This window comes from Gossypium arboreum, chromosome 9 (genome assembly GCF_025698485.1).
Source record: "Gossypium arboreum isolate Shixiya-1 chromosome 9, ASM2569848v2, whole genome shotgun sequence".
In the NCBI taxonomy this organism is placed as follows: Eukaryota; Viridiplantae; Streptophyta; class Magnoliopsida; order Malvales; family Malvaceae; genus Gossypium; species Gossypium arboreum.
This window is the reverse complement of record NC_069078.1, coordinates 44,985,198-45,057,286: the sequence shown is the minus strand read 5'-3', so window position 1 is coordinate 45,057,286 and position 72,089 is coordinate 44,985,198. Positions and strand designations below refer to the sequence as shown.

At 33.3% G+C, this 72,089-nt stretch overlaps 1 protein-coding gene and 1 long non-coding RNA gene across 3 annotated transcripts; one reads left to right on the top strand and one right to left on the bottom strand.

Moving 5' to 3' along the window:
• Positions 1-13,945: 13,945 nt before the first annotated feature.
• LOC108457317 (uncharacterized) lies at positions 13,946-23,549 on the bottom strand. The gene is made up of 14 exons (XM_017756308.2): positions 23,104-23,549; positions 22,049-22,139; positions 21,815-21,899; positions 21,332-21,416; positions 19,791-19,860; positions 18,863-18,932; positions 17,422-17,467; positions 17,053-17,302; positions 16,772-16,977; positions 16,614-16,688; positions 15,677-15,746; positions 15,367-15,447; positions 15,153-15,232; positions 13,946-15,027 (listed from the first exon to the last, which is right to left on the bottom strand). Exons 1-14 carry the CDS (start codon positions 23,223-23,225, stop codon positions 14,949-14,951), a joined length of 1,410 nt encoding a protein of 469 aa, XP_017611797.1. The 5' UTR covers positions 23,226-23,549; the 3' UTR covers positions 13,946-14,948.
• Positions 23,550-42,758: 19,209 nt separating this feature from the next.
• LOC128280841 (uncharacterized) lies at positions 42,759-51,054 on the top strand. 2 transcript variants are annotated; one of them, XR_008271026.1, is made up of 3 exons: positions 42,759-43,002; positions 43,918-44,066; positions 50,862-51,054. It is a non-coding gene; the product is annotated as an uncharacterized LOC128280841 (long non-coding RNA). The 2 variants fall into 2 exon arrangements; XR_008271025.1 differs by having other exon boundaries at positions 42,802-43,002; positions 43,918-43,959.
• The last annotated feature ends 21,035 nt before the right edge of the window (positions 51,055-72,089 follow it).

Genomic DNA, 72,089 nt, shown 5'->3' with positions numbered 1-72,089 from the left:
GAAACAAAAACCTTAATCCTCAATAACTACTATGGCCGAAAGTTCTAGTCATCCCAAAATCAAAATTTCTAACATGGGTTACCTAAAGAACTTGGTAACTAGTTCAAATTTATCTAAAATTTCAAGAATTCACATGAATTTCTCACCTTATTTATGGCTTAGAATCACCAAATGGTTGCTCCCTTTTTCCCCCTTAGAATCGGCCAAGAAGAAACAAGAATAAAGACTTTGTTTGTTTCACCCATTTCCTTCCTTTAACTATTATTATTCTATATTTTAAAGCCATTTAATAATGGAAAATGCTAAAATAAAATTCATATATTTTATACTAACTTACAACATGGCCGGCCACTAATAACAAAATGGTTAATTTGACATGCAAAACCCTTCCTTTTAATACTTTCATTATATACCATCTTAAAATTTGCCTACCACTTTTCATTTTTCTCACACAAGTCCTATTTAATAATTTCATATATAATTGACAAAATTAAAGTATGAAATTTTCACATATGTATGTTCATGCACAATAAACATAGAAAATAACAGTTAATTATTTTTATGACTCAGTTTTGTGGTCCCGAAACCACTTTCCGACTAGGGTCACATTAGGGCTATCACAACTCTCCCCCACATAAGAAATTTTCGTCCCCGAAAATCTTACCAGTGAACAAGTTAGGATATCGTTCTTTCATAGAGTTCTCGGGTTCCCAAGTAGCTTCTTCCATCCCGTGCTTGTGCCATAACACTTTTACTAAAGGAACCTTTTTGTTTCGTAATTCTTTCACTTCACGAGCTAGGATACGAATCGGTTCTTCTTCATAACTCATATCGGATTGAATTTCAACCTCTGATAGATTAATTATGTGCGAAGGATCAGATCTATAACGTCGAAGCATCGAAACATGAAAAACATTGTGAATCTTTTCAAGTTCAAGGGGTAAAATCAATCTATATGCAACTGGACCAACTCGTTCGGATATTTCATACGGCCCAATGAACCTCGGACTCAATTTGCCCTTACGGCCAAACCTAAGTATCTTTTTCCAAGGTGAAACTTTAAGAAACACTTTATCTCCCACCTGATACTCAATGTCTTTTCGTTTCAAATCGTATGCGAATTCGACGATCCAAGTCGTCTTCGACTTTCACGAATTATTTTACTTTCGCTCAAAGATCTTTAATCAAATCAACTCTAAAAATTTTACTTTCACCGAGCTCGGTCCAAAACAACGGTGCACGGCATTTACGACCGTACAAAGCCTCGTAAGGTGCCATCTTAATGCTTGATTGAAAACTATTGTTGTAAGCGAATTCAATCAAAGGTAAATACCATTCCCACGAACCACTAAACTCAAGGATGCAACATCTCAACATATCCTCAAGTATCTGAATTATTCATTCGGATTGACCATCAGTCTGGGGATGAAAAACGGTGCTAAAATGCAACTTGGTACCCAAAGCTTCTTGCAATTTCTTCCAAAATCGCGAGGTGAATCTCGGATCTCTATCCGACACAATAGAAATAGGTACCCCGTATAATCTTACAATCTGAGAAACATACAATTCAGCTAGTTTATCCAGTGAATAATCCGTACGTACGGGAATAAAATGAGTCGACATAGTCAATCTATCAACAACAACCCAAATCGCATCTTTCTTACTTGCCGACAATGTCAACCTAGATACAAAATCCATCGTGGCTCGATCCCATTTCCATTCAGGTATCATGATTGGCTGAAGTAAACCTGTAGGCACTTGATGTACCGCTTTCACTTGTTGACATATTAAACACTTCGAAACAAAATCAGAAATGTCTCGTTTCATACTATGCCACCAAAACTGACGTCTCAGATCGTTGTACATTTTCGTACTCCCCGGGTGAATTGACATTCGGCTACAATGAGCTTCGTTCAGAATCATCGAAATAAGTTCTGAATTTCTTGGAACACACAAACGACTTCTGAACCTCAAACAATCGTCATCATCAATTTGAAACTCTGATTCCATATCCGAAACACATTCAGCTCGTTTTGCAACCAATTCATCATCGACTTTCTGAGCTTCACGAATTTGATGAATCAACAATGGTTTGGCCTTTAATTCTGCTACTAATACATTATCGGATAGAATAGACAAGTGTACATTCATCGCTCGTAAAGCAAACAGTGATTTACGACTTAAAGCATCCGCAACCACATTAGCCTTTCCCGGGTGATAGTCAATGACAAGCTCATAATCTTTTAATAACTCAAGCCAACGTCTTTGTCGCAGATTCAAATCTCTTTAAGTCATCAAATATTTGAGACTTTTGTGATCCGAAAATACATGGCACCTCTCACCAAATAAGTAATGTCGCCATATTTTCAAAGTGAATACGATGGTAGCTAATTCGAGATCATGGGTTGGATAATTTTTCTCATGAGGCTTCAATTGCCTCGACGCATAAGCTACAACTCGACCTTCTTGCATCAATACACAACCCAACCCAAGTAAGGATACGCCATCAGAAATGACAAACTCTTTGCTCGATTCAGTCAGCACTAGTCTTCGAGCTTCAGTCAAATAAGTTTTAGTTTATCGAAACTTTTCGACATTTTTCTGACCATTCAAACTTAACATCTTTACAAGTAGTTTCATCATTGGTGTGGCTATCATCGAGAAACCCTTTACAAACCATCTGTAGTAACCGCAAGTCCCAAAAAGCTCGAACCTCAAGATATTTCTGAGGCTTTCGCTTAAGTATGGCTGAAATTTTGCTCGGATCAACTCGAATACCCGATCGCGAGATACCACATGACCCAAAAAGCTAACTTCTCTCAACGAACTCACATTTACCGAACTTAGCATATAACCGCTTATCCCGTAAAATCGCAACACTAATCTCGTGTGCTCAAGATGTTCGGTTTCATCTCTCGAATAGACCAAAATGTCATCAATAAACACAACTACAAACCAATCCAAATCTTCGTCAAGGTCCGATTCATCAAATCCATAAATACCGCAGGGCATTAGTGAGTCCAAACGGCATCACTAAGAACTCGTAGTGACCGTATCTCGCTCTAAAAGCGCTTTGGGTATATCTGAATTTCGAACTCATGAATCGATAATAACCCGATCTCAAATCTATCTTTGAAAACACTGAGGCCCCCTTTAGTTGATCAAACAAATCATCAATACGTGGTAACGGATATTTATTCTTTATTGTCACTTTATTCAGCTAACGATAGTCGATGCACAACCTCATGGTTCCGTCCTTCTTTTTCACAAACAATACTGGTGCACCCCAAGGTGAAAAACTCGGTCGAGCAAAACCTCTATCCGTCAACTGTTGCAATTGAGTTTTCAATTCTTTCAATTCCTTTGGTGCCATACGATACGGAGCCATCGAAATCTGTGTAGTCTCAGGTACAAGTTCGATGCCAAACTCTACCTCCCGAACAGGTGGTAACCCCAGTAATTCTTCGGGAAAAACATTCGGATATTCACAAACCACTGGTACCGATTCAAGTTTCTTTTCTGATTCTTTATTATCAAGTACGTATGCAAGATACACTTCACACCCCTTTTTCACATATTTTTGAGCTAACATCGAGGATATTATTGTTGGCAATCCATTCAAAACAGTAGACTCAACTCGGATTATCTCATTATTTGCACACCTCAAATCAATAGTCTTACTTTTGCAATTCACAACTGCATCATGTACGGTCAACCAATCCAAACCGAGAATAACATCAAATTCATCAAACGGTAAAAGCATCAAGTCGGCCGAAAAACAGGAGCCTTGGATTATTAAGGGCATTTCTTACACACATTGTCGACAAGCACATAACGACCCAAGGGATTCGACACTCTAATAACGAACTCAGTAGACTCAACAGGTAAAGTCTTACTAGATGCTAAAGTCTCACATACATAAGAATGAGTAGATCCAGGGTCAATCAAAGCAATCACATCAGTATCAAAGAGAGTGAAAGTACCGATAATAACATCAGGCGAAGAAGCATCCTCGCGTGCATGTATAGCATAAGCTCTAGCAGGAGCACGAGCCTCAGATCTGGTGGTAACATCTTTAGACCCTCTCGACCACCGCTAGCGCTCCCGTATTCCTAGGTGGCCTACCTCGTCTTTGTAGTAGCACCCGCTTCCCACTCGATTTACATTCTGTTCAGACAGTCTCGGACAATCTTTGATAAAGTGGTCAGCTGATCCGCACTTATAACAGGAGCGGTCATGGAATCTACAACTCCCCGAATGCCATTTACCGCAATATCGCACTCATCTCCGTCCCCGACGATCATTTCCAACATTGGCAACCGAAGTGACTCGCGTACTCACAGGGGGTCGATCACGATCTCGTCTGGAAAAGCCCGAAGTGTCTTTAGATCGGCCTGGATCATTTCTAAATTTCTTCGATGATTGTTGAAAGGGCTTTCCCGAAGATCTCTTACGAAACTCTCTTGCTTCCACTTCAGCTTTTCTTTTCTCCTTACTGAGCTCTTCGGCTTTGCAAGCTTGCTCGACAAGTACTACAAATTCTCTAATTTCAAGAATGCCAACATACAGTTTTATATCTTCGTTCAACCCGTCCTAGAAGCGTTTACACATGATAGCCTCGGACGAAACACATTCCCGAGCGTATCTACTAAGTCTGACAAACTTTCGCTCATAATCAGTAACTGACATAGAACCCTGCTTAAGCTCAAGAAATTCTTTCCGTTTCTGATCGATGAATCTTTGACTGATATATTTCTTGCGGAACTCGGTTTGAAAGAATTCCCAAGTAACCCGTTCTCTCGGCACGACAGAAACCAAAGTATTCCACCAATAATAGGCAGAATCACGTAGCAAAGATATAGCACACTTCAGGCATTCATCGGGTGTGCAAGATAGTTCATCAAAAACCCGAATAGTGTTGTCCAACCAAAATTCAGCTTGCTCCGCATCATCGTTGTCTGTAGCTTTAAATTCAGTAGCCCTGTGTTTTCGAATTCTATCTACCGGGGGCTTATTTAACCTCATCTGATCAATCATCGGAGGTATCGCGGGTGCAGGGGGTGTATTAATCAGGGGTGGGGGTTGTGGAACAGCCGTATTAGTTCGAATATACTGATTGAACCAATCATTCATCACGCTATAAGAAGCCTGCCTAGCTTCATCATTCTGATTACTAGCAATAGGTTGAGAGTCCACCGGCGCCGTCCCATGTGCGAGAGCAGGCGCTACACTCTCAACATCATCAACTACCGCTCGATTGGGATCGAGATCCATTAATATAAATAAACACATTTTTAACTGTCAGAAATCACCACACTATCAAATAAACGCATAATGGCATGTATAGCTAGATCCAAACGTATTACGGTAGTCCTAGAATTGACTAAACCGTGGCTCTGATACCAATAAAATGTAATGCTCCGTACCCGAGATCGTTTTCGGCGTCGAACACAAGGTGTTAACGGACTTAATTCATTTCTTAAACAGCTCATACAATTCATTTTAAAATTTCCAGACAATGTGGCTAACTGCATCACAGTCGCTTTAAAAATCATATCTCAAGTTCCAAAACTCGAAATCTAGTTCCGTAAATTTTTCCTGAAACTAGACTCATACATCTATCTACTAATTTTTTTTCAGAATTTTTGGTCAGGCCAATTAGTACAGTTTATTAGTTAAAGTCTCCCCCGTTTCAGGGTTTGACTACTCTAACCTCTGTGTATTACAAATCAGATATCTCCCTGTACAGAGCTTCAATGACTATGCCGTTTGTCTCTAACAAAACTAGACTCAATACTAAATCTGTACATATAAATCATGACTTATAATTATCTTTTTAAAATTTATGGTGAATTTCCAAAGTCATAACAAAGGAAACCAGAAATCGCTCTGGCCCTGTTTCACAAAAATTTAAACATCTCATAAAATATAGCTCATATACCTGTTTTGCTTCTTGCATATGAAAATAGACTCATCAGGATTCGATTCCATAACTTATTCATTATTTAATTCCATTTCAACTATTTTTAGTGATTTTTCAAATTCACGTCACTATTGCTGTCTGAATCTATTTTGTGGTAAATTTTACCTATTTCATGGTTTCCATGGATTAGCTAGCAATTTGACATACATAGCACCAAATATGATCATGATTAGCCATTCCAATGGCTAATCATTACCAAGCATTTCCATACCACTCAATAACCATATCATAAGACCATATATATAAAATGATTATAATGCTATACTCAAAATATACAAGCCATTTTCGCATGGCTATACTGAATATACATTACCAAAAGATACTTAATTAACAACAAAGGTCAGTCCTATACATGCCATTATCAAAGTTCAACTAAAAGAGTACCAAAAAGGGGCTTAGATAGTGTGGATGACTTCGACTTTGACACTTCCGAGTCAGATAGCTGACGAACAAAATCTATAATACTGAGAATTTAAGCAACAGTAAGCGTTTGATGCTTAGTAAGCTTATAAGTAAGGAAATCATTTGAAACAAAAACACAAAAGAAATAGCATTCATAAGGATAAATAAATGTCTATGCACAAGATCACATATTCATTTTAATTTACACTTCTATCAATATGTTTACACATTCGAAGTCAAACTTAACTAAATTTCAGTTGAATCAATTTCATGTAACTCGAGTGAGCTATAGACTTCATATAACCCTAAGGAATGGCCGGGAGAGCATTATTCGATTACATAATCACAACTTATACTGTACAAAATTTTTCCAATATATATACGATCCATACCTGGTCATATTAGGGATTATGAGCACATTAATCGAATTATTACTTACGTAATCGTACCTTTCCAAACATAAATACTTTTAGAATTTGGCTCGGATGTAACAACCAAAGACGAATGCCTTCGGACTTAACCGGTTATAATAACCCATACGAATGCCTTCGGGACTTAACCCGTTATAATAACCCGCGAATGCTATGCACATATATATATCATAACTCATTAGCATTACTAGAAAACAAGTTCAACATGCTTATCAACCCTTACTCTTACGGCTCAATAGCTACATACACGTAATACGATTTCATTTCGTTATTCCACATGAATTCTTTAACCATTCAGCTCCAAGTCATATAAAATAAAAATCATTTGTTTCACTATGTAATTTATATAGAACCATAAGATCACAACTTATCTACTATGCTTTTATATGATACCTATAAAATCATAAACTAAGTTCCGTTACTACTTACCTCGGTATATTGGAACGGTTGTGGATTGATTACTCTATTGCTTTCTCTTTTCCCCGATCCAACTTTGATTCCCCTTGTCCTTGAGCTTAATGAATACAAGTAGAAGTATTCAATATTTTTACCAATAATGTTTACTTGTTAATCACATTCGGCAATCACATATCAAACTCATTTTATTATAATTTATCATTTCCACAATTTATTTTAAACTTACAAATTTCATAAATAATACAATTTTATACACCATGGCTACTTTTGCCGAATGTTCATATAATTTAAATAACAATTCATCATTCAACTTTCAAACCAAAACGCCATTATATGACCACATATACATACATCCATATACTTAAGCTCAATAATTATAATATAACATCAAGTACTCATTTTACTCATGTGGCCGATTATACTTGGTCATACATACACGTAATCAAAAAATAAATTCCAAAATTTTCACATCATTTATGTACTAAGCCGAATACACTTGCCAAGTTCACATACATTCTTCAACAATTCCTTCTTTAAACAAACACATATTCGGCTAAAACAATGAAAATTTTAGCAGCTTTTAATTTAACGCCTAATCAATTATAACACATTTAAGCATTCTTTTCATATTATCAACTCCAACCACATACATTATTCAAGTATAACATTTTCATATTCGGCAATAGTATCAAACATAATAGCCGATTCTTCTCACTTTGTATCTATGCATCTATTTGATCATTAGTTTAGTTCAAACACCCATACACCAAGATTCATCCAATTTAACATGAAACAATAACCTTTATCCTCAATAACTACTATGGCCGAAAGTTCTAGTCATCCCAAAATCAAAATTTCTAACATGGGTTACCTAAAGAACTTGGTAACTAGTTCAAATTTATCTAAAATTTCAAGAATTCACATGAATTTCTCACCTTATTTATGGCTTAGAATCACCAAATGGTTGCTCCCTTTTTCCCCCTTAGAATCGGCCAAGAAGAAACAAGAATAAAGACTTTGTTTGTTTCACCCATTTCCTTCCTTTAACTATTATTATTCTATATTTTAAAGCCATTTAATAATGGAAAATGCTAAAATAAAATTCATATATTTTATACAAACTTACAACATGGCCGGCCACTAATAACAAAATGGTTAATTTGACATGCAAAACCCTTCCTTTTAATACTTTCATTATATACCATCTTAAAAATTTGCCTACCACTTTTCATTTTTCTCACACAAGTCCTATTTAATAATTTCATATATAATTGACAAAATCAAAGTATGAAATTTTCACATATGTATGTTCATGCACAATAAACATAGAAAATAACAGTTAATTATTTTTATGACTCGATTTTGTGGTCCCGAAACCACTTTCCGACTAGGGTCACATTAGGGCTGTCACAGCTTCAACGTAGTGGGAGGGTCTCTCATAGGCCTGAGATCTTCCAATACGGCGAAAGTATTTTTAACACTGAGTTTGCTGAACAAGAAGATGATGACCCACTCACATATGACGAAGCAATGCAAAGTGCTTATTCTAACCTCTGGGAAATAACTATGAAACCTAAGATGGACTCTATGTATTCCAAATCAGTGTGGGAACTTGAAGACTTACCGGAAGGGATAAAACTCATAGGGTGTAAGTGGATCTACAAGAGGAAAAGAAATGTAGATGAAAAAGTGGAAACTTATAAGGTTAAACTTATAGCAAAAGGTTATACTCAGAAAGAATGTATCAATTACGAAGAAAACTTCTCTCTAATTGCCATGCTCCAGTCACTTGGCATATTACTATCCATAGTGGCAGCTCATGATTACAAGATTTGGAAAATGGATTTTCAAGATAGCATTTTTGCACGGCTATCTTGAAGAGAGCATCTTGTCTACATGATGCAACTCACTGGATATATAGCTAAAGGAAATGAGCATAAAGTATGCAATTGCTGAGGTATTGCTGAGAGGCCCCACTTTAGTAGGGTAGAATTGTTTAGGGGTATTGCTGGAACTACTCTTACAGTGGTTGAGTACTAGATAGAGGCCACTGAACGGATTTTAAAGTATTTGGACTGCACTCCTGAGTAGAAACTTAAGGGTGTTGTGTCTCTGTTAAGGGATGAGGCATACCGATGGTGGCAATCAATGGTTAGGGGTACGCTGCCAGAACGTATTGATTGGGCTTATTTTCAAGAGGTCTTTCAGGGTAAGTATGTGGGCCCTCGCTATGTGGAAGTCCGAAAGTTGGAATTTATTGAACTTAAATAGGGAGACAAGACAGTTTCTGAGTATGAGGTAGAATTTCTAAGGTTGAGTCGTTATGCACCTAATATGGTGGCGTCTGAGCAGGAAAAGAGTCTTTGGCCCCATAATACGGTACAAGCTGCACAAGTAAAATCCGTATAGAAGTTTACTTCCTCTATTTGATGTTGATTAGAATAAGGTGTTTTAATCTTACTGCATTACTTCTATTTGGCTTTGATTAAAATAAGGTTTTTAAACCTATAAATAGACGTAATCATCTCTCCTCTTGTATCATTTGAATTCGACATAGTGAACTTTCTTCTCCTCTACCGTGGTTTTTTCCCGAAAAGGTTTTCACTTAAAATTTTGTGTGTTCTATTTTTCTCTCTTTCTTTGCGATTCATTTTCATTATCGACGTTCAATTTTACACTCAACAAGATAGGTTTGAAGAAATCCCAATTTCAATCCCCACACGGCGATATCATGTTTGACACTTGAACGTGATTTTCAGGTATAATCTCGGGTTGTGTACAGACATCCACAAAGGTACCCCACTCCTTCAGCCAATTATCTCTCCAAAAAATCCACGTTTAACCCCTTTCCTATGTTCCAAACTATGCCTTCCCGTGCTTTACTCCAAACTCTGCAGATGCGCTTCCACAAAAGAGATGCATTACTCTCATTCAACACCGAAGGAAGCTTACCCACCCATTTATATTTCGCTTTAAGCACCTGCACCCATAATTGGTTCAGCTTCTTAACAATGTTAAAACCAACCTTCATGAGGAACGCATCATTATGACAACCAATCTTCTTGAAATCGAGACCTCCTTTTTTTGTATCTTTATAGATTTCTTCCCATTTCACAAGACTTATCCCTTTTTTCTCAGTATGACCCCAGACAAAACTATGAATTATCCACTCCATTTCAAAGCAAACTCTTTTCGAGATTCTTGTCGATCACATAGCATAAATAGGGATAACTGCTAAAACTACTTTAGCTAACAAAATTACAATTTTTAATAAACACTACAAAAATTTTATGGATACATTTTTAGAGCATACAACAAATCTCCCAAAAAAAAATAGCTTTTCTTAAAAAAAATTCCTTTAATTTGATATCTCTAGACTTAAATTATTCTTTCAAAATTTACACACAGGAATTGAGTCACCGTTACTAACATTGAAGCATTACAAAGTTGAGTGAATGTCATAATCAAACCATCAAATCAACTTCCACCATTATTCACAATTTAGAGTTAAAAATAAAAAAGAGAAAGGTTGGTTGTGGAGTGGTCCACTCTAAAACATGCCTCTCAGTCAATTGCCATTGATGTTTATTGACTGACCACAAAAAACAAACCATATTTGCTGCTAAATTTTGCATTTTTGTTTCCCCTAATGAATGTCTCAGCTTCCATCACACACATAGCAATCATCAGACCCAAAGCTGAGAATCTTCATTTCTGCATAAATTTCTTTCATACTTTGCATTCACTTATTATTCACTGTCCCTCTCTCTCTCAAGGGCACCCAACCCTTGCAGCTGATGAAAGGCAACAAAACTGCAAAAACACCAATGAATTTGCGATTGTAAGTGCATTTATGTTCTGCCACATTTATTAGTTAAATCTAAGCTTTCAGAAAATGATATTTGCAAAAATTGATTGATTTTTTAGAAAAATTGATATTTTTTATATTTGGATGATTTTATCTAAAATATTTTTATTGATTCATAAAAAAATTTAAGATTTTTTTAGAAGTTATTTTATTGAAACAAATACAATATAAATATACTTATTATAAAATATTATAGTAACATTTCCTTTTGACAATAAAAATTATTTTATAATAAGATAATATTTTATAATAATTAATATCATATAAAAGTTAATAATAAACAATGTCTAACTAAAACTTAATTTAAATTGCATATAATATATTTGAGATTGGATAAAGACACGTTGATATTGGAATATTTCATATGCAATTTAAATTAAGTATGATTTAAACAAACAATTATATTTATATAATTAAAAATATTCAAATTTTATATCATAAAATATTTATAATTAAATATTTATATATTGTAATATATATTTATTATTAAAATATTAAGATAAATATTTTAATAATATATTAACAAAATTATTTTAAATTTAGAATTATTATTGTTAAAATTTATTATTAAGATAAAATATTAATATTAAATAATTAAGCATAAATGTTTAATAATATTGAATAGTAATATTCTAATACTTTTAAATATTTTAAGAAAATATTATTAATATAATAATATTAAGTTTGATTAAGTTAATTTTATATAAAATTAAAACTACTCATAATGTAGCTCTTTTATGAAAAATGATTTACCATTTTTAAAATATTATCAATTTGAAGGAAAATTGGCTTATTTTCAATCCTCCTATAAGCCATTTTTCACTGATCAAGCTATTTTCCATGAAACAAATATAAGAAAATATAGAAAATATTTTCCATAAATCATTTTCCGTAAAACAAACGCACACTAAATTAATGTTATTTCTATTTTTCATTTTCTTTAATATTATCTATTTGAGCATTCATGTCCTAACACCTATTCAAAAATCAAATGTGGGTAATGAGATATAATGCCTCCAAACACATGGAAAAACTTAACAGAAACAAAAATAAAAAATAAAAAAATCAACATACATGCCTATATCTAACACTTACATTCAAATCTGAATAACTTTCGAATCATAAATATTTAAGAAATTTGGGATTTCACCTTTCATCTATCATTAGCTTTCTCAAACTCTACTTCCTAAATTTGAATAAAGACTTTTCAAAATAAATAATTATTCACAAAAACTAAATAAATAAAAAATAATGAAAGCTTGTATCTTTTAACCAAAAAGACAATAAAAAAACACTGAATTGCAACCATAAAGACTACCAAAAGAAAACTGTGATGGGATTTGAAGTAGCCAAAAGACACATTTTTCCCTAATATATAACCAAAGCAACATGAATCTTCAACTACCTATTAGAAGCGAAAGATATAGCAAAATCCACGAAAATTTTTCTACCTTTTTTCTAGCTTCTGCTAATATAGTTGAAAAAACATGGTGGATACTAACAATTTGTCATTTAAAATCATCAAGTGAAGAAAATTTTGTGAAATTGCAGGAGACATGATTGTATAAAAGAAGGTAGTGGTGAGAGGATTTAGTCACCTTTATGTCAACACGCATGCCAGAAAGAAAGCTACAAGAAAATCACAAGCAATGCTTATTTTCTAAGAGCTATATTACTTCAACATAGATGTGAATGCCACATATGTCAGCATGGTAATCGTTAGATTTATTTTTTTTAAAATTTCATGTATTTGATGGATGCTTGAAAATTAAATTTGTACATGTGTTAAATATGAACCGGATACTTCTATATATATATATATATATATATAAGTCGAAGCCATTCGGTTTGTGGCACATTCTTCCCAGATTGGTGGAGGCATTGAACATGTAGTTAGAGGAAAACAATAGGTATGCTGGGTCACATAGAACATATACGAATGATGTAGATATAAACCATGTGTTACCACCTTTTTAGGTTCTTGCTTTATGGGGACAAAATCCCATTACCATGTATGATTTTATTTTTAATTTTTTTGGGTTGTTGGGCTCATTTGTGGTAGTTTTATGGTTTACGAAGTGTACAACCTTTTTTTTTTTTTTGAAATACACAAAGCGTACTCGAGGCTGCAAGAAATGTGGAAGAAACAACGACAAGGGCTTGCTTCCTTTGAATTCATCCCTCTTTGCAACTTTGAATTTGGGGTTCTTTTGTGATTTTGATCGTCTACTATTTGATTTAATTATGAAAGATTATTTATTAATATATTGAGTTTAAAAGAAAAAGAAAGGAAGTGTGGGTTATTTGCAGCTGTAAAGTAGCAAGGAAGAGGTGATTAGTTGGGCATGGGATTCGAGGTTATTAAATATTGAGGGCAATGTTTGAAGTGATGTCTGATGAGTTTTAAGGTTTTATTATATCTGCATATTTGCCTTTGGGTAATAATATGTAGGTTTTGGCTTCATCTCGTATAGATTGGAAATATGCAGAAGGTTAGGCAAATGATGTCCTTGTCTCAATGCAGGCAGTTGGGCATATTAGTTTGGCCCATGAGGTCCGTGTTCCCTTCCCTGCCACCGATATTTGTAGAGCATTTTTCTTTTCATGCCATTCTGCTTATTTCCGTTTTCAGAGTATGAACTACACCGGATCCATAAGTCAATTCGATTGAACTAAAAATTGACCAAAAGATCAATCTATAAAAATAATCTAAAACCAATTAAATGAAAAATCAATATGAATAGATTGACGACTAGAAAACTTATTGAACTGACAGTTGAATCAAATTCTTCTAATTTTTTTAATCAAACTGATTAAATCATTAAACTAAACAAGATCAACCGATGAACCAATAATTTGATTGATTTAACCACCAATCCAATTTAAAAAAAAAAAAACATTGATTGTAACATTTTGGAAAACCTCCCATTAGGATTTATGCAAAGCTCTATCTTTCCGTAGTTGTTTCTTGGGAGTTCATATTACACTCATTATTATCTTTCTATTACATTGAAGAAAAAGAAAATGTGATCATTATGGCACATTCAAGACATGGGTCAAAAATAAAATTATGCTGAACTCCTTATAAACCAAATGAAGATTTAATATAAAACGCCTTCATGTAAATGTTACTTTTTAAATAGAAAAATTGTTAATGTCCGATTTAAATAGATGATGCGGCCGAATCTAAAAAACAGTCGACCAAAGTCCATTTTCAAACATAACCCAGATTCCGATAAGGCATTGGCTTCAGTAGGAGACGACGGATATTCAACTCTGCTCATCTCTCTATTACACTATCAACCAATAAATGCCAAATCCACTGCTACACCAAGAAGCATCACATATTTTTCACATCACCCAATAATTCTTTTTACTTCTCTCCATAAGTTTATCTATTAACCAACTTCAGGTCTGGTCTTGGGCACAATTACTATTTTATTCATCCCAACTCAAAAAGTAACAAGTTAGAAAAAAGTTGAGAAAAAAGCAAAAAAGGAATAAATGAATACACAGAATAAACTGGCAAGTAGTATTAATTCTACAGTTTTACAATTTTTTTAAAAAAAAAAGGACCGTAACTTGTCATTCTGCACTACTGATCCAATAAACAAGCTAGCAAAACCTTACAACCCATGTCAGAATCTCATTCCTATCATGAAACTATATTTACATTTCCTGTAATTAGATATAAAATAACGGAGAAAAATCTTTTTGTACTTATAGCATGTATATTCTATATCTTTATACTAGCTCACGTCAATTCAAACTGGCAACACTCTAGTATGAGAACTTTATAAAAACATCTGACCTGTTAGGTTATTTGATATTTGCTCTGCACTTCCATTTAAACATCGTATACAGGTAAGCGTTCTTCAATGGAGACCCGACAGATAGGGCATTTTCTACACTTCTCGCAGCAGGTACTGCAATGCAAAGGAACTGATGAGCTTAATATAGAATAATAAAATAATATCTGATTAAGAGAGAAAAGGATTGAGTTTCATTTGGATACATCTTTAAATGCAATCACATCAAAAGGACCTTATACCTGCAAAGAATACGATGCCTACAGGGGAGCAAAACCACACTTATCTCTCTCTCAAAGCACACCCTACATAACACTTTTTCCTGGACATTACATAAAAAACACGCATGTCAGCAACAAGAATATATCTCAATCCACCTTCATTAGGCTCGTAATGCAGGGTTTAACAATTAATTATTTGACCCAATAAAGCTGCAGTGGTAAAGTTGAAAATTACATTTTGAAGCCTCTCAAACTCCTGCTGACTATATTTGGTGATTTCTGATTGCTCACCAAGAGCTGCCTGAAGCCTCCAAACCTGAGATAAAAGGAACCGTATAAATTATATTTACATGCAGAAACAGTAATTAAAAAATCTTGGAATTGCCAGTATATCGCACTGAGACAGTGCCAAACATAAAACCATAGCACCACATTAAAGAGGAGAAAAAAAATGTAAGAAATGTGGTACAAACTAGAAAATAAAAGAAAAGAGATACAGTAACCAAGTCAAAAACAGAAAGGAACGTTAGGAGAACCATCATCACCTCCTCAGCTAGATCCTTTTTAGGCATTTTCTTAACTATCTCAGGTGGATAGCCAGAGAAGGTGTTATACCTGCATGGAGCAGTCAAATAAAAAAGTTAGGAAATAAGGTAGCGAGAGAGTGTTAAGAATAATCTGATGGCCTGACTGCCAAGAGTAAGCTCAAGGAAGTAATCAGAATACACAATCAGTTAAAAATGGAAAAAAAACAAATAACATCAATGAACATCAGCAATAGAAATCTTGTCACATCATGAAATTACATCATCCAAACGGCTCTCTTTACAATCTTTTCTTGAACTTTAGTTTCATTAAACCATAAGCCTCTTTTGCAACCTCCACAGCCCGAAGTTTAAAAAAATAACATGAAGTAAAGCAAATAAAACTCAAATGAAAAGTTACCAGTGTCATCTTGGATTCCTCCCTCAATCAAGGTGCAAAACAAACTCGAACCAGAACCACCCGAAAAAGGAAGATCAAAACAAAAACAGAATACCAAAATCCATTATTTGAAGGCAGTTGAGTGCATTTCAGTTTTTATTCATACAGTTCAACTATGTCAAAAGGACCAAAGGCTTTGAGTGGACTTCACCTATTGACTTGAATCTTCTTTCCTTGTTTGAACACCAAAAATCTTAGGTCTTCTGTGCGTCATATTTATGTTTAATGATACTTATATTCTTTGACATAAAAAACAGTTCATAGCAATACAATCAAACTTCATAAAAAGGTACTCATTTTTTTCCTTAATTACTACCATAGTCTAATCAATTTCACCTTCTTAAATATTAGGCAACATAATCACATTTTTTTGACACAGCCAGACACACACCACTCATGTGAAGTGAACAAAAAGCAAGCAACAAGAAGAATCATATACAAGTAGTAGATGGATAGATTGCATCTATACAAAGTAGAAGAAGCTAAAATCATACGTACCCGGAGGCCCCATCATGATAAAGGCGTGCCTGTTCCTCTCTACTTCCTTCATCAATTGACCACCAACCTAATAACCTGATTTTCGAGATAGACAGAGTATCAGTTGTCATTCATAAACTGCACAATCCAGCCCTATCTACAAACTAAATGGTCAATACCTAGAACCATGGTGCAAGAATCCCAAGCAATCATGAGCTCGGGACGAGAATCTGAAGTACAACCCTGTGCCAGCCCCACTCCGTAGTAAAAGTACAATTCTCTCTATTAATATTGAGGCAGCAAACAACACACCAACCCCTTGCAATAGGAAAAGAGGAGAGAACAAAACTGGAAGTGGTATATCTCTAGCACCAGGAGGTGTTCCCTGAAATTTGAAACAATCATATATTTGCTGACAACACACCTCAATGAGAGCCAAGACCACCAGTAATATGCATACCTCTAAATGCATGCAGAGGAGGACTTGGAAACCAATTATTGGAATTTTCATGAGGTGACCACCAATATCTTGCAGGCCACACATTGTACCCTGCTGCTGGTCTTCCTCAGGAGCAACTACTAAGCCACTGTTCCAGTCAAGGTATCTAATAGTTGCAGTAGATGGACCAGCTTCTATTGCTGGGGAATTTCTATGAATTACAGGATTGGACCACTTTGTACACACAAGAAAAGCAAAGCACTCGGCAATACTGCATGAAAAAAAGAATTAGCATCTATCAGATTTTTCTAGTCACTCAACTCAAACGGACTATCATAGTGGTAATTCCAGGAAACACAAAAAACAAATCAACAACATTAAAAGCTGTACCCAAAATTTATGAACAAGTCCCACCAGCCAAGAGCACCTACATCACCTGCATTTTTTGTAGAGGAAAACAATAATCACAAATGTTAACCAAAAACTGAAGTTAGATGTATCAATTTATTGCTTCAAAAGTGCAGTGAAATCAAACTGCAAGTTAGCATACAATCTTAAGATGGTCATTAACAGGAAAAGATTTAAAAGTAAAAACTGAAGCACCAATGCAATTATATTTATCAAATTTTGGTGCTCAAGAAGTGATGCACATTCTGAGTTGCAATTCTAGGATCGGTATGCTGGGAAGAACATTCTATATGGAAGTTTGACTATACCGTTTTATTGATATGATACAAAGCCAATAACCCATGCCTACTCTACCTTACTATGATATTCAGGGATGATGATGTGATAAGGACATTCCTATAAATGGTTGCTATATTCATTACTACAGTAAATACTGCCAATTAAAGACCTTTATGATACCAAAATCATTATTCCTTAATCTGCTTATGAACAAATAGACAGCTAGTCATTTTAAGTGCCAAGTAACAGTAACTCAGCAAAAGAGACATCAAAAACTTTGATAATAACAATGATGGACTGAATGACTCCTAAGGTGACAATACAGCAAACCAGCTCTTGATGAAGGTACCAAAATTAACAGCTTCTGGAACTGAAAATCTGATATGGACGATTTTACTGCAATAGGAATTTTAGTTTTATTTATTTATTATATCAGGTTTTATTAAGAGTTTCAGTTTTACTTAATTTCTCTATTATTTAGGTTTTTATTTCCTTCATAAACTAAGTTAGGAATTCTATTAAGACTCTTTCCTTTGTTATTAATAGTCTATAAAAGGCTGCCAATATGAAATAAAGAGATAAGCAATTATTCTATAAAAAAGAAATGTTATTTTGAGAGGAGTTCAGTCAAGGAGGAATCTGCCTTTTGAGTAACCATAAGTCGAAGCAAGAATTCTTTCTCGTCTAGACCTGTGACTAGATCCTACGCCAAGACGCATATCTAAATCACACTAATGATCTCCAGTACTAAAAATCAAAATGTCTTACAGGGTTGTGATTTTCATTTGGTCTCAAGCAAGAATCCTCTATTAATCTACAAAAGGAGTAAAAATTCAAGCTTCTGAGAACTCAAAAGGACTAAAATGTTCTTTATTTATTTATTTATAGGAAGCTAAAACCACAGTTCACTCCGATTTATAGTCATGAGCCACATACAAATTCACCAATCCATAGACCTTCAAAGTACCAGAAATTGGTACCAACTACCATGTACCACTTTGTCTATATAAGAGTGATATGTCTTCGTGGAATGATAAAGATTATTGGATCAAGAACTACAATATAAAGCCTATGTAGAGAAGAAGAATATGCCTACTTTGCAACTGCTCAAATTATATTATAGTTAGTTGAGTAAAGAAATTACCACATAACTTCAGAAGGGTGAAGACTGTAGCAGCAACAAAGAAGACCATTGAAATTGCAACCCAAAAGTGCTGAAAATTGAAATAAGAGCTAATTAACAGTGAATTCTATAAAAACTGACAGGCTTACTTCCCAATAAAAGTAAATATTTTATTACAAGAACCAAGTTTCTCAAAGGCTAGAACACCGAAAACATTCCTATACCTTCTCAAATAAACACTTACCTTCTATTGCACCGAATTGAGCTATTAATATTATTTTTGTTAAATTACCCTTTTTTTTTTTTGCATGAAAAGCACTAAAAACTGTTGGAAGAATAAGGGATTAATTCAAAAATATGGTACTTTATGAGCTTAACTAGAAACAGAGAGTAATTTAAGGGATTGATTGGACAAAGTACTTTAAGAGCTTAATCGAATACAATATATGATAAGGGCTTACGTAGGATATTTAGAAAAGAACAAGGGCCCTTTTTAGCATTTCTCAAAATGCTCAAGACGCTTTAACTCTTTCTATTTCAAAATAACATAGAATCTCCACACATCAAAGGAAAAATATGTCTTAATTCTTTCTTTGTCAATATGAGAAAAACAATAACAGCAAAGGCACTAAAGTATTGCAAGCTCCAATCTTTTACTAGTTCATATACTCATGAGGAGCCTTCTATTTTTTTTTTTTTTTAGTAGTTTGCAAGATAAATTAATTAATAAATAACAATGTTATCCATTTTCCTCCATGTAAAAGCTTAAATCTAAATATCATGGATAGATTGAAACTTGAAAGTGCTTAAGGTCTAGAAGAACAAATACGCAAAATCAAATATTTGAAGAAAATCATCAATTTTTGAATTTTATATTCTCTTAGGTTAATGTCTAAAAGAAAACCATGAAAGACAGGACCATCAAATTGCCAAGTTCAGTAGAACTTACAGGTAGAGTCTCCCATATTGCTTCATCACTAATGCTTTCATCATCCCCTGGCATCAGAGCTCTACACATTCTGAAGAAGAAAATGAAAACAATAATTATGATAAGTGCTTAAAACCTGCAGAGTATAGAATTACTAGGAAAGGATGTAAAAAAACCAGCTCAAAATTTCAATAATTTAGCAGAAGCTTATTTATCCTAATGCACATTTCTAGCAAGCAGTGGTAAAGTAAGAAGCTTCACAAAGAGAAGAAAAGCCAATCTGACATATTTCTGAGGCACATACCTAAGACTCACATGCTACATAGCACTTGTTACCAAAAAGGAAATAATAATAATAATAATAATAATAAATAGCTAAATCCATTTATTCTGAAGTCATGACACCACAGAAACTTATGGTTGCCTAGCTTTACATTTTCTTTGAAATATAATGCATTCATTCTACCAGGGAGTGCACAAACAATTCAGTTAAGCAGGCTTCAACCCCAATCTTCAGAACATATTAAACTTTTAGGTCCTTAAATAAAAGTAAAACCCGACACAAAATGGCGAAAGCTGAGATGCCTAGAATAAACAGTGAATAGATTGGTTAACCTTCTTCCTTATATGACTCAGGGAAATTATTAACCATTTGCCAATTACTCTAGTTTCAGGCTTGGCTATCATAATCTCTACCTAACTAACAAGATAAAGTTCACCAGATGCTACTTATGAACAAATATTTTTTTTTTCTATCTATCACAAATTTATATACTGCAATCTATAATGCGAATTTCTGAAGTTTACTTTATAAGTCACCCTCTTGGCCAAGTTCTTTTAATTTTAGAAGCTACAGACAGTTGAGCTAGCTCAACAGTTTGTTTTCTTTACCGTGAAAAGTTTGCATTAGAAATCACCATCCTGCCTAAGGCCTTTTGCCAACACTACTGATCATCTGAGCTAATGCAATTAAGAGGAAGGGAATGACAAAGCATTCTAATGGCCCACTTATTCCATGATTATAGTATCCAACAAGGTACAGGTGAATATGGATATTTGTCTATGTCTTATAAGATGAGAATGCTATCCTTTCTCAACCTTCTATATCTGTTGGTCATCACTGAATAAAATAAAATAGTATGATAATACAATGAAAACTTGGATGTCTTTATTTCCTTACATGCACTCAAGTTTTAAAATAAACAAGTCTAATAACATGGCAAATGCCATTAAGCATTGTTTCTTGATGAGTGGGTGAAGCCACATATGGGCTGAATCCTAAATGCCCAAATCCACTCTTGATAAGGGCAGACAAAAATCCAAAATTTCAAAATGGTGAACACGATCTGCTACATATCCACAGACAGAGAACACCATCTAACCCCTGAATCAATTTATCAGAACCTATATCGTTCCACAGAAACAACAAAACGCATAAGGAAGATTTAAAAAGCAATATTGTCCGATTAAGTAATTATCAAAAATATGTATGATTATGTAAAGTAAATGATTTTAACAGGCAATGAATGAAAGTTTAATGTAAGTTTTTAACTTTAAGATACCTGAAATTGTCAATTAGAATAATTATTTCAAACACCAATAGTGGAAGGAAGACGACCTTCAAGCTTACAGCAGGAAATCCATAAACTGTGACAAAAAAATAATTAAAAAATGTTCATGAACATGCCCATAAAAGAAATAATGTAAGCACTAAAATGGTTTACTGCTATGTCACTCAAACTCAGGTGTGAGTGCAGATATGTGTCCTGGACATGTGTATTCAACTTTTTTCTAACTTTTATCATGTATTAGGAGGGTCCTTAGAGGGCCATACCCCCATATTCATATCTAGATATATGTCAGACACGGGTGTTAGACACAAGTGCTTCAAGAAAATTGAAGAACTGGAACAACAGAGGTTCTGTTTTACTTCAACTATGACTAAGAATTTAAAATTAGAAATAATGATAATAAAAATAACCTCAGAGATGAAAAAATTTAAACGAAATGACACAAAAACAATGAAAAGAAAGTTGGTTCTATACCATTTACACTCTCAAGATATATACAGAGAAGCAGCTCAAAAGCAATTAGTAGTGGTACTGCTACAATGGCATGGCATGGTGCCCACTGTCCAAGCAAAAAAAGGAAAATAATTATGGTCATAAAACTGATTATGAATTTGAAACATTCACAACCAGAAGAAACCAGATAGAATTTATGTTTTCGATAGTCAATGCGTAATTCAAGTAAAATGTCATAGTAACAGACAGACATACTTGGCGATTATGGGGAACTGAAGGGGCAGGTAAGGAAAACCGTCCACGTGCAACAACTCCATGAAACATCCAAAGCGGGAAAAATATTGTCCTGCAATTGAATGTCTCTAAATAAAGCTACTAAACCGCAAAATCAATGAAAGGATTCGATGCTAATCGACAAAATTTCATAATCACAGGCTCAGAGGCATGTCATATTTATTTGCATTTAAATTGAAAACTACAGCATACAGATCCGCATATTCAAGAAACCTGTGTTCCCCTCTCCTCAGAACAACCACACTAGAAGAAAATGCATCAATTTTATTCATAAAATATTTAGCTCTTTGCTCTTTAAGAACATTGGTCACTGTGAATAGATCCAAAAGATCAAAAGAGGAAAGAAAAGAAAGAAAAATAGAGATAACTTTAAGCATTCTGCTGAAAACCCAGATTTATAGCAGATCATGGCAACCCTCCACATTTCAGGTTTCATTTGAGGACATAGCCATCATGTACAATTACCTTAACATGAGTACCCTAAAACGGTTTTAAGCAACTTTTCTGATATTTGTCTTCAAAGTTTTTTATTGCTTTGATTTCAACATGAACCCTTGATTCCTTTTAACATCTTTGGATTACATTAAAGATTTGGCATACAATTTATCTCGAATAACATAATAATATTGATTGCTTCACGTTTTATCTTATTGCAAAATCATTACTTTATCAAAACTATATCACAAACCCGCCAATTTGAAGACACCAAAAAGAGAATCATGTTTGACGACAATCCTTCCCTATTTTCTACGAAACTGCTACAAAAAACAAACTAAACAAGCAAAAACATTTTTCCCTCCTGAAAATATAAAATTAAAAACAGACAAAAAAAGATTAAGGCTTTCTTCAGCAACAGCAAGCGTTGGTAATTAATCATTTAAACTTGTATTAATCCCCGCATAACCAAAATTTTAAAAACAACAGTAATAAAACAGTGTTTGTAACTTACAAGGAGGACCTTTGTTTATAAACAACAGCAAGCAAAATCAAATTGAAAGGAAATAGAGAGAACTGACCACCAAGAGTAAGAAACAAGATGATCTAGCTTAAGAAGAAGCAGAAGCGTGAAACAAAAAAGCAAGCTATGGGCTGCCAAAGCCTGAGCTGACTTCAAAACTCTTCTCCAACTCATAATCATCTTCTTCTTCTTTTTCTTATTCTTCTTCTTCTTCTTCTACAAAAAGCAATTACTTTTTTTAGAAGAAGAGCCCTAGTTTTTACTTTTGGGGGGGATTTCTGTAGTGGAAAACGTAAAAAGGAAATAAATTCTTTTGGAGATTTTAGTGAGCGCCAATAATCCCATTCTTATGTACATTCATTTCTTTATTCAATTCACCCCGATGATTAATGAGTACAAAACAAAACGCATTTACTCTCTAAATTATCTCTCCCTCTATCTCCCTCTCTCTCTCTCATTTATTTTTGAAAAGAAAAAAAAAAAAAACCTTCGCTTTCACGCCAATGCCTTACTTTTTCATTTTCTATTTTTTTAATCTTTTATTACTTCACTAAGCTCTCCAGCTGGATTTTGCTCCATTTTTTAAAAAATATTCAATATTTTAGTGCCAACCACTAGTATTGCTTTTTTTTCATCTTGTATTACTATTTTGCCCCTCTACAATACTATAATCCTTTGTAGATTCTTTCTTATGATTTGCCTATTTTGCCCCTCTATAATGCGCCTTTTTTTTAATTATTTACAACTTCAACAAACTTCTTTCATCATCTCGATAATTAATAATACAGTTAATGTCCTTAAACTATGATGATTATTTTGAATTTGTTTCTAAATTTTAAAATATTCTAATTATATATTTAAATTATCGATGTTATATCAAGCAAGTCTTTCTATTATTAAAATTTTATGTAAAATAATTTAAAAATGAAAATTTTAATAAAAATGAATATTGAGATATTTAATAATTAAATTAATGATTTTAGTAATAAAAATATTATTGATATAATAATGATAATTCAAAGATGTAATTAAAATATTTTAAAATTTAAAGGTTAATTTAAAATGAAGATCATAGTTTAGGGATGTTTGGTGTAATTAACTCTTAACAATAATGTAATATTATTTATTTTATAATCCTTTGTAAATTATTCATTAGTGACTTGTCTATTTTGCCCTTTTATGACGCAACTTTAGCATAGTCCGTCTGTAGATTCTATATACGTGCCTTATTATTAACAAAGTTAGTTGTTAAATAATGAGGAAGACCAACTTTAATAATTATTGTTATACCTAATCATATTAGGATTCATTTGAATGTTCTTATCTCATACAAGGTTTTCAATAATTTTACTATTAGATTAAAGGTTAGTTTGGCAATGTTTTTAAAAAGTGCTTTTGAAAAGTCTGTGAAAAAAGTACTTTTAAGAAGTCTTTTGAAAAGTTTGGTTTAAAATTTGAGTGTTTAGCATTCTTTGTTAAAAAGTGTTTTGAGAAATAAAATGTCCATTTTAGACATGTTATTATAAAATAACAAATATGTATTTAAATAATATTTAAATTAGTTAATAATATTATATTTTAGTAAGAATATAAAAAATTATTATAATTTCTTGTTAATATTTTAATATATAAAATATAAATTTTAAATATTTTAAGCAATAAATATTAATTATTTATAAAATTTAATTAGAATATATAAACTATATTTTAAATATTTAAATATAACTATTAAATATTTGTAATTAGTATTTTAAAATTATTTTTATTTTTAATTAATGATTTTAACACATTTGTAATTAAGTACCAAGAAAAAAAAGTATTATGGTATTGGAGGGTGAAAAGTAATTAAGCATTAAAAGTGCTTTTGGGAGAGGAAAAGCTAAAATTTTAGCTTCTCCTTTTCGTAAGTCTTTTCAATTAAAAATTTCAAATTAAAGAAACATTCTACACTTTTTTCTTCCGTAAGACTTTTGGAGCGTAAGTCTTTTGAAAAGCAATGCAGAATCAATTCCTAAGGCACATTTGTTGCATGGAAAAATAGCTTCGCAATTTTTATATTTGTTTCGTGAAAATGATTTATTGATCAATAGTTTTTTATGAATAACTTAATTCTTATATAAATATTAACTTGAACAAAATTAAATATTATATTAATATAAAATTTTAATTTTAATTTTAAAATATTAATATCAATTAATATAATTTTTAATATTATTAAACATATATATTTATATTTAATTATGCAATAAATTATTAATATTATTTGTTATTTTATTAAACTTATTTAATAATAGATATTATTTTTATTTTATTAAACTTATTTAATAATAAGTTTTAACATTGATAATAATTTTACATTTTAAGTAATATTCTTATTATTTTATTGAAAATTTTATACTAATATTTTAATACTATATATTACAATTTCAATATATTTAGCGATAAATATTTTACCGTATAACTTTGAATATTCTTTTAAAAAATAAATTATGAATATTTTAAAATCTAAAAATGAGAATTTGTTTAAATCCTACTTTATTTTATTTCTCTATTAGTTCCAACATGTCAATATCTACTCCTATATATAATATATATAACTTCAAATTAAGTTTTAATTAGATATTGGTTATTATTAAGTCTATAAGATATACTATTTATTATTAAATAAATTTGGATTATCAAGGAAAAATGTTTTTATAATATTTTGAAACAAATCTAATTTATGTAATGCTTGTTTCACTATAAACAAGTTTCGAAATTAATTTCAAAAAAATTTACTAAACAATGAAAAATATTCTAAGAAAAAATCTAAATACTAGAAAAATACCAGTTGTTGAGACAAGTTTTTGAAGTGGCTATCTATGTGCTTATGGAAGTGGCCATTTCGGCTATCACTACATCAAGCACATAACTTACCTTATTTGTTGGCATATTCGATCAAAATATTTTGTTTAATTTGCTTGCATCTTTTTGAGGATTTTGTGTAGCTAATCTCGTATTTATCATTGGAAAAGAGATTGAATCAAGAAGTGTTACTTTTCAAGGATCCTTATGTGATTTACTTACCTTATATATTGAGTTTTGCAATCCAAGAAGATGTGGTCTAAATTTATGATCTTTTGTATCTTATATTAAGGATAATTGATTTGATGAAATTTGGACAAATCAAGTTGGATTAAAGGTTATTTTGTGAAGATAGCTTCGTGCTCTAAATAAGGAAGTCTTGTTCAACCTTAATAGATGTTTTATTGTTGGGCCAAGTTATTTTAAGTGCCTATCTAAGTGCCAACAGAAGTGGCCACTTCGGCTAGCACTTCAACGGCAACATAATTTGCCTTATTGAGTTGGAAATCTTTTTTAACCTAATCAATGGTGAAATGACTTAAATGAATATGTGGACTTGCGTTGGCCCGTATTTGAATATCCATCTTGTGGAGCAACAAATTTTTGAAAATTGTATCGAATTGGATCAACAATCGAAAACCTTGAAATAAGGAGATTGGATCAAGACTACATTAAAGACTTATCTTGGAAATCTTTGAATTATCCTGGAATTTATGAGAATATTTTGTAAAGCTTTTCTATGAGGCTATTTTTGCAAGATCATGCTTGTAATTTATCTTTATCTTAGCAAGCCTTAAACTCTTATATATTAGAGGCTTATGTAAATTAGAACGAAGGAGAGTTGTTATCACTTATATGTTCATTGAGGATGTAACATCCAAAAATAGGGCCTAAACGGAATAGTGGTTGTGAAACCACGAATCCGAGATAGAAAAGTCTATTCTAATTAATTTTTATAATTTACCAAGTGATTAGATGCATGTGTTAGAGTATCGATGGAAAATTTTATAGATAGCATGCTTAATTTGCCTACTAGGGCTTAATTGCAAAAGTTGATAAATATGAGTTTTAGATGCTAAAGGATTAAATTGAAGAGTATAATTGAAGTAGAGGTTCTTAAATGGTAATTAGACTATTAAGTTTTCATGGGCAAAAATGGACATACATAGATAAAAATAACTAAAGTTTTAATGAATGGTATTTTAGTCATTTGGTACATAAAAGATTAAAAAAGGGAAAAAGATGGCAAAATGTGCCCATCTTCTTCATTAGGCCGAAATTTCAAGGGTTTTTCATAGCTAGGGTTTTGTCAAGCTTTCAAGCTTCATTATCAAGAAGAACGAAATTCGGGGTTAGACTGAGGGAAGAAAAAGGTTGAGGACTAAATCAAAATATTTGATCGTATTTTGTATCGAGGTAAGTTTGCGGTAAATAAATGTAATGTTTTATTATTTATAATTAATGATGTTATTTTTCAGCATCTATATATTTATTTTGTAAATTTATTCCTTGCTGATTCAAGTAAAAATTGACAGAGAAATGATACTTAAAAGTTCAGGTTGAACCTTAGGAATGTATAGGATACAAATGTCATGACATTAGACTTTAAGGATACCAAGTAAGACCATGCCAAGACATGGCATTGGTAAGTTTTACAAGGCAAGGAAATCATATAAGACCATGTCAAGACATGGCATTGATAAACTACTATAAGGCAAAGATCCCATGTAAAGCCATGCCAAGGCATGACAATAGTGAGTTCATAAGGCAAGGATACCACGTAAGACCATGTCAAGACATGGCAATGGTAAGTTTAAAAAGGAAAGGCACCTATGTATCCTTAGTATTCCAAATGGTTGAACGGAAAATTCAAAAAGTGTACCAAAGGGAAGGTAAGTTAAGTCTATGTTGGAAAGGTTCAGGTTATCTTGATAATTTATTTAGAATGTTGTTATTTATTTAAATGCAAACTTACTAAGCTTTATGCTTACTCCTTTTCTTTTCTCTCTTTTTTATAGTATCGCAAAGCCAACTAGGAAAATCATAAGGATGTCGGAGATCGCCTCACACTATCAACTAGTTATCTCGATATTTTGTGACTAGAAATACTTTAAGTTATGGCATGTATAGGGACTTGGCTATTTTGTGTGTATGTCCTTATTATATGATTAAAGAATGGCATGTGAATACTTGGTAATTATTAGCTTATGATATAGCTAATTAAGAACATGTTTTGGTATTATGTATGCCTAAATGAGGTTTGATGCAAAGAAACTGTGAAAGAGTAAGAGTTGGCCATGGAACAGTTAGGAAAAGTAACAGTGATGTGGTTTTGAAAAATCACTAAAAATTTTAGAAATGGAATTAATGGTGAATGAGATATAGAATTAAAGCTTATTGAGTTTATTTTTATAAGAAAGAAACAGAGCAAGCAAAGGAAGTCTATATTCTGAGATATTTAAATTTCTGTAAGACTGGTTTAGAGTGACTTTGTGATCCCCTGTTCTAACTTTGGAAAATCACTAGAAATTTTAAAAAAATAATTATAAGTCAAAGTTTATATTTTTATATTCCTTAGTGAGTCTATTTTCACTAAAAACAAATGGAAACATTATCCGATTTCTGTATAATGAGATAACTAATTTTTAGTGAAGAGAGACCAGATCCACTAAACTGCAAAACAGGGGAACATTTAATGAATAAACTGTACTAATTGGCCAAACCAAAAATTCTAGAAAAATTATGGTAAGAATATATATGAGTCTAGTTTCAGGAAAAATTTATAGATTTAAATTTTGAGTTTCTTAACTCCAGTTATAATTAATTTAGTGACTGTTACGCAGATGGATAGTTTTATTATGAATAGTGAAATAAATTGTTTTGATTTGTGTAAGTAATCGGAAAATTTTTAATGTTCCCGGTTTGGTCCCGAACCATTCCAATTGCATGTTTTAGGGCCTCGAGGGCATTTTTTAGGAATTTATTGGATGAATGTGAGGGAATTAATTTTTTTTACAAGTAATTTTTTTTTATGCCCTGAACAAGTAAGATAAGTCTAGTAACGCCTCGTGCTCGACTCCGACGACGATCTCAAGTAAGGGGTATTACAGAGGAACTTGTATTTGAGAGTGCATTAAGAGTATAAAAAAAGTTTGTTGTTTGGTTTTACAGCCTAAGTTCTCACGGGAGAACTTAGAGATGAAGGATCTAGTGCCCTTAGTTTAGTGATTTCGTCTATATATACTTGTAATTTTTCGAAAATTTGATTTAATAAAATATCCATCAATATCATTAAGTCTTGGTATATTGTCCTCAACGATTTTTACACATAAGTAAAATAAAAGAAAATATTTGCTCATTGATTATGTAACGCCCCAAAATTTCAAAATGTGACACAACTGTATATCTACTTCAGTGGTTAAGTGTTCTAGGGGTGTGTGAGAGGTCTCAAGTTCAAGCCAAGTCTTTGGCAAGTTTTGGTATTTTTATGATTAAGCTCTATCTCTAGTTAGTAGGCTTTTAGGTAAAAGTTAGTAAGTAGTTATTAGAATGAGTCTACTAGTCTGGTGGTTTAGTGGAGTATTAGAATGTTGGAGGTCTAATGTTCGAATTTGTAACACCCCATGCCCGTAACCCACGCTGGAGCGGAATACGAGGCATTACCTAACTCGATCTCATGCATACAAACGTTCCCCAAAGTCACCAAGACTTGGTTCCATTTTAGAACTTTTCAATTTCTATTTCAAACTTCTTATTATGGGCCTACGAGCCTCTAATCGACCATTGAAAACTATTCGGGATCAGCCCGGGTCCTTAAACCATCTATAGAAAATTTGACTTTGAAATAGGCCATACGCCCGTGTCCTTCACTCGTGTGGAATTAATTCTAAATGCACACCTACAGGGGTTTTCACACGGCCTGGCACACGCCCGTGTCCTTCACACGGCCATGACATGCTCGTGTCCTAGCCTGTATGCAAAAACATGGACATTCTGTTTCTAACGTCAGTATCCCTAAAATGTCACACGACCAACGCACATGCCCGTGTGCTAGGCCGTGTCCATCACATAGCTGAGACACACGGCCGTGTATCTGCCCGTGTGTTTACTATCATGCATTCTAACTTGAAATTTTTACATGCAGGGGACACACGATCCGACCACACGCCCATAGGGCAGACCGTGCGTCACACACGACTTAGACACACACCAGTGTATCTACCCTTGTGGACAATATAAGGCTATTTACCAAGCCTATTTGCCACCCTTACTTACACAACCTACATAATAGCAACCACACCAATACAAGAATAACTTATTTAAACCAATCAGCCACAATAGACTACATATCAATTAAGCAATTACTCATTCATGAGAGTAACTTCATTTACATATATCAAAATGAATATTTGCCATCATTCAAGGCTTAATATAAAATGAAGGATTTCCAACCCAAGCCAACACATATGGCCAGATCTCAATGACACAAAAATAGTAAAGTCTAAGCCCTATACATGTCATATTCAAAAATATAAATCAAACTATACCAAATGTTTCGATTGATAGTGTGATCGATATCTCTGACTTCCTTTGGTCCTTGAGCTAGATAGGCGACACTATAAGAAAATGGAAAAGGATAGGGAATAAGCATAAAGCTTAGTAATTGCACATAAATAAATATTCAACATAACTTTATCATTCATCAACAAGTATCATAATACACAAGTGGCATAAGTAAAACTTACTCATCAATATTCAATACACCTCATATAGCATATATTGAGCTCACATTTCATACATATCATATAGGTACTTGTACCACTCACAACACGGTTATATTTTCCTTGTTAACTTGAAATCATACTTTCACTGTTGAACCATTTGGAACATTATCGGATATTTATTTAACCTCAAACATGGGGTCAGGTGCCGATGCCATGTCCTAGACATGGTCTTACACTGACACATCTCGTAGCTGATGCATGTCCCAGACATATCTTACACTGGCTTACGTCTCGAGGTCGAAGCATGTCCCAGACATGTCTTACTCTAGCACTCATCTCAATGACGATGCCATGTCCCAGACATGGTCTTATACTGGCTCTCATAATGTGGTTGATGCATGTCCCAGACATGTCTTACGCTAACTCACAGAAGTGACCCAAATGTCATGGCATGAATATCTGATTTATTTCTTAAGGTTCAATCGAGAATTCTACTATCTCTATTCTCATTATATTTTCTCATTTCCACAATCGAGAAATTTATGCTATAATAATTTCAATACAAATTAAATACATGTATTATTAATGTAGTTGTACTATTTATGTGCAACTTACTTCGAATTACGAAATGTGGCGACTAGTCGATTTAGTCGATTTGCTTGGCTTTCCCCTAGTCTAGATTTGGATTCGGTATTTCTTGATCTATAATAGAAAAATGCACTTATTTAGACACCAAATAAAATTAGGCAATCAAAATTTCACTTCTTCGGTGAAATGACCCTAGACTTTGACAAAATGACCATTTTACCCCTAGGTTCGAAAATTAATTTTTGCTGAATTTCTTCGCATATTAAGCTTAGCCGAACCCTTTTTACTCATATAACAACTCCAAATTCCCACTATTTTACGTATTTAACATCTATTTTACAACTTATGCAAAATGGTTCTTTTAGGTGTTTTCATGAAAAATCCTTTCACAAAAGTTGTTTATCACCCAACTAAGCTTCATATTCTTCCATAAAATTTCAGAAAACACCCTAAATGCTCTCATGGAAAAACCCTAGACTTCCAACCATTTTGCAAAATAGTCCCCTCATTTGAAAGCTTATGCTATAAGGGTTCTAAAAATGCAAAAATCATCAACAAAGTGTATGGAAATCACTTACTTGTGAGAGGAATAAGTTGATAAAATTTTTGAAGCTCAAAACCCTTAAAAATGGCTGAAAAATCGGTGGAAATGAAGAAAGAATGAAAGAAAAAGATGATAGCTAGGCTTAGGTATTATTATATTACACCTTATGTCATCAAAATTACTTAATGTTGACTTTTCAACATTTTATCTCCATGGCTGGCCAAACTACCACAATAGGGTTTAATTTCCCTTTAAAGACCCACAATATTTATTCTCTAGCTATTTGACACCTTTAGCTATCAATTTAGGACTTTTGCATTTTATGCGATTTTGTCCTTTCTCGCAATTGGACTCGCAAACGTTAAAATTACTTCACCAAATTTTTCATGCACTATTAAAAACATGCTATAACATATAAATAATTATAAAATAATTTATTCAACTCCAGATTTGTGGTCTCGAGACCACTATTCTGACTAGCCCCAAATTTGGGCTGTTACAGAATCCTTATATGGGCAAGGGAGAATATTTTTGCTCGGTCAGGCTGAGAGTTTTGGTTGTGTTAGAGTTCTAAGTAGTGGGGAGTTGGGTGGACAGAATCTAAAAGAGTGGGCATATGGATATGGGGGTTATCAAAATATTTCTTTTCATTTCTTTTAGTTTTTTTTTTAAATTTGGTCACACACTATCTCCTCTTCTCTTCTCGCTTTTCCTGTCAACAAACTCGATTCGCTATGTTTCACTGTCAATTCTTTTGTTCCTCGATTTTGACTATCTGCTCAATCTTGGTATTGTATTGTTCGATGTTTGATGCATTTGGGTAAGTTATTCCGGTACCTTGTAATCTTGATTTTTGAATAATCTATTGAAAGGTAATAATTTCCTATTTGGGCAGCAGAAAATTAGTAGAAACAGGGCTCTTTTGTGCTGTTTCATAGCTAAAAGCTTTCGAAGTGTTAGGGGTAAGTGAAAAACATAGAATTAGACGGTTGATAGAGTTATGATTAATCATGAGTTAAGACTAATTGTGAAGTTTGACTGGTTAATTATAGGTTCTGGAGTGCTCGGGGATCGTTTTGGCATCAATTGGAACCAGGTGTGTACTCAATTGTACAGAAAATGAGGTTTTGACGAAAGCCAAAAACCTTATTGTCAATGTCACACGGGCATGTGATCGCTCGTGTGGTAGGCCGTGTGCCCTAACACGAGCGTGTGTTTGACGAGGCCAAGCTGTGCACGCATGACATGGCTGTGTAATGGCCAGGCAGGTCGTGTGCGACACACGGGCTGGACTGATTTGGGTCGTCTGGGCCACACGAGTGTGTGCATCCACATGGGTAAACAACATAGACATGTAGGATTTTGGGCCAAGCCGTATGATCCATAAGGCCAAGGCAAATTTGGGCCGTGTTGTCCATACGAGTGTGTGGACCCACACAGGCAGTCCACATGGACATGTGAACCTACTGTAGGGTCGATAAACATTACTTAGACCCTGATTGTGTGAATAAACTGAATTATGGGTGGATATATATATTGAGTATGATGATAGTATGCATGTATGCATTTACTGATTATATGTACTGATATCATGAGATAGCATGTCATGTATTGTATGTTGTATTGCATAGGGTGGGTTGATTTTATTTGGAGGAAGTGTACTAAAAGGCTCTTAAGCCTAATATACTGACAGCTCAGCTGCAAACTACTATTTTGTACCGCATTCAATACTACCTAGAGTGTAGGGATGGGTGGGTTGATTTAATCCCCACATGGAGTGTAGGGTTAGACGGAGATGGTGTGTAGAGGCTGGTTTGGTAAGACTTGGTTACTAAATATTGTATATCTGTTATTAATACTGTGATGGGCTAAGGCCCTTGTACATACTGATACTGATACTGAGTTGGGCTAAGGCCCAACTGTTACTGATACTAAAAGGGGCTTAAGCCCAAATTGTTTTTGACTATGTACTTTGTTTACTGCTATTTGTTTTCTATGAGATTACACACTGAGTTTAGGTATACTTACCCCTCTCTGTTTAATGTGCACAGGTAATCTCTAGACCTAGCCGGATCGGTGTGGTAGAGGACTCGACTGTGACCAAAAGATTTTAGACTTTTACGATTTATAAATCAGTGATTTATGGTTTTAACTACTGTGGTTTATTTGGATGTAATTTGAGGACTTTTTGGGACTTTTGCTTAAATTTGGTTTTATTTATTCTTATGGATTTATAACTGCTAGACGTAGGAAAACTCGGCTTTCAAAAAGGCAAAGTTTTCTCTAAACACACGATTTATTCAAAACGGTTTTAAAAGCTTCCGCAACGTATATGTTTACAACAATTGATTAAACGAGTAAGGATTTTGGAAATAATAAGAGATAAAGAAAGTAATTAAATGGAAATGGACTTATCATTGAAACTTAGTTTTCAAACACCCTATCATGTGACATCGCCAAATTCATCCCTAACGTCTAGGCCAGGTTTGAGGTGTTACAGATTATCTAATGTTTAACTAATACTAAGCAATATTACTTGGTTTAATCATAATATGGAAAGACAAACTTATATTAGTAGATAATTTAAATGTATCCTTAATCTAATTGAAATTAAAAAATCAATTGAAAGACTAATATGTTGTCTATCAAGTTCAATTGGGGAGATACATTGTCTTAGGTATCGGAGAGGATGTCTCACAGAAGATAAAAACATGGATGTGATTGACTAGATTAACAGTACATCGAACAAGACCCAAGTCAAATAGATCCTAGATTCATTTATGAATTTATTTACTTGTGATGTTCATTAGGCACCTTAATCTTGAGTGGTTGATGGACTATATATGTGTGACTTATATACTCTAATGTAAATAAAAGCCTAAGTTTAAATAGATAAGGAATCGAAAGCTGATATGTTGGGTATAAGACTTCTACATGATGTAGCATCAATTCCACAATAGTGGAATTCATAGCCTAAATAAAGGGTAAATGATATCATGTCATTGGTATTACATTATAAATGAAAAGTACCAAGGTCATGGGTGATTTTTCTTAGTGATAAATGTCTCAAAATAATTTGAATGATGTACAAGTGTACACTATTGTTAACAAGTAATAAAGTAGTAAGTAAGAGTTATCATCTCCACAGGGACTATAAATGCAAATCAAGAGTTGCAAATTAACACTTAGCAAGTTTGTTGGTGATAAGATAAATAAAAGTGTGATGAATTTCCTAATTACCCTAAAAATTAATCTAAGTGTGCTTACAAATAAAATAAACACAAAATTATACAACTTTTTAAGAGTTAATCACAATAGCATGCATGTGTTAGAATAATTATCCTTCCTAACTTGGAATTATTTAAACAATGATAAAAGATGTTACCAAGTTTTCATGGTAAGTTGACAATTTATTAACCCTATCAAAATTAAGTTATAATGTTGTAATTATTTAATTAGTAAGTTCATTTAGCATATTTCTATGTTCAACTGACTCACAATTCCACAAGCAAACATCATACAAAGGTTATGGAAGGTAGTAATATTTTTAATATTATTACTAATTCAATCACTAAATGATCAAACATACACCCTCCAAGTATTGTGTTAATTAATTATAATATTGATCAGATTAAATAACTAATTCAGTTGCTTCCCTTCATTCACAATGCATGAGCAACATGTTCATAATTTTACTTGAATGGATAAACAGATCAAATGCACAGAACATCTTTAACAGAGCTAAATAATCTAGGATAAGGAATTTAAATCATTCTAACACCAAAAAAAATAAGCAATCATGATTATATTCAATGCAGAAAACTTAGTTGCAATTATGTTTCTTGAATTTAAAAAAAAATAAAAGATTGAAGAGAAAGAGAATTGCTAAGTCGTTTCTGGTAGATCTTTGTGGCACTACTCACTTTGCTCCTTATTTGTTCTTCTTTTCTTACTATGACTACCAAGCTTAAAATCTCTCAATTTCCAAAAGGGAATACTCTTAAAACCTTGTAATACTCTCTCAAGTGGGAATGGATGAATGGAAAATGAGATAAAAGAATTGAAGAAAGATGGATATGTGTAGAAGAAATTAGAGATGAAGAATGAGTTGATGTTGAGAAGTGAATATAGCTCCCTTATTTATACTTGAGAGTCTACTTGAGTTTTTGTTATTTTTAGCATTTGACATCTCTTGAATTTCTCTTAAACGTGATCAGCCTTTGAGTTTAGAAATGTGGGTGGACGGCTTGCTATTTTGGGAAGGATGTTAGCTTCATTCAAGGGAGAAAGGTTGGAGGGAGTGGTGTAACAGCCCAATTTCAGTGAAATCGGAACAGTGGTTTCAGGACCACAAATTCGATCCGAAAACAAAATTTATTTTTATTTCATTACATGGTCCGTATTATGTTAGAAATGGCATGTGAAAATTCTGATAAGAAAATTTTATTAATTATGTACTTAATTACGAGAAGGACAAAATAACATAAAATGAAAAAGTTGAATTCTAGTAGCTAGAAGGATTAAATAGCTATGAGATTCAAAACTTGAGGTTCTTATATGGTAATTAGACCATAAAAAAAGTATGTAGATATTTTAATGACTCATCCATGGAAATTTAGAAAAATGGTAAGGACTAAATTGAAATTTGAAAAAATTAATTAATTAAAAGATGAAAAGAAAAAATCATCTTATTTTCTCATCATTTTCCCCAAAAAATACATGAAAACCTTAGGAGAGAGAGGAGAAACTTTCGTAGCTTAATTGGGTAAGTTTTCTTGTCTCGTTTTTAGTAATTTTGATATTTTTGAAATCGGGATAACTTAATCTATCTATTTGGGGGATCAATTTGAAGAGTTATTAAAGTATGAAATTAGCTCATGGATGAGTATGCTGAAAATTTAAAATTTATGATAGAAAAAAAAGGGTTGTTGATAGATAAACAACTTTTACAAAGTGATTTTTGATGAAAACATGATTTAGGGACTAAAATGTAAAGCTGTGAAAATTGATGAAAAATTCTGAAATTTATAGAAAATATGTGCTGTAAATTATATGTTGGAATTTTCGTTAGGCTTGGAATAGGGAGTAAATTGCATAAATTTCATTTTCCGAGCCTAGGGATGAAATTGGAATTTATGGAAAAGTTAAGGGCAAAATGGCAGTTTTTTAGGACGTAAATTGAGTCTAAATGAATATGAAATGTGTGAAATTGATAATTAAAGTTATTTATATAGATCCGGACAACACAAATTCGAGGTTAGATTGAGGAAAAGAAAATGTTTCGAATTAGTAGATTATTTAAGCAAACAAGTGTCGAGATAAGTTCGTATAACTTAATCGAGCATGTAAATATGTTAAATTGAATGTTGTATTTGTATGGAATGTGACTTATATTAATGTGAATTTTTTGATTGCTATGATGAAGAATTGAATACATGTTTGAAAAAGTAAAAAAATGGTTAAGCTCTGTTTGAATATTAAATTCCGATGAATGTATGTGCTTTCCCGAAATGAATGAGATCTTGCATTTTTTGCTGACGAGATTTAGCTCAGACAAGTAATCCTATTAACCTCATTATAGAAAAAATTTAGCCCGGATGGATAATCCTGATATAATCCCTCTCGAGCATATGTTGCAATTAGGATTTAGCTTGGACTGGTAATCCTAATTGAGCTCTTCTGAGCAAACATTACATAAAGGATTTAACCTGGACTGGTAATCCTGTAATATGATATGTGGCTCGAGAGTGTGGTCCTTGATTAAGTGCCCTATGGGTACTCTTGAATAGGAATTGACGAGTTATTGAATCGTACACCTCGAGTGTACTACTTGAGTATCCATCGGAATTTTAATTATTCAACGAATAAAAATCTTGGCTTGATGAGAGAATTATGTGATGAAATGATAATGTCTTGAAAGAATATTGCATGATGATCTCATCCATGTTTACTTGATGTATATGAAAATTTTGTGACTAACATGTTTGATTGAATGTATGTGTTTAGGCAATTTTGCCAAATGGATGGAAAACATGATATTGTATGCTTAGATTTAATAAACGGGATTGCTAAGTTTAGTTTCCGTTATATGAACTTCCTAAGCATGTAATGCTTACTCCATTTTATTTTTCCTATTTTATAGTGCTCAGGAGCTCGCGAAGGTTGGAGATCATTGGAGCATCTTCACACTATACACTAGCTTATTTTAGGTATATATAGTAAAATCATTTTGGTATAATGGCATTATAGGCTAACTTGGCCATAGATGGCTTAAATATATGGTTTGTAATCTAGCCATTGGAATGGATAGTAATGGTTCTTTTTGATATACTTGTAATGTCATACTATGGTAGCTATATACATGTTAAATGGTTGTTCAAATTATGCCTATCATATGAAATATACCAAGGTAAGATTATAAACATGTATACATGTAATGATATGCTATGTTGATTGATAGAGTTTGCTTAATTTGAATGGTTGAAATGGTTGGTATTTGGATGTGAGTTTAAGTACAGGTCATTGGTGTGAATTTGGGTGAGAAATGAAGCTAGAAATGGCTTTATTTTGTCCATACGGGCGGACCCATGGGCATGTGTCTAGACCATGTGTGACACACAGCATGGTACATGGGTGTGTGGTTAGGCTATGTGTCCCCTAAACCTTAAATTCAAGAAAATAGAACACTCAGAATTGAGCACGCGAGCAAAGACACGGTCGTGTGTCTCAGCCATGTGTGTTACATGGCCTAGAACACGGGCTGTGCCTTGGCCGTGTGAAACTTGCGCCTAATTTCGAAAGAATTTAATTAACCACACGACCTAACACACAGCGTGTAGCATGGCCGTGTGCATAAGTTAGAGAATTACACGGGGTCGAACACGACCTGCAGCAAGGGTGTGTCCTTTGGACCACATGGGCGTGTGAGCCCTATAACTTAAAAAAATTTATAATTTAGCGAAAAATTCTTAAAGTTTTCGATTAAGTCCCGACTTAATTCTAATGCTCATATTGGGCCTCGAGGGTCCATTTAAGGGACGATATGAATAATCTCGGTCAACAAATAGTAATTTTTGACAGTTATCTGAAAAATGTTCTAAAAGTTTTGGTAATGTTCCGTAACCTTGTTCTGGCAACGGATACGGGTTAAGGGGTGTTACAAGTGGACGGTTTGCAGATTTTTTGGAAAGGGAGGTTGGTTGCTGATTTTAGAGGCTGATTTGGTGGTTTACCAAGTCCCCTTCATATGGCTTTACATCCCCATGGCTAAATTGGGCTCTTTCCTTCCTTAATGGACAGTTTGGGGTTCATTTTTTACAGCAGGCTTGTCCAACTTCAGTGACCCATTTGAGAGTTGGGTCAAGGTGAATTTGAGAGTCTAATACTTCATTTGGGCCATCCGATGCTAATTATTTATCAACCTATGTTTGCATGGCTTATGCTGTAGAAATGCTATAGCATTGAGCATAATAAGTGAGCTTCAAAACTGTATTCTCTTCTAGTGCTCCAAATTGGCAAAAGTTGTAAAATTAGCTTGTCATTAAGTAAAAATATAATTTTATTTTAAATTTATCCAACTTGACAAATTTGTAATAAAAACTATAGAATTTGCTATGAGCACTTAGAATTTGCATAAATTTCTAGTTAGAATGTGCTATAAATGTCTATATAATTTAGAGTTATCAATAAATGATTCAATTACTATAGTAATTGACTTTTCATGAAGAAAGTATGTAATAATTAAAATGAGATAAAATAAGACCATATTGGGAGAATGGAAATATCCCAAAAAGATTAAAGATATCCTATGAGTGTAAAACACTTATGACAAGGTCATCAGACAAGCACTTATTGAGTAGCTTTTGCAATGGTATTTAATAAGGGAGAGCTCATTCATGATACTTTAGGGGAATGACTTCATGACTAAATAATGTTGTAATTAATAGGAGAATAGCTGAAACTTAATTACAAATTATTTGAGTCTTAATTATATATGTCCAAACGGTCCATTCTGTAACGCCCCAATTTTCGAAAATTCTATGAATGTTGGTAAAATTTCATGCTTTGATTTTGTCATTTGTGAGTGAAATTATGAAATAGGACCTATGTGAAAATGTTTGAAAATGCTATAGGCTAATTTGTAGTGGCCAAATAAATAGTAGTGCAAAATAGGAGGATTTGCATGACAAACCTCCCATTTTACATGAAGTGGCCAGCCATCATGTTGTTGTAGACAATATGAGTACTTGATATCCATAATTCATGGTACAAATTGATAATGGGTTAGGTAAATGTTCCATGATAATGGATTAGGTAAATATTCCATGATAATGGGTTAGGTAAATGTTCCATGATAATGGTTTAGGTAAATGTTCCATGATGGGCATTTCATGTCTTTTGTATTAAAGAATTAAATGGATGAAATATGAAATTTTATTAAAAGAAAAAGGGGTGAAAAGAACAAAGTTTTGTACATCTTTGTTCATCATAGCTGAAAGTTAGAGAAGAGAAAGGAGAGGAGAAAGCTCTTGAATGTTTAGTCACTTGGGGAAGAAAATTGAAGGTAAGTTCATGGTAGTTTGTTTCTATCTTGATGTTCATGAGTTCTTCTTAATTCTACCTTAACTCTTGAAGCATATTTTGGTTTTTAGTTGTGTTGTGAGCATTTAGTCATGAATTAAAATGAAGGAAATGGTTGTTGTTTCATGTTCTTTTGATGAAAAATGGAAGATAGGTGAAGTTGAACCAAACAAATGAGCATGCATGCGCCTTAGATGCTAAGGGGAAAAATTGGCTAACATGTTGTGCTTTAAAATGATGAAATGGAGATTATACTTAAGTAAAATCATAGATATGTGATGATTGATTGGTGATATACATGTTTAAATAACAAGCATGCAAGTTAGGTGTGAAAGAGTGATTTGGTAATAAATCTGCTTGGGACAGCAGAGCGATAACGTGACTTTGGAAAATCACCATAAATTGTGGGAGATGAGTTAGAAGCTGAATAAATTATGTAATTAAAGCTTAATGAGTATAATTTCAAATGGAATAAACGAGAACATATTTTGAATTCTGTACAATGAGAAATTTGATTTGTAATGAAGAGTGGTCATATTAGTCAAACAGTGAAACATGGGAAACTTTAAGAAAAATATGGTATTGATTGGCCACACCAAAAATTCTAAAAATTTTATGGATAGAAGATATATGAGCCTATTTTCAGGAAAAATTAACGGCACTTGATTTGGAGTTTCGTAGCTCCAGTTATAAATAATTTAGTGACTGTTGCTCGGAAGACACTTGCGGTGAAATTATGATTATGTGGTAAACATTGACAAAAATTTGTTAATGAGTTGCTTATTGTTTTCTTATAAGCTTACTATGATCTGTAGGTGTGGTTGGCCGAATATTGTAAGGGGTTAATACGTAGTTCGTATTTGAATAGTTAGATTAACGTGTTAGTAATCCAATTGTAGGCGGTTCGTGTGTAGATGTCGTCAGCATATCGTCGCAAACAGGTGTATAACTGACACCCTCTCATAGACTAGATTGGCAAAAGCCGAAATACCGAAAAGTTGGTATTTTGGGAATTTGCGAGTGTGCGGATGCTCGTAAGATAGTTGGGTTTGTATATTTGGTAATCTAAAGTAATAAACTGCAGTATGCGCGATTTTGTACATTTTGATAATTTGGGCTTAATGGGCCAAAGATCGGGTTCATAGGCTAACGGGCCCAATTCGGTAAGTATGCGCGGTAAGTGTTCTGATAGTACGTAAATAGTTAGGATATGCATGAAAACCCTAAAAGCAGCTAAATTACTATAATACCCCTATGTATGCAAAATTACCGTTATACCCCTAGGGTTAATTTTGACCGAAAAGCATGACGATCGATTACGTATGATGTATGCCATGATTATATATCATTGCATGGGGACATGGGTTATATTATGGAGGAAGCGTCCGGTGGCTATGCCACAATTATCGATCTGGTGGCTCGCCACATATATCTGATCTGGTGGCTATGCCACGATTATCTGATCTGGTGGCTCTGCCACATATATTTGTTCTGGTGGCTCTGCCACAATATCTGTATCTGGTGACTTCGTCACAATATCTGGCAGTCTCGCTGCGATTTTTGTGGTGTGTAGCGGTTGGGTGGGTCGAGTAGTCTCCCCACATGGTGTAAGGCTGGTACGGGGGTGTTATGGATGAATCTGGATTGGGTTTCTGCATAAACATGTAATATCTGTTTTGTTCTGTTATGGGCCTATGGGCTTTATTCTGAATTTCTGTTCTGGGTTAAGGCCAACTTATTCCGTTTCTGTAGGTTGAGCTAATTTAGACTATGGTTGGGTTATTTTACACACTGAGTTTCCCCAAACTCACCCCTTTTATTTTCATCCACGCAGGTAATCCCCAACCATAGTGGGCTTGGGCTGTGAGGAATTGGAGTGGCCACCCGTTCAAAGCTTGATTTTCTTCTGGTGAACTGGACATCCTTTTAATTACGTTTGAGGTTTTAGGCTTTTAAATGTAATAAGGCCGCTTATTTATTTTTGATGGTTTTTATATGTTTTATTAAGATAGGTAATATTTATATTTAACTGTTGAAATTGGATAGCTTTAGGTGTAACGCCCCAATTTTCGGGAATCCTATGAATGTTGGCATAGGTTTAATTATGTTAGTGGGCCTCTAAAAAGCCCAAGCTTAAGATAGAACCCGGTAATTTTAGTTAATTTTTGTTCCATAAGAAAAAGGGAGTGAAATTATGAAATAGGACTTATGTGAAAATGTTTGAAAATGCTATAGGCTAAATTGAAGTGGCCAAATAAATAGGAGTGCAAAATAGGAGGATTTGCATGACAAACCTCCCATTTTACATGAAGTGGCTAGCCATCATGTTGTTGTAGACAATATGAGTACTTGATATCCATAATTTATGGTACAAATTGATACAAATTGATAATGGGTTAGGTAAATGTTCCATGATAATGGATTAGGTAAATATTCCATGATAATGGGTTAGGTAAATGTTTCATGATAATGGTTTAGATAAATGTTTCATGATAAGAATTTCATGTCTTTTGTATTAAAGAATTAAATGGATGAAATATGAAGTTTTATTAAAAGAAAAAGGGGTGAAAAGAACAAAGTTTTGTCCATCTTTGTTCATCATAGCTGAAAGTTAGAGAAGAGAAAAGAGAGGAGAAAGCTCTTGAGTATTTGGTCATTAGGAGGAGGAAAATTGAAGGTAAGTTCTTGGTACCTTGCTTCTATTTTGAGGTTCATGAGTTCTTCTTGATTCTACCTTAACTCTTGAAGTATATTTTGATTTTTAGTTGTGTTGTGAGCATTTGGTCATGAATTAAAATGAAGGAAATGGTTGTTGTTTCATGTTCTTTTGATGAAAAATGGAAGATATGTGAAGTTGAGCCAAACAAATGAGCATGCATGTGCCTTAGATGTTAAAGGGAAAAATCAGCTAACGTGTTGTGCTTTAAAATGATGAAATGGAGATTATACTTAAGTAAAATCATAGATATGTGATGATTGATTGGTGATATACATGTTTAAATAACATGCATGCAAGATAGGTGTATGAAAGAGTGATTTGGTAATAAATCTGCTTGGGACAGCAGCAGTAACGTGACTTTGGAAAATCACCATAAATTGTGGGAGATGAATTAGAAGCTGAATAAATGATGTGATTAAAGCTTATTGAGTTTAGTTTCTAATGAAATAAACAAGAACATATTTTGAATTCTGTACAATGAGAAATTTGATTCGTAATGAAGAGTGGTCAGATTAGTCAAACAGTGAAACATGGGAAACTTTGAGAAAAATCTGGTATTGATTGGATAAACCAAAAATTCTGAAAATTTTATGGATATAAGATATATGAGTCTATTTTCAAGGAAAATTAACGGCACTTGATTTGGAGTTTCGTAGCTCCAGCTATAAATAATTTAGTGACTGTTGCTCGGAAGACAGCTTGCAGTGAAATTATGATTATGTGGTAAACATTGACAAAATTTGTTAATGAGTTGCTTATTGATTTCTTATAAGCTTACTATGATCTGTAGGTGTGGTTGGCGAATATTGTAAGGGATTAATACGTAGTTCGTATTTGAATAGTTAGATTAACGTGTTAGTAATCCAATTGTAGGCGGTTCGTGTGTGGATCTCGTCAGCATATCGTCGCAAACAGGTGTGTAACTAACACCCTCTTTCTTAGTCTAGATCGGCAAAAGCCGAAAAGCCGAAATGCCGAAAACTGGTATTTTGTAGATTTGCGAGTGTGCGAATGCTCGTGAGGTAAATCGATTAATGTTTTTGGTAAGCTGCAATGTTTGGACTGCAAAGTGCATGATTTCTATGCCCTCGATATTTTTGGGCTTAATAGGCCAAAATTGGAATGATGGGCCAACGGACCCAATTCGGTAAGAACCCTCGGTACGTGATTCTGTTAGTACGTGAAAAGTAGGAATATGCATGAAAAACCCTAAAATAGATAAATTACTGAAATACCTTTAAAAGTGGAAAATTTACAGTTTTACCCCTAGTAGATGAATTACCAAATACCCTAGGGTTAAATTGACCTAAATGCATGTTTGATTGTTGTTATTTATTGCATGCCATGTTGTTATTATCGATGCATGGGACCGGGATATTGACGGAGGAAGTATCGAAAGTGGCTTGTCCACGTCTTGGAGGCTTTGCCTCAATTTATGATAATCGAGCGGCAAAGGTCGCAATGTGGAGTGTTAAATGGGTGGGTTGAGCTATTCCCCACATGGAGTGTATGGCTGGTACGGGTGGAGTGTAGTGGTTGGTGGGTTGAGTAGTCTCCCCAAATGGGTTTGCATATGTTTACTGATGTTGCATGTATTTTGAAATGGGCCTATGGGCCATACTGTTATCTGAATAAGGGGCTAAGGCCCGGTTTATTGTAATCTGAAAAGGGCTCTGGCCCAGTATCACTGTTACCCAAATGGGCTTGCATATGTTATTGATGTTGCATGTATTTTGAAATGGGCCTATGGGCCATACTGTTATCTGAATAAGGGGCTAAGGCCCAGTTTATTGTAATCTGAAAAGGGCTCGCCCAAGACCATCATTACTGAATGGGCTTAGGCCCAATGGGCTTGAGTGACTTGGACTTTGAATGGTTTTCCTTACACACCGAGTTTCCCAAACTCACCCCTTTTATTTTCATCCACGCAGAAATCCCCAACCATAGTGGGCTTGAGTCGTGAGGGAATTCGAGTGGCCACCGCTCGAAAGTTTGATTTTCTTCTGGTGAACTGGACATCCTTTTAATTACGTTTGAGGTTTTGGGCTTTTAAATGTAATAAGGCCGCTTATTTATTTTTGATGGTTTTAATATGTATTACTAAGATAGGTATTACTTATTTTAACTGTTGAAACTGGATAGCTTTAGGGCGTGTTTTCAAAAACAACAGTTGATTTCAAAATAACACGACAACAAGCAAAGCTTCCGCAATGAAAATATTTTCCAAAATTAATCACTTTTCCTAAAAATGACTTAATCAAATCGGTTTTCTAGAAATATCCATGACGTTAAGGTGTGGCAATGGCAGTATGCATGTCTAGGATTGGATCTGAAGGGAGCTTGGTACTTAAGCAGTCCGATGGACTCACCACCTCTTTTCCGGTTTCTTACCTGGTGCACAGCTTCCATTCACTTTAACCCTTAATGAATTAATCTTTTGAACATTAAGAACGATTTTCTGGACTTAGGAAATTTTTTTTAACGTTTTTGATGTGGCATGCCGGATCCGGCCATAACTTCTCGGCCGGGTTTGGGGTGCTACATTTAGTGGTATCAGAGCCTAGGTTGCAACTACTCGGCTGTGGAATGGGTTTACAAAAACAAAGATTTTCGAAAACGAAAATTTTATAAAGAATGCGAAAAACTCGATTTTCAAAATTTAGTCTTTAGAAGGTGGCATTCCGAATCTCCGGCTCAAGTCTGTAAGTATTACTCTGAACTCTTCTGAATATTTTTCTGACTTATCTATCATCTTGAAATCTCGCTAGGATACTCTAGATAGGATGATCTGAAACCATAGGAAAATCGATAAGAGATCGGGCGTAGCTAGACTTGATTCTGCGAAAACAAACTCTCAACTCTTTATGCGATTCATAAAACATCTGTAATAAACATTGGAATATTAATTGATGCATAAAAATTCGTAATCAAGATAATACGATATGAGTACAAGAGGCCGTAGACGGGGCCGAGAAAGTGTTCGAGCGAGATCTTCATCTTCGAGACATATGCCGGCGGTGGATGCACCGGTACCACTGGCAATAGAGGTAGAGTCTCATGACCGCAGTGCCGGGGATGATGCCCTGTCACAGGAAATGCTTCATGTTCTGGAAAGGGTTACTGGGGCAAGTACGGGCAATGGAGTTCGGGGATCCATTTCTGAACGACTTCGGGCAAACGGAGAGGAGATCTTTAAGGGCGTGTCTGGTATAGCCCCAAATGTGGCGGAGTATTGGTTGGAGGCCACAGAGCGGATTATGGACAACTTGGACTGCTCTGAGGAGATTGTGAGTGGGGTATCTGTACTAAGTCCCTTGGGTCACTCGGTTAGGGTAGATAAACTGTATAGGAATGTACCCTTAGAAACTCAAGGTAAGATTTTCCTTGGAGATCTGATGGAGTTACCATTCGGAGAGTTTGATCTCATTTTGGGAATGGACTGGCTTGTTAAGCATAAAGCGAATCTGGATTGTGCTGCTAAACGAATGGAGTTAAGGACCACAAAGGATGAGGAGGTTATGGTGATAGGTGGCGAAGGATTATTTGTCCAATGTGGTGTCGGCATTAAGAGCCGAAAAGTGGATTCGGAAGGTTGTGAGGTCTATTTGGTATTTGTAAGTCGATCGGAAGAGGAGGGACCGACAATGGATAAGGTTAGGACCGTAAAGGAGTTCTAAGATGTTTTTCCGAGGAGCTTCGTGATTGCCTCCGAATTGAGAAGTTGAGTTTGGAATAGACTTGTTGCTGGAATGGTGCCTGTGTCTATCGCATCGTATAGGATGGCACCAAGGAGTTAGTAGAGTTAAATGCTCAAATTCAAGAGTTGTTGGATAGGGGCTTTATTAGGCCAAGCGTGTCTCCATGGGGAGCACCGGTGCTATTCGTGAAAAAGAAGGATGGTACGATGCGGATGTGCATTGATTATCGCCATTGAACAAACGGACGATTAAGAATAAGTATCCACCGCCAAGGATTGACGATCTATTCGACCACTTAGAGGAGCTTCAGATTTTCCAAGATCGACCTTCGATCCGGATATCATCGATTAAGGGTCAAGGAGATGATATCCAAAAGACGACATTTAGGACTCGGTATGGTCATTACGAGTTTACGGTTATGCCATTTAGACTAACGAACGCTCCTGCAAAGATTTATGGATCGATAAATCGTGTGTTCCAACCATTTTGGATCGGTTCATAGTCATCTTTATTGACGATATCCTGGTATATTCAAACTAAACGAAACATGATGAACATCTCCGTATAGTCTTTGTAAGTATTAAGGAGAAGGAACTCTTTGTGAAGTTCAGCAAGTGTGAATTTTGGTTGAGGAGGTAACTTTCTTAGGACATGTGGTCTCTGCGAGGGATTAAAGTGGATCCTCGGAAAATTGAAGCGATTTTGGAATAGAAGCCACCTAGGTCGATTATCGAAATACGGAGTTTCCTAGGATGGCGGGATACTACAAAAGGTTTGTAGAAGGTTTTTCGTGATGGCGGCACCTCTAACAAAACTCATAAGGAAAGGAGTACCATTTGTATAGACTAAGAAACAGAAGAAGCTTTTGAGAAGTTGAAGAAAGTTACATTGAAGCACACTGTGTTAATTCAACCGAGTCAGGAAGGATTTTCTGTATGCAGTGAAGCATCACACGTGGGTTTAGGCTGCGTGTTAATGCAAGAGGGTAAGGTGGTTGCATATGCATCACGATAGCTTAAGCCTCACGAGGGAAACTATTTGACTCATGATTTGGAGTTGGCGCAGTGATATTTGCACTTAAGATTTGGAGACATTACTTGTACGGAGAAAGGTGTATTATATACACGACCATAAGAGTCTTAAGTATTTGATGACTCGAAGGAGCTGAACCTTAGGCAAAGGAGATGGATTGAGTTGCTTAAGGATTATGACTGCTCGATCGAGTATCACTCGAGCAAGGCTAATGTGGTTGCCGATGCTCTAAGTCGTGAGCTATATCGATCCGAGAGCAATGTTTGCTCGTCTGAGTCAGTATGATGATGGAAGTCTGTTGGTGAGTTACAAGTGAGGCCAACTCGGGTGGATCGAGATTAAGGAAGCAGGTTGGAATATGAGTCTTTGGTCGCTCGTTTTCAACAAGTTAAGGAAGGAAACTTCGAGTTTGGGAGCCGAAGAGACGATGCAACAAAGAATACCCTCATCTGTTTGGATTAGGTAAATTTCGAGGACGAAATTTCTTTAAGAAGGGTAGAGTTGTAACGCCCCAATTTTCGGGAATCCTATGAATGTTGGCATAGGTTTAATTATGTTAGTGGGCCTCTAAAAAGCCCAAGCTTAAGATAGAACCCGGTAATTTTAGTTAATTTTTGTTCCATAAGAAAAAGGGAGTGAAATTATGAAATAGGACTTATGTGAAAATGTTTGAAAATGCTATAGGCTAAATTGAAGTGGCCAAATAAATAGGAGTGCAAAATAGGAGGATTTGCATGACAAACCTCCCATTTTACATGAAGTGGCTAGCCATCATGTTGTTGTAGACAATATGAGTACTTGATATCCATAATTTATGGTACAAATTGATACAAATTGATAATGGGTTAGGTAAATGTTCCATGATAATGGATTAGGTAAATATTCCATGATAATGGGTTAGGTAAATGTTTCATGATAATGGTTTAGATAAATGTTTCATGATAAGAATTTCATGTCTTTTGTATTAAAGAATTAAATGGATGAAATATGAAGTTTTATTAAAAGAAAAGGGTGAAAAGAACAAAGTTTTGTCCATCTTTGTTCATCATAGCTGAAAGTTAGAGAAGAGAAAGAGAGGAGAAAGCTCTTGAGTATTTGGTCATTAGGAGGAGGAAAATTGAAGGTAAGTTCTTGGTACCTTGCTTCTATTTTGAGGTTCATGAGTTCTTCTTGATTCTACCTTAACTCTTGAAGTATATTTTGATTTTTAGTTGTGTTGTGAGCATTTGGTCATGAATTAAAATGAAGGAAATGGTTGTTGTTTCATGTTCTTTTGATGAAAAATGGAAGATATGTGAAGTTGAGCCAAACAAATAAGCATGCATGTGCCTTAGATGTTAAAGGGAAAAATCAGCTAACGTGTTGTGCTTTAAAATGATGAAATGGAGATTATACTTAAGTAAAATCATAGATATGTGATGATTGATTGGTGATATACATGTTTAAATAACATGCATGCAAGATAGGTGTATGAAAGAGTGATTTGGTAATAAATCTGCTTGGGACAGCAGCAGTAACGTGACTTTGGAAAATCACCATAAATTGTGGGAGATGAATTAGAAGCTGAATAAATGATGTGATTAAAGCTTATTGAGTTTAGTTTCTAATGAAATAAACAAGAACATATTTTGAATTCTGTACAATGAGAAATTTGATTCGTAATGAAGAGTGGTCAGATTAGTCAAACAGTGAAACATGGGAAACTTTGAGAAAAATCTGGTATTGATTGTATAAACCAAAAATTCTGAAAATTTTATGGATATAAGATATATGAGTCTATTTTCAAGGAAAATTAACGGCACTTGATTTGGAGTTTCGTAGCTCCAGCTATAAATAATTTAGTGACTGTTGCTCAGGAAGACAGCTTGCAGTGAAATTATGATTATGTGGTAAACATTGACAAAAATTTGTTAATGAGTTGCTTATTGATTTCTTATAAGCTTACTATGATCTGTAGGTGTGGTTGGCGAATATTGTAAGGGATTAATCGTAGTTCGTATTTGAATAGTTAGATTAACGTGTTAGTAATCCAATTGTAGGCGTTCGTGTGGGATCTCGACAAGATATCGTCATAAAAATGTGTGTAACTAACACCCTCTTTCTTAGTCTAGATCGGCAAAAGCGAAAAGCGAAATGCCGAAAACGGTATTTTGTAGATTTGCGAGTGTCGCGAATGCTCGTGAGGTAAATCGATTAATGTTTTTGGTAAGCTGCAATGTTTGGACCGCAAAGTGCATGATTTCTATGCCCTCGATATTTTTGGGCTTAATAGGCCAAAATTGGAATGATGGGCCAACGGACCCAATTCAAGAAGAACCCTCGATGCGTGATTACATTAGTACGTGAAAAGTAGGAATATGCATGAAAAACCCTAAAATAGATAAATTCTGAAATACCTTTAAAAGTGGAAAATTTACGCTTTACCCCTAGTAGATGAATTACCAAATACCCCTAGGGTTAAATTGACCTAAATGCATGTTTGATCGTTGTTATTTCTGCATGCCATGTTGTTATTATCGATGCATGGACCGGGATATTGACGGAGGAAGTCTTGAAAGTGGCTTGTCCACGATCTTGGAGGCTTTGCCTCAATTCTATGATAATCGAGACAAAGGTCAAGCTGTGGAGTGTTGGGTGGGTGGGTTGAGCTATTCCCACATGGAGTGTATGGCTGGTGCGGGTGGAGTGTAGTGGTTGGTGGGTTGAGTAGTCTCCCAAATGGGCTTGCATATGTTTCTTGATGTTGCATGTATTTTGAAATGGGCCTATGGGCCATCTTGTTATCTGAATAAGGGCTAAGGCCCGGTTTATTATGTCTGAAAAGGGCTTTGGCCCAAGATCACTTTTACCCAAATGGGCTTGCATATGTTATTGATGTTGCATGTATTTTGAAATGGGCCTATGGGCCATCATGTTATCTGAATAAGGGCTAAGGCCCGGTTTATTGTAATCTGAAAAGGGCTCGCCCAGACCACTGATATACTGAATGGGCTTAGGCCCAATGGGCTTGAGTGACTTGGACTTTGAATGGTTTTCCTTACACATCGAGTTTCCCCAAACTCACCCCTTTTATTTTCATCCACGCAGGAAATCCCCAACCATAGTGGGCTTGGAGCTGTGAGGGAATTCGGAGTGGCCACCCGTTCTGAAAGTTTGATTTTCTTCTGGTGAACTGGACATCCTTTTAATTACGTTTGAGGTTTTGGGCTTTTAAATGTAATAAGGCCGCTTATTTATTTTTGATGGTTTTAATATGTATTACTAAGATAGGTATTACTTATTTTAACTGTTGAAACTGGATAGCTTTAGGGCGTGTTTTCAAAAACAACAGTTGATTTCAAAATAACACGACAACAAGCAAAGCTTCCGCAATGAAAATATTTTCCAAAATTAATCACTTTTCCTAAAAATGACTTAATCAAATCGGTTTTCTAGAAATATCCATGACGTTAAGGTGTGGCAATGGCGTATGCATGTCTAGGATTGGATCCGAAGGAGCTTGGTACTTAGCGGTCAGATGGACTCACCACCTCTTTTCCTGTTTCTTACGGTGCATGACTTCCATTCACTTTAACCCTTAATGAATTAATCTTTTGAACATTAAGAACGATTTTCTGGACTTAGGAAATTTTTTTTAACGTTTTTGATGTGGCATGCCAGATCCGGCCATAACTTCTCGGCCGGGTTTGGGGTGCTACATTAGGGCACGTTTTCAAAAACAGTAATTGATTTCAAAATAACACGAAAACAGGTAAAGCTTCCGCAATAAAGATATTTTCCAAAATTAATCACTTTTCCTAAAAAGGACTTAATCAAATCGGTTTCCTAAAAATATACATGACGTTAAGGTATGGCAATGGAGGTTTGCATGTCTAGGATTGGATCCGAAGGGAATTTGGTACTTAAGCAGTCCGATGGACTCACCTCCTCTTTTCCGGTTTCCTACCTGGTGCACAGCTTCCATTCACTTTAACCTATAATGAAATTATCTTTTAAAACACTAAGTAAGTTTTTCTGGATCAATAATATAAAATGTTTTGAACGCTTCGATGTGGCATGTCGGATCCGGTCATAACGTCTGGGCCGGGTTTGGGGTGTTACACATTCACTAGCTTGACATTACCAAAATGAATTGCATGTAGAACCAATAATATGAAATGAATGAAAAAAATGAAGTAAGATAAATAAATTGTACGTATCACTATCCGCAATGAATATATTTTCTCACTAAAGTACAATAGTTGAATTAAGAATTAATTTAAGTTCTTCAAATTATTATTTAATTAATTTTAATTAAATAATTGAAGTTCAAGTGAGAATTAAATTAATTAGTCATCGTAGATTTGTTGAATAAGGCAATTGCATATATTTTTCTTATGGATTCTAATACGATAAAGTTGTCATAACTTTAATGAAATTAGATTTGGGTTAAGAAAATAATTTAATTTAGAAATTAATTTAGTTAATTTAATTGATTGATTAAATAAATATTTGGGAAATAGAAAATAAATATTGGGTTGGATAATTTATAAATGTTGGCTAAAAGTCTAGATAACACATATAGTTGGATTCAATACATGAAAGACCCAATTTGGCCTTGTTACTTGATAGGGCGACAAACACTAGTATTTTACTAAGGTTGTCACCATCCCTTGTGTTCAAGTTTTACTAGAACATTGTATTTTTTTATTACAATATTATTATTTATTTAGACATTATTCGAATAGAACTCTTGTATCGATTCTCTACAAATAGGAATTATGTATTGAACTATTTACACATATTATTAGCATTGCTATTCTGTCAAAAAATAGTGGTAATTTATTTTACAAAATAAATTCTATTTTATGGGAAAAACACATAGTTTCTGATTAAAGAGAGAATTAATTTTCTTACTAAAAGTTAATAAAGTTTTCATTCTGTGCTGTTGGTTCGTGATACTTTGAGCCTACACTTAAAACAATTCATGGTTTAAGAATAGTGGAGAAAGGCATTTGGCAAAAAGCCGAGATTGACTTAATTGCCTCGTACAAAACATAGAAATAATTTTGGTTAAATTTTATTGCTACAAAAGACTCAATTTTAAAGAAAAAATTTAAATTTTCTTTGTGCCTAAAAACACTATTTTCTAAACTGATTTTTCCAATGTGATCTATATCTTTAGGTACAAAAGTGAGACTACTATACCAAGGTGTGATAGGACTTAAATCACTTGTATTGGTATTAAAGATAATGTATTTACTCACTAAGCTAGGCTTTACAAGTGTAAGGAAACCGAACTACGTAAAAAATTCCTTGTCCCCTGTTTTTGTTCTATTTTACGTAGTGCCATCAAAAGTTTCCGCTCCTACTACCACTTAGGTCATTATTTACGCACTCCATTTTTCTTAAACAATTATTGGATGTAGGTTCAAGTTATTTTCTAGAAAATCAATCCATTTTTCAGAAAATTGATCCATTTTCTTAAAGTTATTTTCAATAAAACAAACTTAGGCTAATTTTAAATTTTACCATCAAGTCGCTTTCTAACACAAATCCTATCAATGCTATCCAGGACCCTCCTACCAACTCTACATAACAAGGCACTCGTTTAGAAATCTCTCTATATAAGCTCCTCTTATCACAAAGAAAACTCTAAGTTACAAGCCTTTTATATAAGCTCCTCCCATCACCAAGAAAGCTCTAAGTTTTCGTCATTTACTAAAACTCTCTCCAACTTTCATATCACTCCAAATCTCATCATAGCCTTCCCTATAGACTCTTAAACACCACTAGTGACTTTTGGCACAATCATGTAAACCAACTCCAAGCTTCATATTCAAACCTCATATCAACAATTAGCATCATTAGTATGAATTAGAAAAGGAACTATGTCTCTTCCAAATGAAAAAATTCCCAACATGCAAAACCAATAAATATAAAAAAGATTTGGCTATAGGATATAAAGAACTTCACCAAACGCATTCCAACTTAGCGGTAAGAAACATATTCCTTTCAATCACAATAAGAGAGAACTGATAGATCTCACCCCTTCTTGTCTAAAGAAATACTTCTTATAAATGAAGAGCGTAGATGTAAAGGCAAAATGAATCAATTATGAAGAAACCTTCTCTCTGGTGGCCATACTCAAGTCAATCTGCATATTGTTATCCATTATGACGGCTCTCAATTACGAGATCTAGCAAATGGATATAAAGACGATATTCTTGAACGACTATCTTGAAGAGAGCATCTATATGATGCAACCCACCGGATATATAACTAAAGGAAACGAGCATAAAGCTTACACACTGCTTAGGTCCATATATTGAATTAAACAAGTATCCCACTCATGGAATCAAAGATTTGATCAAGTAACCAAAACTTTTGTATTTGAGTAAAATGTTGATGAATCTTGTGTTTATAAACATATTAATGATGGAAAGGTGATCTTTTTTATTCTATATATCAATGACATTCTACTTATTAAAAATCATGTAAGGACATTGTCATCAATTAAACTATAGTTAACTCAATAGTTTAGCATGAAGGACTTGGGTGAAACTAATTTTGTTCTAGGTATTTGGATCCTAAGAGATCGAAAGAACAAAGTGATAGAATTATCAAAAGCTTCATATATAGACAAGATATTAGAACGTTATGCAATGACCAATTCAAAAAAGAGAATTCAATCCTCTATATAAAAATTTTAACTTTCTTTAGAGGAATGTCCTAAGACAGCGAAAGAAAGAAAATACATAAGAAAGGTTCCTTATGCTTCAGTAGTAGGAAGTCTCATGTATGTTACGCTATCCACACATCCAGATATTTGTTCTGTAATAGGGTTGGTTAGTCGATATTAGACAAATCCCAGTCTAAGACACTAGCAAGTAGTTAAGCATATACCCAAGTATTTATGGAGAATGAAGGGGTTATATGCTTGTGTACTCAGAAGTTGATCTTACTTCTATTGACTATATTGATTCTAACTTCCAAAAATGTCGAAATTCAAGGAAATTAACTATTTTTGTCCTAAGTGGCGGGTCTGTAATATGTAGAAGTGTAAAGCAAAGATAAACTATTGACTCCACTATGAAGGTTGAATATGTGATTGTTTCTAAGGCAACAATAGAAGTAATATGACTTCAAAAGTTCCTTACAAATTTTGAAGTCGTTCCTGGTATGGAAAAGGCTATCACATTGTATTGTGATAACAGTGTGAAAATAGCTAACACTAAGGAAACCAAAAACCATAAGAAGTCAAAGCATGTTGATAGAAAATATCACATCATAAGGGAAGAAATACCAGAAGGAATAGTGGATGTAGTCAAAGTCACATAAGAGGAAAACCTTGTGGACTCGTTTACTAAGACTCTAATAGTTAGGAGTTTTAAGAAACATGTAAAAGGTAGGGAATGTAAAATATTTATCTACTTCACTAGGGCAAGTGGGAGACTATTGGATTTGGTGCCCTAAGTGTAGTATATTTGTTTTGTATACTTGTATTTTTCGAACAAATTGATTTAATACAATATTCATTAATTACATTTATACCTTTTGTATATTGTCCTCAATGTTTTTGCACACAAAGAAAAATGGAAACAAATATTGGCTCACTAGTTATCTAACATTTAACTAATACTAAGCGGTATTACGTGGTCGGATCGTAATACAAAAAGGCAACTTGTATTAGTAGATGAATCTAAACATGCCCTTAATCTAATCAGAAATCTGCAAACTGATTAAAAGACTAATATGTCATTTATCAAGTCCAACTAGGGAGATGTTTTCTCTTGAGCATCAGAGCGCATAACTCCTAGAATACAGAGACATGGATGTAACTAATTAGACTAGTAGTACATCGAACAAGACCCAAGTAGAACAGATCCTAGATTCATTTATGGATTTATTCACTTGTGACGTTCATAGTGTGGCATACCTAAATCTTGAGTGCACGATAGACTATGTATATGTAACTCATATACTTTGTTGTAAGTAAAAGTCAGAGTTCAAATAGATAAGGCACTAAAAGCTGGTGCATTCGGTATACGACTTCTACAGTATGTAGCATCATTCACAATAGTGGAATTCATAGCTCAACTAATGGGTAAATGATATCCTCTCATCAGTATTACATGAAAGATGAAAAGTAAACGTGGCCACAGGTTTCATACATTGTTATTCTACCAAAAAGGAGTGGGGATTTTTTTCTAAGAATAAATTCTAGTTTTTGGGAATTACAATTTCTATTGGTTTTTATTGAAAGAATTACTTTCTTATTGAAAGTAATAACTCAGTCTCTTGTTTTATGTTTGGTTTGTGTTGCTCAAGCCCACACTCGACACAATTCGAGGTACGAGGATAACAAAGAAGGTCGTTTGATTTAAAGTAAGACGACTAAAAGTCGAGAACAATTTAAATATGTCTCAGTCAAAGCACATATACTTTTCAGGAAAAATATTTGTTGTTATAAATATCACAAATCAGCGCAATTTTCAAAATTTTTAAACTCCCCTATAATTGAAAACCATTTTTTTAACCAGATTCTTCCTGTAACACCCTAAACCCTGCCTAGATGTTATGGTCGAATCTGACGATGTCACATGATAGTGCTTTTGAAATCGTAACGATGCTAAAAGAATAAACCCTTTCTCCGTTTAAACAATTTTTCGGTATCTTATGTTAATTTCCAAACCTTTAATCGTTTTCTAAAACATCATACTTTGCGGAAACTTTAGAACCATTTTCATATACGTGGTAGTTTAGTAAAACATTCGATCCTTTTTTAAAAGAACCCGAGTTTTCCTACCACCAGCAGTAAAAACCGTAAAACATTGCAAAATCCCGAATTAATCAAAAATTCCTAATGGCCTTAATTACATTAAATTTTCCCAAATAAAAAAATTAAATCATAAGTAAACAGAAAATAGTCCAAGTGGTAAACCGTGTGGCCACTATTGAGTCCTCCGCTGCTCCGATCTGTCTAATGCTGAGGATTACCTAAACAAATAAAACAGAAAAGGGTGAGTTTTTGCAAACTCAGTGTGTAATCCCCACATAAAACACGTATACAAGCATACATCAGAATACAGACTGGGGCCGAAGCCCATTACAGAATCGATGTGAGCCTTAGCCTACTCAGATACAGAAGCAGACTTTAGCCCATCTCAGATATACCATGCAGAACAGAACAAAATAACAGAGCCCTAACCACCAACCTCTACACACCAACTCCGTCCAACCCTACACACCATGTGGGGATAAAATCAACCCACCCATCCCTACACATCATGTTTTACCGCAGATCTGCACATAATCAAATAATTGCAGCGGAGCTGCCAGATATCAGGCTTAAGAGCTTTTCAAAATACTTCCTCCAAATAATACCAACCCAACCCTGATGCAATGCGACATACAAAAATGACATGCTAATATGTAATTTATCAGATCGTACATTCAAATTGGTATACATGATAAGTGTAACATGCTAGACACATGTATCACATAATCAGATCACGTAGTTAGGGGTCAAAGTAATTCTTACCGACCCTACAGTAGGTCCACAGTTGACTTGGGTGACCCGTGCAACCTTACAAAATATTCTAAAAAAATGGGCTCATACGCCCACGTGGCCTGCCCTGTGGGCCCACACGCCCGTGTGGCCTACACGACCCAAAATGGCATTGACACAGCCTGGTCCAGAATTCCACACGCTCATGTGGTTCACCCTGTGGGCCTACACACCCGTGCGGCCCACACGGCCTAATTGGTCGAGCCCGTGTCATGCACACGGCCTCACCAGCCATCACACGGCCTTATCATACACCCGTGTCCTGTGCGCACGGCCTAGCTCGTCGATCACACGCCCGTGTACTACAACATGGCCTACCACACGGGCAACCACACTCCTGTGTGGCGTCGATAGATTCGTTTTTTAGCTTTTTTTATTCTTGTTTTCTGTGTAATCGGGTACACACGTGGTTCAAATTCGTTGTTTAAGGAATCTAGAGAACACCAGCACCTATAATTAGAATATTTAACCCTTTTAGAAACCCAAAAACGAGCCCTAACACTAATCTCAAAACGAAAAGTCGACTTACCACTACCAGAACGTTCAGCACTTCAAGTTAACTCGATGAACCATTGATTTTAACCTCATGATTGACTCCTAAACAGCAGTAAAGCTCCACTTAATCAAAGCAACATTCAAAATTAATAAAACAGAAACTTACGAAACGATTACCACGTCTAAAAGTCACAAAAGCTCGCTAATACGAAAATACGGACAAGAAGAAAGCAAGGGAAATTTTGGCAGCAACAAGAGTAAAATGAAGGAGATCGGCAACAAAAAGAGAAGAAATGGAGGAAGGGTAGCCGAATTTTGTTAAAAAGAAAGTAGCATTCATTGAAACTATTAACCCCCCAATCTATTTCTCCCCCAACTACCCATTACTTAGATTTTCGGTCAAACACAAACTCTAGCCGAGATTTTATAGAAAAAATAATACCCTTGCTCCAGCAGAGATTCGAACCCAAGACCTCTCACATATTAACACTCCACTTAACCACTAGACCAGCAGGCCCATTCTGATATGATTTTTACAAACCATAAAATATAAGCCTAATGAACCTTGTTAAGGATTTATTCATAAAAATACCAAAATTTACCCAAGTTGTGGCTTGAACTTAGGACCTCATATGCACACCCAGAACACTTAACCACTAAAGAATACAGATATTTGTGTCGAATAATTAAAGAAACACATATACAGATAATTTGTGTTACAAGTTTACACAAGTCGGAATTAGGAAATTTTGGGGCGTTACATTTCCAACAGTGCCACCCACCCCTAATCTAGTTAGAGTAGGGGTGTGTTTTCTATTACATAAATATTATTTGTTTAGGGCTTATTCAACCAGGATTCTTCAATCTCTCCCAATAAATAGATGTCACATGTTGCCCTAAAGCGCACATTTCTTGATTATTAAGTTTTTATTTCTACTAGAAAATAGTGATAATTTACATAGAATAAATTATATTTTCTAAGAATTATGATCTTTACTTGCTTCTATTATGAAAATTACTTTCCTACTAAAAGTAATAATATCATTTCTTATTTTGTGTTTAGTTTGTGTTACTCGAAACCACACTCAGCGCAATTCGTGGTACGAGAATAGCAGAGAAGGTCATTTGGTTGAAAGTCAGGATCGACTCAATTCCATCTCTCACAAAACACAGGTGCTTTTTGGAAAAAAAAATTATTGTAGTAAATATCATAAACCAGCTCGATTATGAAAAATTTTAAACTTCTGCAATAATTGCACATCATTTCCCTAACCATATTTTTCCTACAGTGATGCCTTACAACATAACACTTCAATACACATTGGGCCCTTATATGTTTGGTGTGTTAGGTTGGATGAAAAAGTAGTGCTATATGTGTGGTGTGATCGGTAATCTCAAGTACCCGAGTCCTATTTCACTAGAGTTCACTAAAGGTTAAGTGTTTATTATTAATGCAATATGATTCTACAAATATGTTTTATATTAAAATAGACCTAAATAGAGTTACTGGGTTAAAATGTGAAAGGAACGAATAATTGGTTATAAGTGGCCCAAGTTTGAATAAAGATGAGATTAATAAGTTAAATTAGTGAAATAAGTTCTTAACATTGAAATGCCATGTGAATAACAAGTGAGAAGAATTTAAGAGATGTGTTTATAAATCTCAAAACAAAGCAACCTATATAATTATCTATGGAAAATGTGCAACATAATATCGGATTGAAATTAAAAAAACATGTGACATAAATGAATGATCAAAAAATGAATAGGAAAAGATAATAAGTGATAATCATTTTGAAAGTGAAATATGAAATTATAATGAATTATAGTTGAGCCTTAAGAAAGAATGAATTGGTGTTATAATACCCCATACCCGTACCTGAGACCGGGATAGGATACGAGGCATTACCGAAATTTTCAGAATAATTTCAATTAATTTATATTATTTAGTATTCATTTTCATGTTTCATGTAACATCCTTTTCATATATTCAATTCAAAATATCATATAAAATACGGTACAATACTTAAATTGTCATATTTACATGCTCATTCAGGGTATCCGAACCTACTTGACTAAATTGCAGAAATACCAAGATTTAGGGGCATATTGGTAATTTATTATTTTCCCAAATTTCACCCAATCTTAAATTGATAATTTCATTCAATTTATTAATTTAGATAATAAAACAATTTATTCCTTCAATTTAGTCATTTTTACATTTTACAAAATTACCCCTAAAGTTTTACTTTTATTCAATTTAGTCCATGAGCTTAAAACATGCAAATTAGCCATGCTAACTGAATATTCATATATATTTTTCCTCCTCCTCCTCTCCATTCCACATCCTTAATGTATATAACATTCTTGTAAGTACGATTTCACAATTTACTTATTAATGCTCACATCAATCTGTTCACACGAGTCATAGTCACTCAATTATTTATAATTTGAGCTACAGAGCTCAAAATTAAGATCCGTAAATTTTTCCTAAAACTAGACTCACATATCATTCCACCATAAAATTTTAAGAATTTTTGGTTTAGCCAATTAGTACAGTTTATTCATTTAAGTTTCCCCTGTTTCACTATCCAACAGTTCTGACCTCTCTTCACTAAAAATTAATTATATCACAGTGCAAAATTCGGATAATGTTCCCATTGATTTATATTGAAAATAGACTCATTAAGTATTCTAAGCATATACATTTGAGACTCTAATTAATTTTATCCAAATTTTAGTGATTTTCCAAAGTCAAAACAGGGGAACCCGAATTCATTCTAACATTGTCTTACAACATTCATTATATCTCATAATTTACAAATCCATTGCTTACACCGTTTCTTCTATGAAAAACTAGATTCAATAAGCTTTAATTTCATATTTTATTCATCTTCTAATTCGATTTATACAATTTATGGTAATTTTTCAAAGTTAGTCTACTTCTGTTGTCCAATATTGTTTTAGTTCAAGATGTTTATTACCATTTTTCCTCTAAATTTCAAAGGTCATACAATTCAGTCCTTGCTCAATTAGCCCATCTATTAAGCTAATTTTTCTCAATTAACATTTTATTCCATCATTCTAAACTATTACACAATCTTTGAAAATTAGAATTTTAACACTAAACCTTAATTCACAACTTTTTCACAATTAGGTCCTAAAATCAATATCTATTGAAATTACTTGATAAAATCATCCAACAACAAAATAAAAGCTTCAAATTCATTTTATTTCATCATAAAAAGCTAACACTTATCAATGATAGCTTTTAATTTTGTTCATAAAATCAAAAACTAATGAATTAAACACTTGGACCTAATTGTAAAAGTCACAAAAACATAAAAATCTCAAAGAAAAGGGTAAGAATTGAACTCACATATGTCAAAGTATGAAAAACCAGCAGCTTTCAGACCTCCCATGGCGTTTTTGCTGAAGAAAAATGATGATATCTCTAGATTTTTCAAATTTGTCTTGTTTTATATGTTTAATTTGCAAAATTTCCCATTTTGCCCTTGTTTCTCCTTGTCTTTTTTGCTGATTTTCTTGCCCAACCGTCCAGCCCATACAATTTGGGTCCAATTGCCTTTTAAATCCCTCCTTTTTAATCACTTAAACTATTTAATCACAATTTAATAAATTTTACACTATTTTCAATTTAGTCCTTTTTAATTAATTGACTAACCAAACATTAAAATTTTCTAACGAAACTTTAATACTAACTTAATAACACTCCATAAATATTTATAAAAATATTTATGGCTCGGTTTATAAATCCGAGGTCTCGATACCTCGTTTTCAACCAAATTTATCTGATTAATTCTTTTAAAATCGCAAAATTCACTAATTAAAAATAATTCTTTTAAGTTCGCGCTTGGCCTATAATTATTATTTGTTAAAATTTCTGAACTTACTCGTCGGATTTAGTGATCTCGAATCACTGTTTCCGACACCACTGAAAAATTGGGCTGTTACAGGTGTATGGACCTAAGTGATGCGAACTGGTTACATCATGTTACGACCTAACTTGTCGACACTGAGATTGGGCTAAACTCGAGGGGGCCAAGTGCAAAATGTAATTTTTAATTTCAGTTTGTTAAATTGGTTGCTGGAAAATAAGGACTTTGATTTATTTGTTTTAGTTACTTTAGTTATTTTAGTTTGTGTCTTTAATTATGTCATAGTTTGAACATCATTAGTATGAGTCTTTAATTATGTCATAGTTTGAACATCATTAATATGTGTTCTGCATTTAGTAAAGTCATGCATTATGTAACTCTCATGTAAGTTAAGTTTGCATCATAAATTATGACATGCATTATGTAACTCCCATGTTAGTTAAAGTTTGCATCATTAAATTAAGTCATGCATTAAGTAACTCATTTGTTCATTTAGTTTACATCTTAAACCATACATTTAAGCATCTTAGTTGTTAAATATGTTTGAGTTTATTTAGATAAGTATGTTATTTAATTTGGCTGTTACTTTTTACTACATAAATTAAAGTGTGTTTATTTTTATTTTAAATAAGGTGATTTGAGCTGCATGTTCATTAATAAATTTGTGTATGAGTATTTATAGTGTGCTGATTCTTATGAATGTCTTTAATGCTTAATTATCTACCTTGTAGGTGACTATTCATATGGCTAATTGGCTCTTCAAGTTTTAGACGTTTTTCAAGCCTTCAAAGCTCATTATGGTGGCTGTTCAAATGGATTAAGAGTGAGTCTTCAAGTCTGATCAGTTTCGTGCACTCAAAGCTAGTTATGGTGCCAATTAAAGAGATGAATGCACAATTCTTTTAACATTCAGTTTAAGGGAGATGAAGGGACACCAAATAGCACATTAAAGGTTCTTTAAGTCAATTATAAAGTGAAGAGACATGCCTTTTTAGCTACACCAGAATCAAATGAAGAGAATGACTATTGGCTTCCCTACATGACTTAAAAACAAAATTAAACCTTGTAAAACCCTTAGTTAATTACTGAAGTGAAAGGTCACAAATAGGTATTTGAATAGTCATAATAGTGCCTATAAATAGATTCTAAGAAGACATTATTTTGGTTAGAAAACTTTTGATATTTTTTATGAATGTTTATAACATTTGTGAGTTATTCAACTCTCTTATTTCGTTTAAGACTCAAGCTGACTTATCTAGCATTGCTGGTGGCGTCTACCTTGTTTCTTTCGAACTTATCACTCATTCCGAGTGTGGCGTTCCACCAAATTTATACCTTTGGTTCCTACCTTTTTAGGTAACGGGTCAATGTCCACCTTAAGCGACTTTTAAGTCTCGAGTCAATACTCTACATAGTATTGGTTTATTCTTGTCCTTAAGTTCATCTATCCATCTTATCCAACATCTTTACTACTTTGTTTCTTTGTTAACCACTTTCACCATCATTCACTTAACCCTTTGAACCCTTTTTGTTTCCCCAAAATACTTAATTAGCCGAATACATGCATTGCTTAAACTAAAGAACGATACTTCTCTATTTTACGATTGGGCAACATAAACAACTCGAATCATCATCGAGGCGAGTTCGTATCACTAAGTCATTGTTGTTAAGTTGCATACTTAAATATGAAATTTATAATTAATAAATGAGTCACTTCTAGTTTAAGAGATAGTAAAGTAAAAAATCTTAGCGTACTTACAAATGTCTTTGAGATTAACACATTAGTGATTTATAACGCGTAGTTGGAAAATCTATTTTAAGAAGATAGAGATCATGTCCGAAAAGATCACATTCTCGAGAGAGGTTTGAAGAACTTTAAAATTTTAGTTTTGTATCAATTGTATTAGAAGAGATTGAAATGGTATGTATACATGGACTAAGTGTATTTGATATTAAGTTTGTAAAGTTTTCATGATTTGTATAATTCTTTTAATGTTTTTAAGATAAGTTGTGGTCATTATTTGATTTAACCATGTTTATAAAATAAACTAGAATTATCCCTCATTTTCATCAATGATATTCAAATTTTAATATACTTTTATTTATTTAATAAAAATTAAACAAATTAAAATTTATTAAATAATAGTTATTGTATTTATTAAATAATATTTTACATTTAGCTATTTATGAATATTAAATGACAACTCAACAATGTCATTTCCTATTTTCTTGAGGATTGCTTTAAAGGTATTGTTTAGATATATGTTCAAATGAGTGTTTATAAAGTTTTGAAGTATATTAGAACTCATTGGTAGTTTAAATGAGCTTTGATATCATTTTAGAAATAAACTGTCGTCAATTAGTATTGTTTGGGATAGTAGCTATAAGGTCATCCAAATAGCATAATTTAGTCATTCGAATGAATGGCAAATTGTCTTAACAAATGTGCTTTTGCTAGAATGCATATGAACGAAAAAAGTAACCATTTGGATGGCATCAAAGTTGTTTTGAAATATGTAAAAAAGTATTGATTGCATTTTAAGTTATTGAAATTATAGTTATTGTAATTACCACGTCCAAACTCCTAGAGGACGATTTGATAACATTTTTAAAATGCTTTTGAGCCATTGAAAAGGTTGGAAATTATTTTATTGGATTTTATTAAAATTTTCAAATAATGGTTTTGTTAAAATAAATTTAGGAAATGCAAAGAATTGGTCAATGCAACATCGTCTACTTGTACTAGACATCGGATCTGGTAAGGGGGTGTTACATAGATGCTACTACTCTTAATGGAAAAATTATTTATCAAATATACACATTATCTTTGAACATTTAAATATACATCCAACAAAATATTAATTTGACTTTATAAATTTTACCAACATTATAATAAATAATTCACCTTTGGGCAAATTATGAAATCCTAATGAGTAGTAAAAGTAAATTTATCTATTTTTCATTATAAACATTTCATTATTCATATGGATATTGATAATTATACACATGAATGATTTAATTTACACCTATGAAAACTTTCTAATTTGGTCACTTTCGTGATGATTAACAAATTATATATATCACATAGACATCAATTTTAAAATATTTTGTAACATCCCGTTTTTAGTGGAGTCGAAAACCATGATTTCAGGACCCCATTTTCGTCAAATAAGTCAGTACTTTACTATTTATTAATGATTATAGCGTCATATAAGAACTGTATTAAAATTTGGTTAGGAAATCCTAATGTTTAGGTAGCTAATTATTTAAGAAGGACTAAATTGTAAAGGTTGTCAAAGTTAAAAATTATAGCTAAATGATTATGGAAGGATAATTAGGTGACCTTAAATAGTAAATATACCATATGGATTGTTAGTGGACAAACATGGACATGGTTTAGTTATTATTAAGTTAATAATAAAGGGTAAAAGAGTAATTAGTTAAATAAATGAATTAATGTAAAAAAAAAAAAGAAGCCAGATAGGTCATCTTCTTCATCTTTTTCTACTCAAAATCTGAAACCACCATTGCCAAGAATAAAGAGCTTCAGTTCAAACTTTTGGTCTTGTATGGTATGTATTTCTTGCTTAATTTTTAATGAATTCCATGTTTTTGTAACCAAGTAAGCTTAATTTAGTTAACCCAGGGGTTAAATTGTTAAAATTTTAAAAGTTAAAGGACTGTCATGGAGAGTTTAAGCATGTTTGCGAATTTAGTTGAAGGATTCATAGGTGTGATAATTAGAAATAAGTATTATGTTTAGTGATTTTTAGTAATTTTTTTAAAGTATAAGGACTTGATTGTACATTCCAAAACTTCATGGAATTGTTGTAAAAGCATAGTAATTTTGGGCTATAATAAATCCATAGAATATTCTATCAACATGAATACGGAGTAAATTGGATAAACTCTCAAGTTTAAGGTTTAAGGATTAAATTGCATAAAAAGATAAAATGTTGGGTTAATTTTGTAAAATAATGATAGAAGTGTCTAGTTGTATAAAAAGTTTATTTGAGTGCTGGAATGATATTAATTGAATGAAATTATCATTTAGATCAAGGAACTTGTCAACCAAAATTAAACAGAGGAAAAACCAAAGTCTCAAATTAGTTGTCGACTCTGTTTTACAACTGTTTATAATCGAGGTAATTTGTAGTCCTTGAACTCGAACTCTGTTTATCAATTTTAATTAACTTAATTGTTGTTTTGGTATCTAATTATATTCTTATATGTAATTGTTTAATCCGATTGAATGGAGAATTATGGAGTTATATATGTATGATTATGGAATTGATTAAGATTTACTTATAGTTATTTGTGGCAAATGGTTGAATTATGAAATGTGGAATTGTGGATTTTTGTAATTATGCAAATCTTCGTCGGTTTTTCTAACTAATGTTGGGAACACATTTAATATTGTTAGTTTATTCGATTAGCGCTTGGTGCAAATCTTTTTCGGGTTATCCGACTAGTGTTGGGCACATATTTAATATCGTCAGTTTATCCGACTAGTACTGGGCACAAATCTTTTTTGGGTTATCCGGCTAGTGTTGGGCACACACATTTAATTTTGTCGGTTTATCTGACTAACACTAGGCGTAAAACTTTATTACAGTTTATCCGTTAGGCACTGGGTGTCAACAACATATTAACTCATATTGATAATATATAATTGATTCATTAGAAAAGGTTGGTAAATAAGGCTTACCATGGAAGGTGTATGGAATGCTCATGTTGAACTTTATGGTAGATTAAGTGGAAATAAACTTTACATGATAGGGGTTATGAAATTATGGTTATTAAGTGTAATTGTAGCTCTTTGAGTTAAGAAATTCATTCAATATTATATCATTCCTTTATGTGTAGGTTAGGTACCTATTTTTGATTGACATTTCGGTATCCAAAGATAATCATGAACTCAATGTTTGTGATGTTTTCTTTTTGTGTCTTGGCATGTACTTAGGATGATAATGTTTTGAGTTAAGATCTTTTAGTCTATAAATGAATCTACTGAAGGTAATTTGTAAGGGATGTTGTCATATAGACTTTTGGAATAATGTTGACTTTAAAGTAAATGCTTGTATATAAGTGTTTTGTGATGTATGCAAATGTCATCTATAATTGTGACTCTAGTGAAATGGTAACTTGATGTGAGTATATATATATTTAGTCATTTTGGTTGATTTTTGAATGCAAATGGTTATTAAGATCATGTATTCTCTTAGTTTGGTTATTTAATTAAATGGTCTTTGATTGGGGTTTCTTTGAATGGCATATGGTTAAGCTTAGGATGATTGAGATTAATGATTTGAATGTGGTTTTGAACCTAGGATTAATTTAGATATGGTATGTCTTCTGGTGCAAGGATTGGGGTATGAAATTGCTTGTCTTAAAGGTTAATTATGCTGCACACAGCCTGGAGCATAGGCTGGTACAGGATTATGTGTCTTATTTGTTCTCAGTGCAGGTTCGTCCTCATGGGCACAAAGAGTTACACGGCCGTGTGACCCTAAGCTATATGGGCAAAATAAAGTTACATGGTCTGCGTACACGGCCATGTTATGAGCCACACAGTTTGGACTCTGTCACACGGTCGTATGACCCCTATTTAAAAAAATTTCAAATTTTCTTTAAAACTTCCTAATTGATTTCAATTTGGTCTCTAAATGTTCCGAACTTATAATTTGAACACGTATGCTCGAAATAAGGTTCGTAACTATGTTTTGTCATGACTATATATTGGTTTGATTGTTGTGAATTAAATTGATTTTGTTTCTAAGTTCAACAATTGTTACGATTTGATTGGTAATGTCCTATAACCCCAATCTGGCAGCATATACAAGTTTAGGTGTTACATATTCACTTGAAAAGGATATGAATTATTATGAATTATTAAAGCTCATTTACATAAAAGGCATAAATCCTCATAATTAAATCTATTCTCCATTTTTATCATTACATTCAATAGAATAATACATAAAAATAACATATGTATATTAATTATTACTAAAAAAATACTTGTAAAGGTCTGTGCTACAAATCATAGATTAATTTTTGCCAATGCAAAAACACTTTCATTCCATCATCCAGGGATGAAGCCAAGGGGTGGCCAAGCACCTTACCCTTTAAAAAAATGGATAAATTATCCGATTGGTTTGATCGCTTCATAATTTATCCTTTAATTGAAGTAATTTTATCATAAAAATTTAACTTTGTCCCTCTTCCTCCTCCTCCTTCCAAAACTTAACTTTTTTTTTCCTAAACCTCTAATATAAAATTTCTAACTACGTCATTGGTTGAGATATATACATAAATAAACTATTTTCATGCATACGATTTAAACTCTTAAAAATGACATAATCATCTTGAGGCCTTATTGTAATTGTTCAACTTTCAAAACTATTTTAATACAAAGTAGTTAAAGGATTAAGAATCGTATCAAAGAATTATCATCCAAAACTAATCTACCCAAGAATAAAAATAATTAAATACTAAGATGTTATTATGGGATATCATTAGAGATCATAAAAGAAAATTATAACATACCTAATAAAAGAATTTAAAAAGGAAAATAATATATTCTTGGTAAAAAGATTTTTTCAGTCTCTCTCTATTTCGAAATTGAGAAAATTAGTCGTTCTCAGAAAGATTGGAGCAATTTAGTCCTTATCAATTTTCAAAGTGAACAATTAAGGACAATTAATCACGACGTTGATGTCTTCCATCAATTATTAATAATTTTTATTGGTATAATAACAAGTGTAGCCTTCAATGATTATATATTTTGTCATTTTGACCTTAATTCTAAAAAAATTAAACAAATTCAACTTCAACATTCACACATGTACACAATGTTGTACGATATATTTGTTAAATTAGGACAAAATTGATGGAATGTGTAAACTTTGAGGGCTAAATTTTTTAGGTCCCTAACCTTTGATTAAAATTACATTTCAGTTACCCAACTTTCAAAAGTTACATAATTGTCACTAAAGTCTTTCGTTAAGAGGATGATATGGCACGTTAGTTTAGAAGTTTAATAACCAATTTAACCCCTAAACTATAACTAAAATATCAATTTGATACTTTTAAAACTTTCTTAATAATAATTTTAAAAATTTAAAGGATAAACTACTCAAATAGACACCTAATTTTTAATTTGTTCTATTTTGGTTGCTAAATTTATTTTTTTTTGTTAATTTAGTCACTTCTGTTAAATTACTTGTCATTTTTAATCACTCCATTATTAAAATACCTTGATCACTTAATGGAATGTTGATGTGGCAAACTTTTGATTGGTATAATAACAAATTTAACCCTTCATACTTTACATATTCAGTCAAGTTGGTCCTAATTCTCAAAAATCAAAAAATTTAACCCTCAATGTTTGAAATTTTTTGAATTTAGTCCAAATTCAAAAATTTTATAATTTTAAAAACTTGAAAATATATATTTTAATAAAAAGACATAAAAATATTAAATATTAAAAAATATATAAATATATACAAGAGGCTTAAGAAGTTTTTCCAACACATGCCATAAATAGAAACAATGGCGTGTAGCAGGAAGCACGACAATTATAACTATTTTTATGGCATTGTTTTGATCAATGAGCATCACTTGCAGAGCTCTTTCCCCATTGCTATAAACCAAGTTTGCATCACCAAAAGAAAAGTATAAATTGCTTCATCTGCAATCAAAGCGCAATCAAGTAATTTTATATATATTTTAATATTTTATATTTATATGTCTTTTATAATAAATTATATATTTAGAGTTTTTAAAATTTTAATTTTTTTTAATTTGGACTAAATCGATAAAATGTGTAAAGTGTTAAGGGCTAAATTTGTTATTATATCAATCAAAAGATTACCACATTATCTTTTTGTTTAATGACCAAGGCCTTTTAATAGTGGAGTGGCTAAAAACGAAAATTAATCTAACAGAAGTGACTACATTAACAAAAAAAATTCGGCGACCAAAATAGGAACACGTTAAAACTTAGGTGATTATCTAAATAGTTTATCATTTAATTTTTTTTTAGAATTATTATCAAAAAGTTTTAAAAGTATCAAATTGATATTTTAGTTATAGTTTAGGGGTTAAATTGGCTATTAACCTTTTAAATTAACGTGCCACATTATTCTCTTAACGAAAGTTAGTGGAAGCATGACCAAAATGTAATATTTTGATAAATTTAGTGACGATTGATACGTCATAATTTGATATATCATATTAGGCTCCCTAGTATGCTTAAAGAGCCTGTTTCTGATCAGTTTATATATTTTTACCATGTTTTTACTTAGATTCAGTTCTTTGCACAAATAAGTGATTAGTGTGTATTTTATGCTATTCTGAGACACAAGATGACCAATTGGCATCTGGGGCATCTAACAAGGTTGGTGGATGATGTAGGGAGCCCACGATGGCCCATATGGAGTGAGAACATCATCGAGAAAAGGGGTATCGCGATACCGAAGCATGAAAGTTGTGCTACCCCTAATAGTGTTGAAACAAGAAAGCTCGAGCCATTTATAATGGTATGCGATACCGACCATAGGGGATCGCGATACCCAAGCTCCCAAGGATCTTCATTTCAAAACTAGAGCTGATATTGTGATACCTGGCACTAAGTATCGTGACATCACTGTTGAAGGAGACAAAAAATGACCATTGGAGCAGTCCTTATGCAACATGTCCCCCAACCAAAATTAGACATTTAGGGACAATTTGGTCAATATTTTTGTATATGAACTCTATTAAAATAGGCCAAATTGGTTGAAACGAAGGACACACTTCACATTTTTAGGTTTTTAGGATTATTCTCTTCATCTTTTAGGGTTTAGTTTTGTTCTCCATAGTTTAGGGTTTCATTTCTTGCTTATTTTTCTGGTGTTTTTTAGTTACTTATGGTTAGTTAAGTGAGTTACTACTATAGCTAAGATCTATTTATTTATCTAATCCTTAAAACTCTCTTGGAGTTACAATCTAATCCATTAATCGAATTTCATTTAGCTTTATTACATTTTATCTATTAAAAATAATTTCTTTAGTGTTCTTGTTTACTTTTCTTACTATCATTGTTGTTATATCCAAGCTTTTGCAAGAAAGCTTGGGTTTTTATTGATTTGCTCAAGGTTTAAGTTAATATTATTCTTATTTAATTTCTTGCTGATTATGGGTTTCAATATGAGTATGAATGGCTAAATATTTAGGGGTTGGTGATGGAAATGTTGGGTAATTGATTTTTGGATTTGGGGATTAAATTGCAAAACTGGACTAAATCGAATAGACTTAAAAACTTAGGATTGACGACCCTAAGGGAAAATCAAGATAAGTGAGACCGAGAGGAGATCTTATTGGGCACCAATTTGACAAGTCTCAAGTTAATTTGTTAGGTCAAGAGATAAATCGAACTAATTTGTCTAAATTGTTAAAGTTGAGGTTGAGAAGTAAAATAGAGCCAATTTAGGAGTAATAGCAATTTAGATACCTAATTCGAAAGTCAACCAAACACATGGAAATCAACCAACCACTCCCTATTATCGTATTTGCTTGTATTTGATAGTCATGTAGTTTGTTTTCTTAACAATTTAGTCCTTTTCAAATTTTAGTTAATAAATTGGTATAATCAAACTCTTGAATGGCTTTCCGTACTAAGTATCTAGCAAGTAGTTTTTTAGACTATTTATTTGCATATTAGTAGCTAAAATTCACTTAATCACTGAATCTTGTAGGTTCGATCCTCAAAGATTCTTATACTCTGTTGTACAAATTATATTACAACTGGCATGTCAGACTTGTAGGCACTGCATGTAATTATTTGGGTTTGATTTTTTGTTTTAATGTTGATTCTCACTCAATCACGGTGCTCACATGACAAGGGCTGGCGAGGCAATTAACGATTATGTAACTTTTGAAAGTTAGGTAACTAAAATATAATTTTAATCAAAGGCTAGGGACCATTGATGTAGTTTACCCAATTTGTTATTATGCTAATCAGAATCATGTACAATTGATGGAAAACATTAACGTCGTGATTAAATGTCATTAGTTGCTTACTTTCAAAATTGATAGGGGTTAAAAGAGGAACCAATTTGCTCAATTTCAAAATTGAGAGGGATTAGAAGGTCTTTTTACCTATATTCTTTAACCTTGCTCTTGATACCATTTGTGAAATTGAAGATCATAAGGCTATGCAAACCAAAACTTAATATAGCATGAATAATAATTATAAGATCTTTAGAATAATATAATTTTCATTGGAATCATCGAAAAAAAATCACAATAGATAGATTTCTCTCTTGACATTTTTCCTTGTGCTACACATAACAATTAAACAACTTATATATTATCAACTTTTAATTGGTA

Bases quoted from the DNA above. Each gene is read 5' to 3' on its own strand.
- LOC108457317 (XM_017756308.2), bottom strand. From the start codon at position 23,225: ATGATTATGAGTTGGAGAAGAGTTTTGAAGTCAGCTCAGGCTTTGGCA. The intron at 16,689-16,771 runs GTATTGACCATT...CTCGAAAATCAG, and splicing joins TTCTTGCACCATGGTTCTAG to GTTATTAGGTTGGTGGTCAA. The intron at 15,233-15,366 runs GTAATTTTCAAC...TGTAATGTCCAG, and splicing joins AGTTTGAGAGGCTTCAAAAT to GAAAAAGTGTTATGTAGGGT.